The sequence below is a fragment of the Haliotis cracherodii genome, unplaced genomic scaffold (assembly GCF_022045235.1).
Source record: "Haliotis cracherodii isolate W230 unplaced genomic scaffold, xgHalCrac1.p SCAF_8, whole genome shotgun sequence".
NCBI classification, from domain to species: domain Eukaryota; kingdom Metazoa; phylum Mollusca; class Gastropoda; order Lepetellida; family Haliotidae; genus Haliotis; species Haliotis cracherodii.
Window position 1 is genome coordinate 47086798 of NW_027266341.1, and position 60016 is coordinate 47146813.

A 60016-nucleotide genomic window follows, 5' to 3' on the forward strand; every position below is an offset into this window, starting at 1 on the left:
GGAATGTGGCAGATATCCATTGTATATATTTTCGCTTAAGCGCTGTATAAATTATTTGTTAAAACTAACGACTCTTACATCCACGCGATTCTCAGTAAAAGCCTATAACATGCTGTTCTATCTCCAGCCAAATGCCAGTCACTCACGTAATAAAAATAATTGGGCAACAAATATCAAAATCACCCTTTTCAGTTTAGGCCTTGGATACGCATGGATGGATCAGGGTGTTGGAAATGTCAAGATGTTTATGTCATTATTACTTCAAAGAGCTAAAGACTGTTTTCAGCAAATGTGGAAAGAAAAACTAAGAAATAGCAAATGTACATATACCTATTCTCTCTTTAAACAACAATTTATACTGGAAGAATATCTAATATCTGTTACAAAAAAAAATCTTCGAGTATCGCTTGCGCAGTTCAGAGCAGGTTATTGTGATTTAAAGATCTATAAAGGTATATTTAAAAAGTCTAACAATATTTGTACATCTTGTAACCTTAATGTTGTAGAAAATGCTTGTGTGTAAATTCTATCTTCAATTAAGAAACAAGTATATTCGAATTCCAAAGAAGTTTACATCTTATCCAAATATCACTTTGTTTTGCATACTCATGTCAACCTCAAATTTTACTTTATTACAAAATATTGCATTGTACATACAGCAGGCATTGTTAGTTAGAAGAAACACGCATACGTTGTTAATACGTTTAACTATGGGCCTGTGGCCTTTCAGTTTGCAATGAATAAACAATTTGATAACCTCCACACAGACACAACCACAGACACCCTGACGGTAACTTCAAGCAGGATGAAAACATTACGGTGAAGTACATGAAGCGACATATGTCCATCTGCAGGAAAAGGAACAACGTATAAATTATCATGACTGACTGTCACAACATACAGCGTATCACAGAGTTGCATATCACACGTTTGTATAACAACAGCAAGTTGAACAAGAACACAAAATACGACCCACTTAATCGGCACAGCTTGTTCTGTTGTGCGGTCCTGGAGGTAAGGGTTTATTAATATATTATCAACATCTGATTTGAGTATGCCTCTAAGAAACCTTGTGAGTGTGATAATGCACGAGTCTGGAATAGGGTGTTTGTAAAGAACGCAGATTAGTGGTGATGTTCTTATGAATATGCCACGTGTTTGTCAAGAGGCCTTGTGAGGGTGAGATTATACGAGTTTGGAATTGTGTGTTTGAAAGGAACACAGAGATGCGCGGTGCTGTTCTCGTGAACATCTGATATGTGTTTGTCACGGAGAGGCCTTTTGAGTGTGAGATTGTGCGAGTCTGGAATAGTGTGTTTGTAAGGAACACAGATAACAGTGATGCTGTTTTCGTGAAGATCTGATATGTGTTTGTCACTGAGAGGCCTTGTGAGTGTGAGATTGTCGAAGTCTGGAAGAGTGTGTTTGTAAGGAACACAGATAAGAGGGATGCTGTTCTCGTGAACATCTGATATGTGTTTGTCACTGAGGGGCCTTTTGAGTGTGAGATTGTGCGAGTCTGGAATAGTGTGTTTGTAAGGAACACAGATAAGAGGGATGCTGTTCTCGTGAACATCTGATATGTGTATGCTTGTGAGTCGTTACTTTTAAAAATAAACCATACAAACGTGAAAGCATCAGTGACTTTGTTAAGAAACATTTTACGTAATATAAATTCCATTTCTAGCCGAATAACTGACGCATGTTTCCTCACATAAAATACAGTAGTAATTGGACGCACACGGGCCTGCAATATATTCTGCTCAAAAAGAAAGGGCGATTCTTTCACATGTCAGGAAACTTCATTACAGTATTTGTTTTCTGACATCTCTTGAGTAGTAGAGTTTACTTTGTGTGACGGCATCAACCACTTCCTCTCGAAGTTAAAAGATCCACTTCTGTTTGGAAACAGACTGCTGCGTCAATGGCAGCACACAGTGAATCTCAATGTCGTTGCGACATTGAGATGATGTGTCCGATGTCGAAGAACGATGAAGATTTGGAAAGGCTTGGGTGCTTCTGGCAAGAACAATGCAAGGTTCTGGCATTACCATGGCATGGCGAGTACACATACGACGTTGCCAAGCAGACATGGTGACGTTACAAGTTCAGGAAATCCTGGAGATGTTTCCTGTACACCAAGTAGTCCGTGACGGTCCAGGCTTTATACGCCTCCCAGTTGGCCTTGTTTTGTAGCTTCTGCTGTAAACTGTCATCAGATGGAATCGGTGGAATCTGAAAAGAATAATTTTCAAGACATATATATGTAGGCAGATACTGAAACCACGTTTATCTAGAAACGCTGCCTATTGTGCATGGGCGAATAAGCTAGGTTTGACGCCGCTTTGAACACTATTCCAGTTAGCCTTCAGTTGATGACGTCTGACGGACAAAACCATGATTCGTCAATCCATTCATTTGTTAATCTGTCCGATTGCGCTGATAATCTTTCGGGTTATCGTGATTTCACTGTTTGTACCACTGTGTCGAGTAGAAAATAAATTCTGCTGATGTTAAAGGTCATATTATTGTTTTTCTTTGCCTTATGCCTTTGCCAATGTGTGTTAAACTTTGCTTCAGTGCTAGTGATATATATTTGCCTCTATATGTATTATCATTATATTCTATCAAGAAGCATCAGACCACACTCGACAGTAAAAGTTATTTCTCCTCCTTCAATGGAACAATGTTGATTTTAAAGCTCATTGCTTCTTTTAAAGGCACGAGGAACATACTAAAATACATGACGACTTTATTAAACTAATATTACTAACTAAATAAGTTAAATTTATAAATTAATACAACACAAACAGTGGGCATGATCAACGTCGCTTTGAACTGTGTGTGTCAGTTATGTCGGCATTTTAGCTTGATGTGGGAGGAGAGCCGGGAATGGTAATGCAGGGATAATATCTGTTCAACTTCCAACTCGTGTATGTGCCAAATGGTGAAGCGAGCCAAAAACGTGGGCCAATCAAGCAAACATTGCAAGGCAGAATTCGAAACTAAAATTTTCATTTGCGTTATTCTTAATTGTATTGAATCCGAAAAGCGGCAGTGTGTTATAAATCTTCACAGAGAGTGGTTTTACGCCTGTAAGATATGCCGTTCACAAATTGATCACAGTTAATTTACCGTTTAATGAACTATTGATGTATTATTTAGGAGAGAAAATCATAACAAAGCTTTAATCCTGACCAGCAGTTCAGGGGCAATGGAAGTCTTGGGTACCCACCATTCTTCGCATTCTTTTCGCCGTGCTCTCAGACAGGTGATGTAGGAAGAACTTTCGGTTTGTAAGGACACACTCGGCGCCCTCGGAAACGAGGCTTGTGTTGGTGGTGGTCCCCATCATGCTGAAGACTGCCTGCTCTAGGCCCTGTCGTTGAGTAAAAATGACATAATCGGTTTAAACAAGCTTTCCCACCACCGGTCCATGTCTGACAATGTGTATACGTTTAACGATATGTTAGGACATCGTTCCACTCATCCAACCACTACGTTCTGATTATTTTCATTTGTAACTTCGTATTGGATAACGATCAACAACTTATCTCATCAAATCAGCCGGCAAAAACAATCTTAAAATCAAAATATGTCTACGTGTTATGGAACTACAATTTCAATACATCTAATATCGCTCTGATATGATTGTTTTACACATTTCTGCAGTACACGTACGTAAATCTCTTTGGGGCCCAGTTTTTGTATCTGGACAAACACTTTTTCTTGGCAATCGCTGTTGGTTGAGGTTTTTTTCCTCGGTGGGATCTGAAATAGATTACAGTCTAATGTAGTTATAATCGGGGCGAGTCTTGAGATCCAGCCCAGGTTGGCTGTGGTTTTCAAGAACATGTGCTTCAACTTGTTACACGCACATACTATCAAAACGTCATCGACCAACTGAGTAACGCAATTTGTTCATGACAACCCAATGATCAGTAAACAAGACAAAGATTTGATTCTAAAATCTTACACCGAACACATACCACATACACGTTTGTGCCCCTGGCTCACAAACAGGACGGTATAAATGGTTTACGTCTCTTTTAGCTAATACATGGTATACTTAGTGTTCATTCAGTGTTCTCTTTTCCGTGCACAACAATAAAATTATGTCTATTGCATTGGTGATATAAAACCGGAAGGTTTGGCAATTCTCAAAGGCTCCCAACATCTTGCAATGACCACGTTCCTGACCATCCATATTATCCAGTCAGATAACCCGAAACATACAACACTTCCCACTTGGGCAGTCGACCAATGAAAGTACGTGACCTTGAACTTTACCTTCCCCAATGAAGTAGCACAGTGTGAGTGTCGCTAGTCCATGATTGTATGATATATGACATATCGATTATCTTACTCGCATACAATATAACCTTTCTGTTTGGGAGAACTGGTTCAGACTGATACTTTATTGGAAATAATTCAAACTAATTGTTGAGACATTCATGCGGCAGTGTATTATTACCTCATTAAACAGGTCTATGAGGCTGTCGTGGTCCAGCATCTCGTCTAACTCCCGGACGTGATCCTCCGCAGACTGCGCCACTGGAAAGAAAACATATTGCTGCAGTACCTTTCTCTTGTCCACAGATGACATAACTGATACATGTGCTATTTGTTTGCTATTTGTTTGTCCTTTCCCTTAATAGGATTATTACTTGTCCATACATAAGATCCTCATCAATCTACTGATGTTTGTGAGTGAGTGAGTGAGTGGGGAGCGCGTTAAACATTAATCCAGTTATATCACTGCGTGTCTGCTTAATGTGGGAGGAAAGCCCGAAGTGATGTAGGTCTCATACGTTTACCACTTCGGTGAAACCCACGAGCACGGGTATGGTGCTGACAAACCTAGAAACATAATCGGGGCGAACCGGGATTCGATCCCACACTTATAGGTTTCTGGCGTGCCCAACGGAGGAAACTCTGCACAGCGAATCGCGGCGCCTTAGACGACTGGGCCCCCTACTGATGTTAGGGGCTTTTAATGAACGTGGAAACAGGGACCACCTGCAATTTACTTGAAAGTTGAAAATACCCTAAAACAATAATCGACATTTTTTAACATATCCCCCTGACTTTCACCTAGACACTGTTCTGTTGCGGTCATAATATAACTGTGTTGTGCTATAAGTCTCCTATTGCCAATGTTTCATATAGAGAACGACATCAAGAAGTAAATAAGAATTGATTCTGTTTTAATCAGAATAATATTTTTTATAGATTTTCTCCACTTTTGGAACTTTCAACATTCCTGTGTATATTTTCAAATAATTGATACTACTGCTCAAGAACGAAACTGATGGAGCAGTCAGACAGAGGTTCATACGGAGGCCTGTTAAGCTGCTGAACCTGGGTGAACTGGTTCACTAAACACTGACAGAATCCCAGTACGTGAAACGTACGTTCCTCCTGACTACGGGCTGTGATTACAGGTAGGCACGTGACTGCCTGTCGTCGTCTTCCCGTCTTCTTCTCGTTCCTCCGGCGGTGGCGAGACCTCAAGAGACTGCGGGGCACACATTCTTCAGGCGTCCCCCGGGCTGACAGTGGAAGAGACACACTCCCAAACCCTGCATAATAACATAGGATTGCTGGTATCAACAACACATGTGTACTCCTTGAAGAGAATTTATCTTTGGCACAAATTCGCTTCACAATTCTGTGAAGAGCATATCCCTACATATAAGTACTCGAAAATGACAAGAGTATCCATGACAAATGCAATGTTGTCAAAAAATAAGAAGCGCATAGCATTGATACATATTTGACATACATATCAGTCTCAATCAATGGAAGAAATACTCCATCATTGGGTTGATCCAAAAAATATTTTTGTGAAACACACGTCAGTGTGAAGAGATTCTGTTCTCTCGCTTGAAGGTGGTTTGGTATAGTAAAAGAAGAAGTTACAGAACTTACTGGCGTGATCTGTGTTGATCTTATTCTTGTCGGTGTAGTCGTTCTTCTCGAAGGTGGGTTTGGTTGCGTACAGAGACTTGAGCACGCGGCAGGATCCGGTGAGGATGACGTAGATCCAGTCGGTGGTGTTGCTCTCCTTGCACAGGAGGACGCCTCGCCTGTCAGAATATTTGCATCATCATAAGAGTGAGTGAGTGAGTTTTACGCCGCTTTTAGCAATATTCCAGCAATATCACGGCGGGGGGCACCAGAAATGGGCTTCACACATTGTACTCATGTCGGGAATAGAACCCGGGGCTTCGGCATGACGAGCGAACGCTTTAACCACTAGGCTCCCCGACCGTCCCTCATTGTTAGAACACGTATCTCAGACGATGTGTATACTGTGTGGCGCATTTAGCACTGCTTACCAACAGGGAGGAAGTTGGGGGTATTGTGGGAATGTGTTTAATGAAGCGTGAAAGGCTTGAGAGTCGTTTTTTTCATATTTAGGACTGGGATTTATAGATATTCGTATGTGTTCCTACTAATTTAAAAAAATGAATGTTAGAATTCGTGTATTACATGACTTTAGACGAGAGATGGTAAATAAAATCAGTATCAGTAACACGAATGAAATAGGTAAGGTGAAGTTGGGTTTATCATTGCGTGCAAGATTATTGCATTTATACAGCGATGTGCATGCACGTGTGTGTGTGTCTGCTTGTACTAGTCCGGACTGATGCCGATTTATAGTGCCAGCCCATTGACATACCATGCCGCAGTTTAACATGAATATCCCACTCAGACAAAATATACTGACTCCAAACCGACCAGTCCTTTTTTTAGCCCCTTAATGCCGAGCGCCAGACAGAGTAACAACGGAAGCGTTACGAATGAAATAATCTCATTGTTACACGTATCAACAATTAATGATTAGGTGTTGTGAAAACGAACGATGGTTGACCCTGCCGAAAATCGTATCAAGAACAGGGCTATCGAAACGTGAACAACAATAAGTGTTCATGTTATTACATATCGTGTCAACAAAGGCATTGAACGACATCAACAATATTCCATTGCGCATCAAATCATGATTATACGTGTGCTTCAATGGAGTTTGAGAAACACGCTAATCCTGAACCGCGCGGATACTAAAAACCTGCACATTGTGGACAATGAACACACATTAGTAAATTAAACTTATCATATGATGTAGTTGTTCTACATGACAGTTGTCTGTGACACGAGGGAGTAAGTACTAACACATATGTACACATACATTGGACATAATTCCCGTGTCTTAACATGGCAGCAACTCAACTCATCGCCGCAAATACCTGAACTGTATGTAGACCTTTAAATAGTTCAGATGACATAAACACATCTTGTTTCTGATCGAAAAGAACGAAGTAATTAGATTTCATGGATTCGAAGAAATAATGCTGTGTAGGTTAAGGGACATGACATTGGCGTGGTACTGGTAGGGGACATTTACATGCGCCTCGCATCTCCAACGGCGTAATACAATTACAATCTGACAAAGACTTTACAATAACGTCACACACATTTCAGATTGACTTCCAGAACGTCATGTCTGAAGTCCTGAAACGATAAGACCAACGTGCTTCGTAGAATTAAGATGAGAATAAATTATTAATGATCGACGTTTCGCGGAAACGTCAGGCAGGTGTTCAACGGGTCGGTACTTAAATTATTTCTTCGAAAGTATTGATCAGGACAATATTTTGCATGACCTAATACCACACAAGCGCACAAAGTACATTGATTGTAGGACTTTCACTATTGTTCATAAAAAAATAAGATGTGCATGTATGAAGCTGTACGTAATTGCATCCGTTTGGCGTGCCAGGATCAGTAGGCGCAACAGAAACATTCAGTCTTCGGTTCGAATACAAGATTCGCTTTGATTATGTTTCCAAGTTTGTCAGCATCACTCCCACGGGTATGACAGCCTGCATCAGTCCGGCTTTCCTACCACATAACGCTAACTCACTGCTCAGAGAGTGGAGTCAAACCAAACTCACTCACTCACTCTCTGATAAGCTGTAACTCGTGATGTGAATAGTGATGTTGATCGTGATGACTTACAGCATTATGTACTATAACCACAATGTTGGTCTACGAGGCTAAAGATGGCGTTCGGTGGCATCATATGTTCCTGGTTTAACAGTCCTCTTAGTCTGACGGTAAACGTCTGAGACCTGCATCACTTCGGGCTTTCCTCCCACATTAAGCTGACACGCCGCGATATAACTGGAATACTATTAAAAGCGGCGTTAAACCCAACTCACTCACTCACTCTTAGTCTGAGGGGCACGATTTTCTGTCCGGGAACTTCATAATTAGATCACAGCGTTTTTCTGTCGCCATTGACACATGATAGCTAAGGACTATGATTTCTAAGATACAGTGTCCGGTTGAGGTCGTGGGTCTGTGGCAGCAACGGTCCTGACAAAACACCAAAGCATCCAGGTCTTCAATTGGCTGTGAGGTGGTTGGTTGTATAAACGGTCGCCGTCACGCCTCTGACCCAGGTCTTATTGATTATATTCGTCCAATGTGCGCAAACATTATGTTATTCTCCTAAAACAATCACATTTGGAAGTTACATTCTAAGAAATTCAATGCACATGAACATGACTACATATTATCGTATTCTAAATTTTGTGAATGTGGTAACATTGTTACTATGGAAGTACGAACATATTTTAACTGACACACTGGTAAAACATGCAACCAAAAGCACTAAATACCAAGAGGTAGTACTGTATATCGGCCTGTGTGATGCTTGCTAATGGTGTCTCACCTGAAGTAGGTGTAGATGCAGGTCTTCGGGTCGTTGTAGGGGAGAACCTCCAAAGGCCATCCACGCAAGGTGTCGATGGAACGAAGGAATGTGATGTGGTCTGGTTCTTTGTTTTTCTCCACGTTCATGAAGATGTCGATGAAGTCTTGTCTCCCCACTGCAAGGAGCTCCACGTCGTTCTTGCACGTGACGGTCGCGCTGCGCCGTGCTCCATGCATCAGGGCCAACTCCTGTAGGGGTACGACAGGGGGATGTCATACATGACACCGACATTGTAATGAAGTGAATTGATTTTACTTGTTTCAACATATGTCAGCATTGAGTCTTCAACTCAACATATGTCAGCATTATAATAATTGATTGAACCATGATGAGTTCCTCCGCCGTGGTCTTGTGGGAAGAGTTGCGTGCTGTGATTTGGCAATTTCCGTTAAGTAGTCGTGCAATGTTGGGGCAAAATCTTCAGCTATTATGCTATAATACGGTTACCTTTAGGATACCCGATCATATTTGAAGCTTCCGAATGTATGACGGTGTCTTTCATAAAAGAGGTACGCACCCCGTCACCTCTACCCCAACCCACCCACTCTGTGAATCCGCAAATGGAATATTGCTACATACGACACAAAATTATGCTCTCTCATTAATGACAGCCTCAACATTATTCCACCAGTAGTATCTTTAAAGTATTACTAAACACGTAAAGCCAGTGGTCGATGGCCCATTGGCGTCACTAACATGTAAATTATATACCTTCAGGCAAAAAGGCCTTTGCCCACACACGGTTCTCCACATGTATCTACGTTCTCAGACACAACACAGAATTCTCTGTGTACTGTTAATAACACAAACAAGTGGACAAATATTTAAAATTCACCACTAAACTGACAATATCTTTAACGTTTTAAAATGTCACCAAAACAGTTTTTAAAATGCAGGAAATAGTATTAAAGACAATAGGATTCGCGAGATGTTAGCTTCCCCTCTATGTATGTTGCCGACTCAAAGGCCCCAGCTTCACTCCTGACAGGGAGAGGACGCCGGCGGGGTACGATGGCAGACTATGAACCACCCATTTCTTCTCCGTGGGTCGGGTGTGCGCCGCAATCAATTTCGTGGTTTGTATGTATTTTAGTCTTTTCCATTTCTTACACTAATAGAGGAATGGAGAAAGTTGACTTGCCAACTGTGTGTTTTATATAATTATTTATTTGACTTTTCTCTGCCAAATAAATAAACATATGCTTGTACGGCTTTCTGAAAATGCTTACACTTCTTTGTGGTTTATATCAAGAAACACTGCACATGGTTCATATTAGATTTGTGAATTTACGAATTTTATACAAATACTTACCATCCCTAAAAGCTACGTTCGTCCCGAACGAATATCACAGCGCGTCTTTAATTATTAATAAGAAACTTCTGACTCGTCGCTATGGTTACCTTTGTTCTCAGGAAAGGTGTGTTAACCCATCCACCGATAGTCGTTTCGTTACAATGTGGGATTACTATCTATATTGCAGAAGCTGGCTGCAAATCAACACCAAACACTGTCGGTTTCAAAATCATGACAGCTTTAGGATATAGATAAATAGTGTTTGTTGTATGTTAGCACAGTTCTGAGGTGCACCATTCGATGAGTTTAAGTGAATACATGTTGTTTGCGGCCACAGTCATGATCAGCAACATCCCAGCTATATTGCCGCGACATGTGAATAATCGAACTTCAGGCAAACATGTGGTTGACAGCATGAGCAGCAACGATTCATGTCATGGTGGTTTGATGATTTACAGTCAGTCAGATGGATCATAACGTCCCACTACTCTAACTCGGCTCTCAGACAATCGTGGGGCACTGGGACCTGCACTGAACCTGACTACCCGCGTTGTTCACTGTGAGGGGTGAACATGTCTCCTACCCCGAAACTGTTCCCCTTCTTCAACATGGCGGCTGTGTGTCCATATTGTTCCTGTGTCTGTCTGTTCGTCTCCAATATAGTCACCACCGCTGAAAAACAAAACATAATCGCCTACTTTTGTGTTTGTTGTTTAACGCCGTATGTTACGACGTAAAGTTTAACGCGGTAAATTGTAATAAACTGCGGTAAAATATAATAACACTGGGGTTAAATGTAAGACTGCGGTAAATTGTAATACAAATTGCAGTAAAATGTAAAATTCGTAACACCGTACTCGTCCATATTCCAGCTATATGTCGACGGCCTGTGAATACCTGACTGACTGATATTTTGTCCAAACGAACTATTTCGCGATAGTGGCTATAGCTATAAATGACATTACTACTGTTAAAAGAAGGATTGACAACACATCCGTACAGGCGAAGATTTTGACCTCATATTCAAATTCCGTAGCTCGATGCTCAAGATGCCAATCACTGGTTTGTCTGGGTGTGGACGCGATTATTTACATACCTCCGTCATAAAGCTGGAATATTGTTGAGTGCGGCGTTAAACAGCAAACAAACAAACAAAGATGTTGACGTCCATGTAGTTGGTCCGGAGAAGCTATCTGTGTGCGCGACTATGCTTGTCGTTAGGCGACTAACGGGGTCGGCTGGTCAGGCTCGCTGACTTGGTTGAAGCATGTCATTGATCCCAATTGTGTGGATCGATGCTCATGATATCAAACACTGGATTGTCTGATCCAGACTCGATTATTTACAGATCTCCGGCATTCAACGGGAATTTTGCTGAGTGCGGAGTGCTCCAGTTGATGGAGAAGGGTCATTATTTTATAACTGGGAAGGGTCAGTTATATCAGCATGATGTAGCGAGAGACGGTGACACTCGTGACATACATGTTGCACTTCAGTAAACCTTCCCGTGCACGAGTTTTGTGTTCAAAATGTAAGCGTTATAATCGAACCCACGACTGCACGGTTGAGGGACCCAAACGGCGAATTACGGTTCCTCGGGCCACCGAGCAAACATTAACACTTCTAGCTATATTGAACAAGACGTCTGTACATTTAAACGTACAGTGGAATCGTTATTCCGGACCCCGTGTTTCCGGAATCTCCGCATTACGGTCGATCACGTCACGAAGTTCATTGGTTGTCTTTTCAGCGATCTTACCAGGAGCCCTGGGAATTGCTAAACCGAAAATTTGTTTATCCAGATGAGTTCACCGTGGCTGGATCCGTAGTAACAGGGTTACACTGTACAGGATACATCACGTATTATTCAACTGGATCTGATTTAAAGTGTGTTCACACTTACCGATACCAGAGAGGATGAAGTAGAAGTTCTCAGCCACATGGCCTTGTCGAATAATTACTCTCTTTCGTTCGAAACTGAAATAAAGATCGACCAGCCTATGTGAAATACGAAATAACTGACAGTGTGTAGATTGTTTGACATTGTCTGTTCTTTAACGCAGCACCCCGCAATATCGCAGCTTTATGACGGCGGCCTTTACATAAACACAATCCATTTTTTCGCCAATGGCGACAAGCACAGGCTGCTGCAACTAGTTCTGACCCGGAATCCACTCGTTGCTCAAAAGTTGATCTTCTACTGATATGTTATCAATAGTTTTTTCTCATGACGCCAAAGACTTGTTATCGGCAACTCGAATTGTTTGCGAGAAGGTGCTTTACTCGTGAATATAACCATGATTACCACACATTGTGTTTAAAGAAGATTATACAATATTACCTGCAGTGAATAAAAAACAATGATCAAGTTTGATTTTTTATGGCTTATCTTGAAGTACCACGACACTGTTAAGCGACCAGCAACGCTAGTAACACAGTGAATGACAAAGGGAATTTTCTTTATCGCCAATTTCATAACATTCCAACAGTCGATTCTGGACTATTCCAGTCTGTTCTTCATGGCAATATGGGTACGATGACACACAGTGTTCACAATCGGCCTTTCTTTTGAGTATGATCTTATGGCATATCTGGGGCTGGATACTTACTGTTCATACCAGCCCACCCTCACAAGGGACCGCTGCATCTTGATGGGAAACTCCCCGAACGCGTCTACGGCCTGTTTCAGAGATGCTAGAGCGAGATGCAGCTGCTCTTCTGTCCTGTCCCCAGGGTCAATGGACAGGATCGCCTTGGCCTCGGTACTGAGCTGAGCCTGGGAGAACAGTCAATAACAGAAACATGTACCGTGTCATTACAATTCATTGACATCCAGAACTGGCTTCATGGGGGGACATCGCCAGGGCGAGACCAAGCAATACCTTCTTGGAGATGTGACTACAATAAAACTGCATCGCAATGCTTTGCAGATCATTGTGACGTCGTCGGTTACCAGGAGATCACAATCAAATGACATCACTATTCCTTGTTCTACTGCTAGAAAGTTGTACTTTAACATTTAAAACACGATTGTTACTGTTCAGAAACTTAACCTGAATCTCACCCAAGTGTTGTTTGATATCAATTAAGATTTGACTTTCACTTTGTGTGAGTTCATTAGAGTATGAACCTTTATAGAGTGAGGGCTGAACTGTTCCAGCTCCTACGTTCATTCAGGTTTATACTCCAATGAACTCACACAACGTGAAAGTAAGTTCGTACAACTTTAATATCATTATTGTATACCTCGAGGCTCAAGGGATGTATTAAACATTTTCATTTAGTACGTGTGACTTCATGTTTACTCTGACAGCCAAACAACAACCTACAGTGACATGGAATAAAGTAGTTCATCAAAAGGAGTGGCTGCATGAGCGTTTGCCTGCTCAACTTTCTCTACTGGGACACATCTTGTGTGGTTACAACAAATGGATCCCAATAATATCATCATTTGATCAAAAAGGTCTCGTAAGAACTGCCTCAGTAAGTTGGTCACAGTGACAGCGCGTCGTAATACATTTACAGAAAAACGGGACGAAAAATATTGCGAACACGATAAACGTGATGGGAGAGTTTTCCGAAGTTGTTCATGAACCTGCGGCGACTACAGGTGTTAGTCGTCATTGATCAATTGGCTGTGCCTTGATAGGTGATCATAAAGATGTGTCAAATAGATACCAAGGTAAATTTATAGATTGCTGTAGACTGCTACTTGTTAGTCTAGACATGGATCTAGTCCATAGTTTGGATGATCATTTCTTCAGTATGTTCACTAGGATGAGTCATAGTGAGGATTTTCTTGAACAGGCATTCAGTCAAAATCTCTGACTTATCCAAATGTGTGCTAAAACTCTAGATGAAAGAAACTGCTGTATGTATTAGTGCAGGGAATTCCCATGATTTTCCCTGGAAATGTGGAAGTAGTCCCGTATAATACAATCTTGAGAAAAAAATTTGGACGTCAAAATGTGTCGTTCGTACGTTAATGAACGTCACTTTTGCGGTCATGTGACCGACCTATCGTCTAATTCAAAAGCCGTATATCGTGTAAACTGCAATTCAAAAATTATCACTCTGCAAGCCTAGGAGTTTTTAACTATAGTCGACTATATATGCTATATATGATATGAAAATACATTTGAGTGACATTCTATATTTATCCATAGGGTTTAACGTAAACGAATTAATAAATCAGACGAAGCACATATGTATTACTGACAACCGATGTTGGCATAATACAGATATCGCTGTTTATGTACGGTTTAGTGACGTCACAATGTATCGTTTTCGACGTCACGTTGTTCCACGACACAGCTTTCAATATACTTTTTCCTAATTAAAGTTAAACAAGTCAGACTAAAAGTTAATAAAAATGCAAATCATGTATTTCCCTCCCCTTGTACGACAGTTTCTTAAAAAAATATATGTAAAGAAGTCAGTTCAGAATAAAAGATTGTCTACAACACACTACAAATATCTGTCATGTGTTAAATATACGAGTTCTTCACACAATGCAACACAGTTATCTCCCTTCCCCGACATCTGTACATACCTCCCTATTGGCCCGAAAGACGCTGGGGTCAAATGTGAGTCCAAATCTTTCATAAGCTCGCCTTGACGTACCAACGTCGTCGTGTACCTGCGTCCAAGACATGGCCTGACGTTCACTCCGTTGCGGTGTCTGACTGGCAGATGAAAATGTTGGTATCAAACCCTAGGTATGTAAACATGGCGTACCTATCCGGTACGGTTTGTAGTCGTGTTTGCGGATATATTTCTTTTAAATATAACACATTAACTGACTTGAACAACGTCAAAAACAACAGGAACAACTCAAATCGTTTTGAGTATTACTGAACAAGTAAGAAGGTACATTGCATGAATGGGCTATAAATAGCCATGTCACGTGTTTACTGAACCGGGCGTGTATGTCTACGTATGTAAGTAAATATTGCTAGGCGATGTTTTTCTACCGTCGTAAGTAAAAAGATCATGTGTGACAACCAGGGCCAGTTACAGAAGACATCAACAACGATACTCGCCATTGGGTAAAGATGAAACGCAATCATCCATGTCAGAGACCCTGGCCTTACGACAGATCAAAACAGAACAGAGCAGAGTGAGTGAGTGAGTTGGGTTTAACGCCGCTTTTAACAGTATTCCAGTCATATCACGGCGTGTCAGCTTGATGTGGGAGGAAAGCCCGAAGTGATGCAGGAGAACAGAGCGGAACAGGAACAAAGACCTACATGCATTTACAAGGCATGGAGGGACCCGTGAAGATCCGGGTTAGAGTAGGTCTTCAGCAACAACATGCAACGTAAGAGACGGCTGACGGTGTCGGGTGGTCACGTTCGCTGACTTGGTTGATGCATCCCGTCGTATCCCTGTTGCGTGGATCAGTGCTCATGTTTTATATGTTTGTTTGTTTGTTGCTTAACGCCGCACTCAGCAATATTCCAATTATATGACGGCGGTCTGTAAATAATCGAGTCTGGACCAGACAATCCAGTGATTAACAACATGGGCATCGATCCAAGCAATTGGGATCGATGACATCCATCAAACAAGTCAGCGAGGAATGCTCATGATATCAATCACTGGATTGTCTGATCCAGACTTAATTATTTACAAACCGCCGTCATATAGCTGGAATATTGCTGCTGAGTGTGGCGTTAAACAACAAACAAACAAATCAAAGCATATGATACTGGGATGAGCACATGAATTGTCCGACACCTGTGAGCAGTCTAGTTTGTGTACAGTGCATCTACAGGGACAGGAGGCAACTACTCCCTTGTGGCTTGGCTGATTTACAGGTCACAGCCGGGTCACAGGTGGGTTAGACACATCATGATTGCGACGTGCTAGTTCAAGATCTGTTCATCCTTAATTCGATTTCCGTGATCCCTTGATGAAATTAATGTTAAGGAACGTTGGAAATACCATCACTAAAAGTATGGCACACTATGATTTTATCCATTTTAGGCCACCCTCCAACATTAAACTGACTCACTCTCTCACTCCCTATACTCAAAAACTGTTGAAAGGGGCGTGAATCAAAACTCACTCAGTGTTGTTGGTGTTTCTCAAACACAAATATTAGCTTCGATTTTGTGATATATGTGTATTTTCCTGAAAAAAACCGGAGGAGCCAACGAACTATACCTCTCTGTTATTCACCCCTTAAAAAATATCTCTAGACGGTTTTATTTAAAAAAATATAATTTGAGAAACACTTTTGAAAATTAAAATGGATCGTAAAATATACAACAAGATTTTACGACACAAATTTACAAGTCAAACATGTTAGGGGTCAAGTGGTTGAAATTCATATCTTACCCTAATCTTTATTAAGCCAATATATGTTTTACACAAAAATACCACGCAAAAGATTACTTGTTACAAACTGTTACAGGAATGAGTGATGGGTAAATAGACATAATTTAACAACAGTTCTTTCGATTTTCGTTTACAGAAAAATCGGTAACTCGGTATACTTGCTTTTGCCCCTCAATGTATATTCAGTGGTACACAAAGGTGTGTGTGCATGTTTACCTGCTGGACACGGTAGCCTTGATCATGATAATAACCTTCCGAACAGCTCGTCTGAATTTGTACAGTGGCTGAAATCAACGAAAGTACATGAAGAATACACATATCTCATCTTAAAGCGCATAGGTTTAGACAATCCCTGAATATCAACCGCTGTATCAAATATAGTAACAATGCATGCACATTATATATTTAGTGTCACGGAGAAGTCAGTGTTAGATCAATTTATAGTTTAAGGACGGAGTAAAGAACAAAATAATTCAAACATACCAATTATATGTTTGTTTGTTTGTTGTTGAACGCCGCACTCAGCAATATTACAGCTATATGACGGCGGTCTGTAAGTAATCGAGTCTGGACCAGACAATCCAGTGATTGACATCCTAAGCATCGATTCACGTAAATTGGGACCGATGACATGCATCAACCAAGTCAGCGAGCCTGACCACCCGATCCCGTTAGTCGCCTCTAACGACAAGCATTGTTGCCTTTTACGGCAAGCATGGATTGCTGAAGACCTATTCTGCCCCTGATCTTCACGGGTCCACAACTATATGCAGTCCTGTACATTACGAAAGAAAGCTTTATGTTAAGAAGTATAAACTGTTTCACACTGAAAAAATAATGATGTAATATGTGACAAACTTTTTTTTCTTTTATTGTAATTTGTAGCGATGTGTGACCGTGTATACCATTCTATCTGTTATAAACTTAGGTGTCCGACTGGCTAGTCAGATCACCACATTGCAATCCAAATATACACGTCGGCTTGTCGGCCAATACGTCACCATGACGTCATAATGTTGGCACTATCATTAGCCGCGTTATAATACTGAATGTCCTCTAGCGGGACACAAGCTCATTCTATTCATTACGCCATTGTTAGCAATACTCCAGCAATATCGCGGCGAGGGACACCAATAAACATCTTCACTCAATATACCTATGTGGGGAATCGAACCCGGACGAGCGAACGCTTTTGACCAATACGTTTATCCAAAGCCCTGTATTCTAATGGACGCACAAAACTATTTAATAGTAATTACATCGCTAGAACGCGAACTTAAGATGAAAACATTCGATAAGTTTGTGACAGAGAACGTCGGGCCTTTAAGTCTCGTCCATCCCGCTATTGACATGCTTATGTAGTTAGACATTTTGCTGATCAGTTATCAGTTATCACCACTGTAATTAATCATTTGTGACCATTAATAAATATTATTTATCCATTATCGGCAACCCCTTCATATTTCATCCGTTTCCGTTAAAACGTTTATTCCACTCCCTTTCATGTATTCATAAACCTGATCACCAACAGGTTCGCCTTGGTTGTCAATTCTCAATAACCTCGTTAACTCGACAACCATTAATTCGATATATCGTTTAAGACGTGTGGTCCCTGTGAAATCGTCATCGACGTAATGGACACTTCGCTTGTCTCACACTACAGATAAGGCGAACTAGCCTCGATGTCTCCATGACAAAGATACTTTACTGCATATGATATACAGACGCAAGAACCTATGCTCTTTTCCTTTGTGACGTCGCCTGGCAGAGCAACAGCACTATAGTGCTTATTGTCCCATGTAGAAATTACATGAGTGCGTTACCGTAAAGGCTTAACCGACATATGGTGACACACCTATATAATCGACCGTGAGGTGATTAGCTCAGGTAATTACATGTATTTTCACCTGGAAGTTCGTTGGGTAATGCTGACAATTACAGGGAGTTCAAAACCTTAAACTATCAAAGACACAGACTTAAGGAACCTGGGAAGAAGGGGTCGTTTCTGTGCAGTATAGCATTAGCTAATTACATGTAAGTTCATGAGACATTCAGTTGTTTTCAAGGCTGGGTTGATATACTTTATATGATAAAATATTTGGCTTTGACCCTCTGTCTGATGCTGTCAATTAATGCTTCATATCACATTTAATTACATAAAGTACAAGGAGCAAATTATGAAGTACTACGATAGTTATGCGTGCGAATTAATCAGTGTCTCGTTTTAGGTGACATTCAGCAATATTCCAGCAAAATCACGACGGCATAAAAATAATATAATCTGGGTTTGTCGAACCAGTGGTTGATCGCATGTCGGGGAGCGGCATCACATGATAGTCCTTGTCAGCCACGCGATTCCATTTTAGTCGACTATTAACTAGATAAGCATGCATCCTTGGGTGCCGAGTCAGTCCGGATTTTTTAAACTAGATAAGGAGCAAGGTAAATATATTTTTCTATAAAACTGTGTGTGAGGTACAAGTATCTTTTACACCGCTTTGTTAATACACTTCAGTTTCATCATGGGGTGCCAGTTTATTGTAGGAGGATCACCCAATGTTATAGAGGCATTTGACGGTTACTACTTAGGTGAAACCCATGACCTTTTGTATGGTGATGTATACGCTACGTTATCCTCCATAGATAACGGTACTTATCTCCACTATCTCAAACATTTGCACTACCTACATCATTCAATCTGACCCGTGAAGCTCCGGGTTAGAATAGGTCTTCAGCAACCAATGCTTGCTGTAAACGGCCACTAACGGGATCGGATGGTCAGGCTCGCTGACTTGGTTGATGTATGCCATCGACCCCAACTGCGTGAATCGATGCTCATGATGTCAATCACTGGATTGTCTGGTCAAAACTCGATTAGTTAGAGACCGCCGTCATATAGCTGTAATATTGCTGAGTGCGGCGTTTATCAAGAAACCAACCAACCAAATCATTCGATCTGTTTCATTTACCTTCGCAATATAAACTGTCCATAAATGTTATAACACAAATATGCTTACCGCGTTGTATACATACATGCACATCAGTGAATCCATATTCACAAGTCACATGAGGGCTGGCTACAACAGTGTGAGCAGTACTAGTATTGATGGACATCACAACCTGAACAACTGGTGACTAAAAGTGTGTACATCCACCAGGTCAATACACCTATCCACATTATGCTGTCGCCATGGCTTCAATGCATGCCTTGGCTTGGAATGCATTGAACATCCTTCGAATTCAGAATTGCGCCTCTTCCCAAAAGAAAGAAAGAACTGGCTGGCAAGCATTATGCAAATGGTGATGACGTCCTTTCTGCTGTGGACGACGTTTACACCACCAGGAGGAAGACTTCTACACCTGTGGGGTCCAGGCATTCCAGCATCATTGCCAGAAACGTATGAACCACTGTGCGGATTATGTTGCAGAACAATTAGCAGCTAACTCCATCAACGCAGACCATCATAGGCTGAGAATAGCACGCCTAATTCAATTGTCAATACGAGTTACGACTTAAATGCTTGAGGATGTTGTTTTTAATTGTTGTTTAACGCCGCTTTAAACAAAAGCCAGACATATTACTCTCGGGTGTAGATATCTTTCAGGTAAACCCTTCAGACATGAGGTAAAATGAAAAAAAATCATGTTCAAAGAATGAGGGTTTTTTTTCATAATGGCAGACAGAAATACAGACGCTCTAAATGTGAATTCATGTATGATGTATTTTAAACAATGAATGATCTAATCCTGAGAATATGAACATAGAGTACTTATGCTACAATTTATGTTGCCCTGACATTTTAGCATCAACACCTCCCTTTATCGAACAAAAAAACCAAAACAATGAAGCTAGGATGTTTCAACTTTGATAAAATGGAACCACTCAATTTTGACACAATTTTAATCATCACATCTACCTAGTTAAATGAACACCCAAAAGACATCGCCTACCTGTTTTGCCTTCAATTCCTGTTCCTCCTTAAGTTTGATATGTTCGATTTCCTTCTCAGCGGGTTTCTTAACAGGTGGGTCATAAGGATATACCTCCTCTCTCTTCCTTCTTATAAACACGAGTCTCATTCCTTGCCGTACAAAGAATCCTATTGTTGCCATTTCTTTCATGTAATAGACACAATTCTACCTTTGCATATCTCGTCAACTTCCGAAAGTCTTTTGCATCATACCAAACACAGAGGAACTCCAATTAGTTTTATAATTCTTTAGCATATTGAATGTAGGCAATACACAATGTCACACTTGCGCTGTTGCGTCTTCACATATAACTGATTTTATCTATGAATGTGTGATTTCAGGATGGGAAGGTACTTTATGACTGGCGTTAAACGCCGCACCTATATTTCGCTAAGGACCATGCCTCCCGACACGCACTGTGCCAAACGCATTGATTAACTTCTAGATGTGAGTAATGAAAGATTCATGTGATTTTGTCTCGAACGGGAATTAAAAGGCTTGCGTTTGCTGCTGACCCATTTTTGTTCAAACCTCCAATAGTCAGTACAAATAACAATTGTAAACTTCCGGGTTACAGTAACTTGTGACTTATCTATGGTGAAACTCATTGGCCATTAACATAGTTGTTTAATTGATTTTTGTTTCACACCGCATTTGGCACAATTCCAACTATGTGACGGCAGCCAGTAATTAAAATAACCCTGATCAGACAGTCCAGTGATTGATATTATGAGCATCGTCCCCATACGATGATACGCAGTCTTCTACGTCACCGTGTCTGACCATCTGAGCCCTTCAGTTACCTGTGACAACAACTTGTTAGCAGGGTATTCCCACTTGGGGTTAACTGAAGAATTATGACATAGTGTGAACATCACCTGGTCTTCAGCAACCCATGCTTGGCGTAAGAGGCGGCTAACAGGATCGGGGGGTTCAGGCTCGCTGACTTGGTTGATGAATGTCATCGATCCCAATTGCGTGGATCGATGCTCATGTTGTCAATCACTTAATTGTCTGGTTCAGACTCGATTACTTACAGACCACCGTCAAATACTTGGAATATTGCTGAGTGCGGCGTTAAACAACAAACAAATGTTAAACCGAAAGCAGTATGTTTCTGATATGAATTTTAAAATAATTAAAAAAACCTGAACATATATTTTGTCGCCGTCCCTGGTGTGTTTTTAAGTATTAGTTTGTATATTAATTGTTTGCTTGTTAAAGAAACTTGATACGTTATTTACATTTTACAAAAAAACAATATAATGGAGACTGACTCAGTAAAGTTGTACACATTGGTGATGTTCAGCTTAGAATGTAAATTTGATAGAGTCTACAGAATTTAGTAAGCAGTTGGTACATTTCCAAACACACACATATATATATAATGCCATTTGCTGCCTCAGGCGATTTCCCTTCGGCCACGTAAGCGTTTGATGTTTTACGCCAACAAACAAATGTCTAGAACGCTTGTTCGAGGATCACACTAAGGGCAATCCTTGGGTGTCATACGGATACCAAAGTGGTCAGTTAAATATCGGTCTAGGGTCCAAAATCACAGATGTAGGACACGTATCCAAAATGTACCAAGGCTGATACGGAAGTTGTAAATGCCACTGCGTATTTTCTACAAAGGTGATTTGGATGAGGATACGGGTAATACGGAAAAATAAGTGTGCCACAACACTGCACTCACATTCCCTCCCAATGACTGGCTATTGTTATTCTGACTATGTAACTGAAGTATAATGGCAATACGTCTGTATATATACATATGCCGTCACTTATGCAAACAATTGACGTCATCGCTGTCAGTGCTGAGCATTGTCTTTGTTGTTTTTTTGTGGCTGTTTAACGCAGCACTCAGCAATATTTCAGCTTTATGACGGCGGTCTGTATATAACTGAGTCTGGACCAGACAATCAAGTGATTGATGTCATGTTCATCGATCCACACAAATGAGATACGATGATATGCATCAACCAAGTCAGCGAGCCTGACCACCCGATTGTGTTCGTCGCCTTTTACGGCAAGCATGGGTTGCTAAAAAACTTCTATCCCGGATCTTCCATTTAGGAGCTAGTATTAATAAACCAATGAAACAAGCCTTGTGACTGTTTTGTCTCTTTGGTGATAACTGGTGATCTTTAACGATACTCGTATGCGAAGACACAACTGAATATATCAATACTAGAAAATTATGAGTTCATAGATTATCTTTGCTTCTGTATATGCACACGAAGTGTATGATACGAACAGTACAACGACATCGGAAGATGTCCGACAAGACATTTTGTAATACTCACTCGAAATGTACGAAATTCATATTTCTCATTGACATCACCGTATGAACGGACTCGTCGTAATGTTTTCTGTTTCCTGGAGGTTGCCGCGTCCGCCTGTTCCAATTTAGTTGTACGGACATTCTGCTGAAGCAAATTATGATACGACTTTCCATACCTCAGTCTTCGAAAACTTCGAAATCGTGCCGTCATTTTGTCCCACGTGACCCGCGCTGCTCTTTCCTGGCATGCGTCGAGGGTAGTGCGAAGACTGTCGCACGATGTTGACACATTTTCATCGACTGTTGGAAACATATCACTCGACTTGTGTTTCTGTACGTCTAATCGATCCACCGACCCACCATAATCGGAATCGGATATTTCCGAGGCATTTTCGAAGACTGCGGGTTCGTTCTGGATACATGGTTGGCTTGAGGTAACAGTGATCAATCGACTACGACCTATTCCTTTGTCCCGGGACTGTTCGCTTGGGTTTGACGCACATGATGTATGACTGCAAGTCGACGGGTTACCTACAGATGGTATTTCTATTTTCAATATGTTTGCTTTCTGTTCTATTGACACACCATGAACTGTGCGCCTCCGTTTAATGACGGCCGGTTTGTTCTGAAGCACCTCGAGGAAAGAGCTGGTGGTTTGACTTGGATCCTTAGACACCGCACCTGCATCTTCCGATGGCGTTGTACTGTTCGTATTGTCCATTCCAAGTTGGATTCGTCTCGCCACTTTCAACAAATACTTTGTCTTCTTATCGTTCTTCCTATGTGACGCCATTGGGGGCCACAGGTCAGATTCTGTGGTTGCCGGTCTTTGTCCAGTTCTTCGTTTAAAATCCGGGATGAATTTAACATGTCCACTTGTATCATATAGTTGTATTTTACACTTATTCGTGGGATCCGGTATCGCATGGAAAGACACAAGTTTCGGGTGAGCTGTAAATGTACCACGAACTTTAAACACTTCCATGTTAGTATAACTGATTTATATTTATGATTCTATCACAGCAACATACACCAAGTTACTTATTGACACCAACGTGTCGCTCAACGTGTTCTTCCCCGAGTTATCACCACGGTTGTATCCATAACATCAAGCCACGATGGTGTTTTCCAGTGCTGCAGTTCACATGGATCCCGTCCTTGGCAGTCAGGGAGATAATTACCAGGTGTTTAAACCTCATCATCGTATCCTATGGCCTGCACGAGCGGTGTGATCCGGAACAAACTCTTTAAACATGCACATCCAGTCTCCAAGACAATTGTCCAATTAGACGTTCAATATCAGACGTATCCGATGGCGATAGGGAGGCAACTGTCACGCAGTGATGCCCCCATCAACATTGTACCAAGGTCCTGACTGGGATAATGATTCAACCCTAATGTCTGTCTTGTAAAATGCATCAGCTTCGTCTAGCGGGACTACCAATTAGTTAATCATCCCCTCGTCTCGTCCCTGGAAATGAGTCCATGAATTATACAGTGAACAGATTCGAATTGCGGGACATCCTAACTGGTTGAAAATGGAACTGTCTGTCTGGGCGCTATTATTACACTTGCTCAGATGCTGTTTTAATGGCCTGTTTCATCTCCGCACAACAGATGTCCGATGTAGTTCCGAATGATGTGCTAAGTTTTCAGGTTGGTGATAAATTCATTGTTAGTCTTCAACACATCTTGGTCTGCCATAGTGCTCGCTCTTCTGTACCCATCTGTAGTTGGTGTACACTGTATGGGAGTACATAACCCTTACAACCAGACCGTCTACTCCTTTCGTGAGTTGTTGAAAACGCCTCTTCCCACTGAAACCAAGCCAGCGTGACACCAGCGAGAAATAATCACACTGCTTACGAGTTCCGCTGTTTCTCGCTTAACATCATAGGCTATATTAGCAATAGAGGTGATTAATACCAGGCCCTTTACAGGGTATTAGGGTATCCAAGCGAACTGTCACGAGACCAGAGCAAACACTGCCCGATGCCAATAACACTTCATTGTTCTCTGTATCAGCCTATATAAATCACAGCCATGGCTGATTAGGAACAAAAACACCCACCACTAGCGCCTTCAAACCACAGACTCACAATAACTGCTAAATCTGATGTCTTAATTCTGACGAATGGGTTCTATGGAAGTGCCCAGTTATTAATTTTCCTAGGACAAAAGCTCTTCAATAAAAATATCACACATCTTTCTTCCTTTTAGCAACTAGTTTCATATTTTGGATCAATATTTTGATCAATCATAATCTGAAAGATCAGGCAATCGATCATCGATCTGACTGTTACAACCCAAATGGAAAGTATCCGGCTGCTACAGTCGTTTCCTGTTCCTCATTATGTCCCCCTTTCTATGGCAGTTATCTACCCTTTTTACGATTGCGTACTCATGCCTGCGTGTCATACCTTATTCATACCAGTGAAGTGGGAATGGAACATGCTGTATAACGTAGTTAACACCAGCAACATGGCGGTTAAATGTTAATGGTACTTGATGATCGTGAGATGACAGCGTTCCAATACTTCCCTGACACAAGGCTTGACGTTAATCGTTGTTTAATGGGGGTTTTAGCAAAACATGTGAACTACAAATTAGTATCGTTGTCCTCGTGCTGTCTTTGTCATTATCGACGATTAAGCGCGTCAATGATTATCTGTTTGTTTACGTTATATGTTAACTTTACAGTCTGACTTTTGTCAAACGTTTGAGGAAACATCAAACGTATATACATACAAACGTGACACACAATCCATCACCATTCTATATTTACCACAGCGACTGTCAAATGACTGCAGTGCGTGCTACGTTTCACTCGTAAGGTCATGTATACATTATTATTATTATTATTATTATTATTGTTGTTGTTTTTGTAATAAACAGAATAATAGTCAAATCTTAAATTATCAGTATCGCCAGGGAGGAGTATCAATATATGGAATCAACATTTGTATCGTTTGATGTTTCCCTTATTTTGGGATGTCCTGACATAAAACCCACGCAACATGCTGAAGATCGACAATATACTACGCTGTCGGGGTACGATTAAACAATCAGTGACGTCATTCACTGTGACCATCCACCCGACAACATTCAACTATTGCAACAAACGTGGATAACGATTTCTTGCCCGGGGCTGAACAGAGGTGCACAATGTATTCAACCAACAATACGTCATCACTACTGTCATTCGTGATATAAGGCAGATACATGCAAAAGGTATTGATAATACTCGAATAGTGAGTGAGTGACTGAGTTGAGTTTAACGCCACTTTTAACAGTACTCCAGTTATAGCGGCATGTCAGCTCAATATGTGAGAAAAGCCCGAAGTGATGCAGGTCCCAGACATTTACCAGGTGAAACCTACAAGCACGGGATACGTACGTTGGTTGGTTTATTTGCTGTTTTACACCGCACTCAGCAATATTCCAGCTATATGACGGCGGTCTGTAAATAATCGAGTCTGGACCAGGCAATCCAGTGATTGATATCATGAGCATCGAACCACGCAATTGGGATCGATGACATGCATCAACCAATTTGGCAAACCTGACACCCGATCCCGTTAGTCGCCTCTTACGGTATACGTACGACACGGACAAACCTAGAAACGTAATCGGGGGCGTACCAGGATTCGAAACCACGGTCATAGGTTCCTGACGTGCCCACGGAACGCAACTATGCATAGCGAATTAAAATCCTTAAACAACAGGCCCAGCTGTGCCCCCGTAATAGTCCAAAGGATAGCATCAATGTAAACCAGATGAATAGAGAACGAGGCCGTCCCAAGGTCCAAGACGACAAGGTGGATGTCGGCCCTATGGATACCGGTACTTTTACATCCACTAAGTACTGCAGTAACTATGGATAAACACATTCCGCTTTGTCGCTTCGTTTGTCTGCTTGAAGCTGAGAGTGTCACACGCCCTTCTCACGCAACCAGAGTTCTCTTGACTTTGTCAATCAATAACCCAACCTATAGTGATTGTTTAATAGGTGAATAGGGATTGGTTTCAAAGCTTGATATGGCAGAAAGTCAGGCAAGAGTTTCCAGGGTCTGGAGAGTTGCGTGTCACTTTGTATTAGAAACCTAGCATCATGCGATATGGCAACAACGTTAAAATGCACATAACGTGTGTGTATTTGGCGCAATTGGTATCACATGAACATTTATCCCTGGTTATGTTTTGAGACAAGTATTTTGCATACGTTTTAGTGTATGTGTTTATTTTGAATATGTTTTTTTTTTGTGGGAGTAAGGCACAGAGTGTTAATCACGTGGATACGTCATTCCAAGTGCAATCATCCCGTTGATAGAGGTCAATAAAACAAAATTACACTATTACATCGTGATCAATCAAATCAGAATAGTCTTGCCGGAAATAACCGCAAGCATTTCCGATGTCGTGTAAGAAAATATTCATCTACTCACCCACTTTTCCAGACAGATGAATATGATGCATGAAATGTTCTAACATTTTCAATAACATCATCTGAACTGTGTGGTTGGTTTAACCCGCTTTTAGACACAATTCAATCAGTCTAAAGATTTATAGGTGGAGGAATGCCTGACGTGACCTTCATCATGTTGGGAAACCCTTTTACAAGAGTATTTTGCTGACAATCCAAGAATCTTGATCAGGGTTAATTTATTTGAGAGTCGAGTCTGCCATAATCGGCCCCTGACGTGATCGGCTCTGGGGGCGGTCGGGTAGCCTAGTGGTTAAAGCGTTCGTTCGTCACGCCGAAGATCCAGGTTCGATTCCCGACATGGGTACAATGTGTGAAGCCTATTTCTGGTGTCCCCCGCCGTGATAGTGCTGGAACATTGCTAAAAGCGGCGTAAAACCATACTCACTCACTCACTAATCAGCTCTGCACAGCCTTATGTCGTACAGTGAGCATTGATGCGCGACCGAGGGCGTTTGCTTTGAATAGTAGCTTAAGTGTACTCTTATTAACACTACAGACCCAAACATTCACCAATCATTCATAAACGATTACATTTATCAGTTAATCTTATTTGGACTAACTTGAATAGTCACACAAACGAATCGGAGTACGCCCTAAGTATCGAATCATTCACACTATTGAAGCCTTTTTCCTCACAGCAAATACTATTTTCAATTGGCATAGAATATATTTCATACACATAGACCTTAGAAATAAAAATAGATGTAGCCATGTTTAATATACCATATACACGCACATATTGCGCTCTAAATATTAACTGTCCGTTAAGTACCTACTAGCTATTTAAAGGTATATAACCAACGGTCACCACGCCGAAAGACGACACGTTAACAAACTGGGATACAACGAAGCTCTTTTCACGGACATGGGCGAAATACCGTGGCAGAAAGATTCATTTCAAATGATATTATGGTACTTTTTGGCAGGAATGATACAACATTGTCACATATATGTATTTCTCGATTGACTCACAAGCACAAGACGCTATCTTGTCACCACGCTCAATGCTTCCAATCGTGCTCTGACTGAAAGACAAATACCAACTGCTATGTAAAATATGTTCGTCGTAGTATAGTGACACCTAGTTCAATCGAACTTCATTAAGACGTCACAAAGACGATGCAACTTACTCCAAGGAGAAAAAGATTTGATTTATATTGGCAGCTCTTGAACTTCCGATAACTCGACATATACTGAACCGCAAAAGAAACGTCCCCCCAAGTAACATTGCATGAAGAGTTGTCATTTATAAATCTGGGTAATTTTTGTCAAAGTTTCTAAAATTTAACATTACCTTGTCCAGAAAAATGAAATTTGACGATGCACGTGAGCTCCGTGCAAATTGAAATGAAATGCGTTTCCCCATTTCTTGCCCAATAAAAATCCACCCAGATCGGATAACATTCATTCGTTATTGAATTGCTACCAAATGCCAAGGTTGACAAGAAATCAGCGACAACAAGCCCTTGGACGATTGCAAGCTGGACACACCGCCCCGCAAGTAGCCAATGCATTTCAAGTCCACTTAAGGACCATATACAGGCTCCAGCAACGGTAGCAGAACAACAACACTACAGATGACCTACCACGTAGTGGGAGACGAAGGGTCACCACCCGACGTCAGGATCGTCAGATTGTGCAACAGCATCTTCAAGATCGCTTTGTTACTGCTGCGGAAACTGTTCAATAGACCATGGGGACACACCAGCGACACATTAGTGCGAACACCGTGCGTCGACGATTGGCAAGCAGACACCTCCGCTGTCACAAGCCACACCGAGGACCCATTCTGATTCCACATCATCGCGTGGGACCGTCTTCAGTGGGCAACACGGCACTAGCATTGGCGCCACCAGCAGCGGAGAAGAGTCCTCTTCTCAGACGAGAGCCGTTACTGCATCTCAACAGCAGATGGCAGAGAGAGAGAGAGAGGGAGAGAGAGTATGGCGACGCCGCGGGAAACTTTATGCGGATGCTTGTGTTGTTGAGAGAGACTCGTGCGGTGGTCCGAGCATCACGGTGTGGGGTGGGATTGGTCTTGCACAGAGGGTCGGTCTTGTGGTCTTCCAGAACATCGGTCCAGGGTGAGGCAATGGTGTCAAAGCAGCTCGGTACTTGATCAAGTCTTGCGATCACACATCATACCTCATTTGGCATATCGCCGCAACCACGAGTTTCAGCATGATAACGCCCATGTCCACACTGCGAGAGCAACAAGAGACTTCCTCCAGCAGAATGGCATCAGAACCATGCAGTTGCCTGCCCTCAGTCCCGATTTGTATCCCATTGAGCACCTGTGGGACGAGACGGCTGAATGACGTCCGACCAAGGCCGACAACTGCAGCTGAACTGCGTCAGGCGTTCCTCAGAGTGTGGGCTCAAGTGCCTATGGCCTTCATCAACCTCTTCATCCATTCCATGTATCGACGTTGCACGACAGTCATCAATGAACATGGCGGACAAACGAGATACTGACTTGTGATGCCATTTTCTCAGAGACAAGTGTTGTGTTTCACTTTAAGAACAAAATGACACTTTAATTTCAACCTTGATGATCAGTTTTACCAAGTTTCATCTTCTTAATATGTCTCAAAGTATGTTTACAGTGTTTGGACAAATAGGGTTTCTCATATATCTATCCATGGGGACGTTTCTTTTGCGGTTCAGTATATTTCAACTGACAATGTCAATGTTACGCTATGTTATGTAGATAATATAACACAACCGCCGGTATCAATATTGAAAATATAACGAGTGAGGATTGGTATAACGCTCTTCACTGTATTTCGACTGCCCCATTCATAAGCCATGGTTATACAGTTTCACCAACAATCATCCGCCATGCCCTGGTGTAAAACTCAGTCGGTCACTGTTAAAGCCGCTGGAACTAGTTTGAAATTAAACCGTTAAAGGGACAGAACTCTATGGTCCGTGTGTTTTTGAATCATGCATGAAATAATTTCCGAGTGTGACGTCACATGCCCGATTCAATTCTCAAACCAAAACAAATAGAGCTCCGCACTGCAAAGCCGACAATGTAAGCGCTGGGCAGAGTAAACTGGCTTCAATCTTTTTTGTTTAAATGCAGGCAAATTGAAGAGAAAACCCGTGAGTGTGTTCTTACGAATGAGTTACAAGATACTAATGGCCAGCTTGGTTAGATTAGAGACCAGTATTTATCCAAGCCTAGATTACAATATAAGTATAAGTATGAAACCCGTCACACTCTTACCCAGGGCACCTCGGTCAAATCGTCATATTTTACACAGTCCATTCGTGTGTTTTTCATCTGTTTCATTTTGGACGTGTGTACACATTTAGAAATTCAAGAAATGTTTAATTAACTCTCATCGATAAAATATCCTAAAACCCGAAGAACTATTTCCACTTGCGTATTCAATATTTATCCTCCACGTTCTGTAATCGAAGCCCCACGGAGAGCTAGCGATACGGCCACTTTGATGTGTAAAGATGTATTACCATGAACCTCACTGCTGCAGTTGTAGTGGTACATCCACATTATTATCCAAAACAATAGGTAAAGCACACCGATAGGCTTAGATTAGGCCCGTCTGTTCTTATTTCAGAGTATGTGCGTTTGTTTACAAACAAGGGAAATGTCTGGTCACGTGGTCATGATAAGCCTACGACGATGTGGTCACTGGAGCAGAAGCGGAATAAAGCGAGCAGAGCCGAGTAGGCTCGGGGGTTATCGGCTTTTGTTTACAAACCAAGCTTCAGAGCGGCCGACGTCCGGTCCCCCTTTGAAATGAAAGAGAATCCACCTTCCTGAATAGACCCGTGAAGATTCCGGGAAAGAATAGACCTTCAGCAACCCATGCTTGCCGTAAAAGGTGACTAGGCGTGTCGGAACAGGCGACTTACGTTATCGGGTGGTCAGGCTCTCTGACTTGGTTTAATTATACATGTCATCGATCCCAATTGCGTTGATCGATGCTCATGATATTAATCACTGGATTGTCTGGTCCGGACTCAATTATTTACAGACTGCCGTCATATAACTGGAATATTGCTGAATGCGGCGTTTAACAACAAACCAACCAACCAACCTTCCTGAATACTGACCACCTGATCATCATGGACAGCTTGTGAGTGAGTGGGTGAGTTTATAAGCGCTTTGTTCAAGTTGTTCACTGTAATTTGCGACGAAATCCAACATTCGCACTCCCAGATGTTCACCAATCCCTTAATGGTAACTGATGACAAACCGACAATTAATATAAGAACCTGACATAGAACCCAATAGCAGTGGACCCTGGGATGGCTAAAGAGCGCATCCTTGCTCAACGAATTGCAGTTGCAATCGCCACACACATGCAATATTTTAACTGTATGCGTGCACGCATATATATCGACCACAAACTGTTTCTAAAGCAGTAAAAATAAATTCTGCAAAGTAATGTCAAACCAATGGATGAGTATATCATATACACAACACTGATACAAAATGTGGATGTAAACGTGTTTACAATATAACACACATAATTTCACGAATTAATAATATTTAGTTCCTTTTAAAGAACGAGTATGGTTTTACGCCGCTTTTAACCAACAAGGAAACAGCCAGGGACATCAGAAATTGACAGACTAACGCATTAACCACTAGGCTACCTCGACGCTCCATGCTCCTAAGAAATTAACATTCACCTAATACATACATCTATGAGCATTACTAAATAAAGTATGTAACGTTAATTAGTTAGTAAGTGTGTCCTACACAACGCCAGTCTTCAATCTTAACAGTACTATAGTACTATTTCAACAACACTGTATACATACATATCCATAAACATAACCGGTTTATATCAATCCATTGGGATCATATGATATCGTAACCCAGTGAACTCGGGTGAATCTGAAACGTAGTGCTCCCTATGATATAACCCTCATTACAACAGCACATGTTCTAATTTTACAGACTAATTTGATTTTCATTTGATTTGATTTTGTAAACATATTTCAGCATGTTCAAGGTATTTTGAAGAACGGTTGAATTTCTCTACTCTGTAATATCTGAATCAATTATCTGGCTGGTGCATCGATTATTCACAGTTTACCTTAATGATTCTCCCCAGGACCGGCGGCTGCAGCATGTCCCAGGTGACTCCATCTTCATCCGACTCTTCATCCCACCCTCCTTCATCCGATGACATGCCATCTTTCTCTAAGAGACGTGAAATGTTCAGCTTTCGTTGACGTAGTCTAGGGGACAGAAACTGACGCTCGAGTCTCTGCAAGCGCGATGTATCAAAGGGACACGGGTTCTGTTTCGGCTTCCACATTGTAAGTGACACTTCGATACACAATGCAAGGTGGCCTGTGTCTAGGAGTTACTACAAACACACATCGGAGAATGAGGACACTTTAGTGTCATTCCAATATGACGTTGGACATTACATGAGTCCGACATAGCAGCCACGCTTCCGTTGTCTGTCATATTTACCTCAATCCTACTAACAATGATTATTAATCATCGCTGCCATAAATATTCCTTGACGTGTTTTCTACCGTTGAGAGTATGTCAAACTCACGATAACATCAAACGATATGATAGATTTCCATTGGAGTATCCTTCTTACGAACACCACAATGAAGAACAATGACCCTTCAGTATTCAGTACCCACGGAGAGAAAATGGAGAGAAACTGTATCAAAGTCTTGACTAAAACCCATTTGAAAGGAAGGCAAACATGACTGTTGATGATCAACTTCTCCAACAGAAGCACCCGTTTACTTTCTTTAAATTAAGTATAAGCCAGCGATTGATATCGCTGCAATGACACTCGACTCATATTGTAAAAGGCGCTTCGTATTCACGCCGCTTAGCTCTGACGTGATGGCTCTCAAACTGACTATTCAACGCCAAGTGAGCAACTGATATACTGCTTTGTGTATAGTCACGCCCGTGGACATGCTTCTCTGTCAATTCATCCTCAATAGCCTGGCTACAACAAATACGTTTCTTGAACCCTCAACTCTGTTAAACATGTGCGTGTCTGGGTTTATTAAGATTTGCACAAATGTCGCCAATGACGACTGCAAACTGCCATTTGCCGCGACTCGGGCTACTAATATTGTTGCGAGTGAAAACAGAAAATGAAATTTACTTCATTGACGTTGCTGACAGTTTGAAAATAATTTTTGTGTCGTTTTGGCTTGTGTGTTATATGTATGAGTACGTTTGATCTTGAACTTCCGTTATATATATGTGAAATGTATCCCAAAGGAAAATACAAACTGTGATTGAGTTGGAACAAACACTGCTTCCAATAGTATTTCAGTTATATGAAGGCGTGTCAGCTTGATGTGAAAACCCGGAGTGATGTAGGCTTCAGACGTGTTTCACTTTGGTGAAACCCACAAGCACGGGCACGGTGCTGGTAAAACAAGAAATAAATTTAAAAGAAAATGAATAAAAGAAATAAGAGAAATTATAGAGGGTAAAATAGAATAAATTCGTTCGTTTTGTTGTTGTTGTTGTTTACAACCTCTCCCAGCATAAATAATCGATTCGGGACCAGATAATACAAGTTTTGACATCATGTGCATTGGTCTACGCAATTTTATACACTGACATACATCAACCAAGTCTGTAAGCCTGACCACCTGATCCCGTGCGATAACACCCTACGTTTTGGTTTTGCGCAATTCATATGCAATTAAAGAATATCGAATATTCCATACAATCGTTAACTGACAATATTAAGTATTGCCATTACTCAGTTAAGGTACCAACATTTTAGCAGCTGTTTTACATGAAAACCACGATTAAAGTGAGGGAGTGCTGTAACAAGTCTTTGGACAGCACGGGTAACGACGCACAGTGACACGCAATCATTTACGTAACGTATCTGTTCATCCGATCGCCTTTAGTGGAAAGTGATAGTGGGTATCTACTATTTTCATAAATCCCGGAGGGTCAGCTTTGCGTACCAAGTAGTACTGTTGTAATTGCAACATCATAGTAAACAGGAATATATAAAGTATTAAATATGAAAAACATCAACAGTACACGTGATATATTAATAACACAAATATACAATATGTTTTCACGAAACACATTCCAGTATGCTGTACACACTGTAAAGATTATTTGAGACAATATACAATACACTTAACCTTTAGACAGAGTGTGAAGTCAGCGACAAAGCAAACCATGCCCCAGTGCAGGCCGTTCAATAGATATATAGTTCAAGTTTCACTGTGTGCCGATAATCTATTCTACAGTGATTGTTTAACGCGTTCAGGCACGGACAGTCCGTGTTGTATTGTTCACACATAAGTATTTTATATTTATTACGTCCAAGCTGGTAATATACAACAGAAGCGTCAGCAGCCAATAAACAACAGCGAGACATACCACCGCTAGGCTAAATAAGACGAGTCTGTTACTGTATAGACGCAGTTTCACAAACAGGTGGAGAGTCACGAGAGGTCAAAATGAAAAAGTCCCCCTGTGCCCTCGGTAGGTTTTCTGGCGTCACATGCAGGCGGGCCATTGAAACAGTAAACAAACTACACCTGTGCATTACAGTGTTGAGGTGATTCTATCCGTTGATGAGAATATTCCAACTGGTGTTACTTTTGGGGTTCACCGTTTTATACAAACATTTGTCTTCGTTTATTGTGACAATAGATGTGACTATTCTGTTCAAGTTCTGCACCAATGCATACACCACAAATATCGATCAAACTGAACTAAGACCTGTACGATTATAATACAAGAAAATGAATCATATCGTATTAGATAGTTCGCGAGTTAGTTTTATACAGCAAGTGAGTTAGATATTTAGGCAGACAGATAGTGAGTTAGATAGTTATATGTTGATATTTACTTTAGTTATTTTTAAGTTGAACCTATTTTTTAGACAAACATGTATTTATAAATATTCGATGATGGTTAATTTTTCGGGGAGCACATTCCAAATTTTAAAACATCTACCTGCAGTTTGTCACTTCTAATCGTCTAATAATACTGTTTGTTTTATGGTTTAACGTCGCAGTCAATATTCAAGCTAAATGACGATGATTTGTAAAATAATCGAGTAATGAAAAACGCCTACAGGGTATGGTGAGTCGCAATCAACCAAGGTACCGAGATCAATAACGTCGCCTAACTTCAGTCCACGACATGCAATATGGAATGGTACTCAAATGTCTCACATTTTATGTCCGCATCAATGCCTGCAGACCAACGTTAACGTTCGTGGAAGTATGTGCGTCGTGGTGTGTTTCATCTATGATACCGAAGTATCTGTCAGAAGCGACACGAGCAGTGGAGGGTAGATGGCTGTCAGCACAAGGCAAATTTAATTCCTGCCAGTTTCTCAAAAGATGTGCTTGTAATGTAAAACTCGGGAGTTAAGGGGACTGAAAACCAAAAGTATTCGCGAAAATATAGATTAAACATTGAATTGATTGTCGCCTACACACACACAAAAACAGACTCGACTTGTCAATTTCACAATGTGATCGTGGTAACACCAGGCTTGCAGTTATTTTATGGAGGTAGGTAGGAAGGATTTTTATTTTACCATGCATGAGATGTATGACACATCTTCCTGTGTCAATTCGATCAATGACACAAACGGACGGCCAAAAGAAATTTTACCACTTTAACAATGAGATTGCAAAAAATTAAAAAAACATGTTCAAACTAAATCAGTGCAAAACACTCTATGCTGAAAGTGATATATGTCCACGGCACGTTGTTTTGGTAGAAAAGGCAAACAAAGTGGAAAACAAGTGCCTCTTGGGAAGCCGAAACTAAACGTGATTTATGGAAATGTAAATAATACGGAAGGCATGTCAAACACTCAAACTAACAAAACATCCGGTTCTGTCTGTTCAGAGATGATGGAAGGCAGCATGTTTACCGCCGAAGGGGAGAGCGAACGGCAGCATATTGCGTCGTGCCGTTTAGTGGAGGGGTTGTCATGGCGTGGGAAGGAATTTGTGGGCAGGAGAAAGAACCACTGGTCCTCGTTAACGGACATTTGACAGCTCAGAGTTACATGGATGACAGTCTTCGTCCTTAAATTTCTACAAGAGCTGTCAGCTGGTGTCCTTTATCAGCATGACAACGCCAGATCCCACACAGCCCGAATCGTTGCAGCCAACAAGGCCAACTTGTTGCTGTTGCCTGCACGCTCCCCAGAAATGTACCCCAGAGAACACCTATGGGATGTCACGGATCGTCGTGTTCAGCACTGACTACATCCTCCAGCCAACGACAAGAACAGATCCAGACCCCCCAAGAAGAATGACGACGTATTCAAATTGACGTCATCAGACGACTGACTTATTCTGTGCACCGGAGAGTTTTGGCTGTCATTGAAATATTGATTTCGTTCATATTTTGATCTTTTCAATACATTTTACTTGAAGCATCTCTCTTTAGTGGTTTTTAAACAAGAGTGATTTAAATCTATGGTAAAATTTCTTGTGGCCGCCAGTGTTTACACTGTATGTAGGCAATGTATGCAAACACGAACAATGACGTATTAAAGCCACCAGTGCCCAATTGTATTCTTAATTATTCAAAATGTTAATATACACGTCGCTGTACATGCCCTTATGTGCGATTCTTAATATGTAACAGGTTCAATACAGTACAATTTACTCTGTTATGGGAACAATATTACACTTAATATCCTGCCATTCTTCTCAACTCGCAAACACGCAAAACAGTGTGTACTGAAACATTGGATTAAGTAACATACATTGCAAAGTTTCAAGTCACAACGTCGTGATGCATCGTCTTATTGTAACTCTAAAACATAGACGTCATGTAAGTATGGGAATATTGTACATACAGCAGAACTATCTGATAAGACAGTTTGAGCTTAAAAAAATGCATTATAATGATGTGCAATGTGGTTCAGTCATTCCCTTTTAATTTCTTCGAATTGATCGGGATATAGTACAAACCTCCAGTTAAAGGGGAAGTGTACACGCAAAAATCACTTTCTTTGTTATTTTAAACAAAACGCAATTTTAAAATTAGTTGGTATCAGTGTTTGAAAGTATTCACTCATTTTTCTCACAGTGAAAGTAGGAAGCTCACAATAAGTGTGAAAATGTCATGCCGTTATGAGGCCTGCCTTTCCGAGCTAAACAGGCCTGAGTTATCCCCCTTAGATAATGACGTAATTGGTGCCAATTCAACTGGATCCCTGTCTATTCTCAACGCAGAAGATTTATGAGCGACACACCCTTATCATAAAAGTCAATTAAATGATCCCGAGTCGGATTGTATCATGAGTTTGTGTTTATGAATCGCCATCAAAGAGTGATGATACCAGGTGTTAGGGAAAAGGTGCGCGAATCCTGCCCCGCCGGTGGCACCCGTCACAAACACATTGTATCGGACATCATGTTTGTCACTAACGTGTTAAATTTGGAAATGCGATTCAAATGTACATGTCTACAATACACATTTTTGAAAGGTTTACAAAGACCTTGAATGTTGTAATTCCTAACCAAACAACTCTTTGAAATCTTCGTTGAAAGAACATGTCCCATTGTACCTCAATAGTTGTGAAGTGTGGACATGAACTTATACTTCTTGACTTAATTCTCATGGCAACGTTTTGCTAAACCGAGCAGATGTTTGCCGCCGCAGTGAAAACATATTAGGGTGGACCAGACAAACCATTTGTCGACACAGGTCCGTCACACATCGTGGCCACCTGATTCTGATGTTAGTCGGCTCACATGCAACATATATCTATAGTGTTAGAATAACAGACTGAGTATAATAGAAGAAAAAAACACTGTGAAAAGATCCAGATTTATTGACAATGATCACTATTTTAACAGTTATATACTCCTATACAAACTGAAGCAGTGTTGTTTAGACACTACAAGTGCTGCTTATTGCTGGTATGACATTGAGAATCTGAGAATCCTTTGTGAAAATGAAACGTGTATTGTCATGATCGCTACAGACATAACTGAGCATCACCAACTGAAAAGTGTCTCTAGGTACCGACCATTATTATATTCTCGTGGTGGGGTGGTCCTGGGACATTACTGACAAAAATATTGTTTCCGAAAATCTTGAAAAAAACATGAATATGCTTCAGACTGTTGAAAAAAAACGAAATTGCCTGCCACAAAAATACATTGTTGTACATATAAAAATAACTATCTGGTTTTGCAGCTGTTGTTGAAAAAAAATATCCAAGCACTTCTGTGCTGTTAAATTATGGGACAGAGAACGTGTTTCGGTTTGTCTGTGGGATCTAAACACATGTTACAGTGAGCTGTAAGGGATATAAATCTATGTGGCGCATGTGATGACTACGTTGAGTGTATGATTACTGATGAGCTCAAAACGTATCACTAAACAATGAGCATTACACAATGTATTGACATATAGAAAGTGTGTTGATCCAGTGCAAAATAATAACTTGGTTATTACTGGCTACCCCTACCACAACATGCTAAGTAGGTCACAATGCACGTGGGGTGTTTGAACTTGGCAAGAGACTACGTAACCAAGACTTTATTAAAAAGAACCAGATACGTAAAAAAAGCTAGGAAAATATAATAAAAAATATACACAGTCAGACATTGGAACTTTCGTTTCATTACACAATTCACAACATAAGTAGCTGCTACACTGCTTATATCGATACGAAATGTATCGCTCGTCAAGTCTTTGAAATTTATTTAGAAGTGATACACATAATGTAAAGAATTTATGGATGTCGAGTTCTTTATTATGAGGAATCCAACGTACTTTCTTCTTCATGAGGTGAATGAATGAGTAAGCATATACGTTGTGTTCCTTATAATAAAGAAGTTGACATCCATAAATTCTCTACCATATGTATTGCTCATGTGAACTAATTTGCGATAGAAATATTGTAAAAATAACCACTTATATAAAGGCTCTAATGTGCACAATTATATATATAATATTGATATATCTTATATAACAAATTTAAATGTGAACAGCTACGATCAAAGGGAAACTGTTGTAGTTTGTAAGACCATAAGGTCATGACATGGATCACTAAAAGTACAGGTGCACTCATTAAGGACTCTAAAGATTCTTGGATAAGAATAATATTCAGACAACTCTCATATTTAATTACTAGACTGGTTTATATTGATATGATTAAGACAAGTATTGTGTCACTTGGTTGATTGTGTGTCACGATGAAGTGGGTCGTTGCTCCCCATATCAATCACTGGATTGGCCGGTCAAGACTCGATTATTTCCAGGTCGTTGGAATATTACTGAGAGCAGCGTTAAAAACCAGCAAACAAATGAGTAATCCCTTAGTTTGGCGTAGATATGAAAATGTGACATGTACATAGGTGTTCGCCATATGGATACACACGTTATTGAACATGTTTTAACTGCTAACACTATTTCCGTTTTTTTACATGAGTTGTCACGGTGACTACCAGCAGTCATGTTGTGTGTTCGCATTATATGACACGAACAATATATACTGTAGCGCAAAAGAACGTCCCAATGGATAGATATATGAGAAACCTAATTTGTCCAAACACTGTTAACATACTTTGAGACATATTAAAGTGTCAAATGTTCTTAAAGTGAAACACAACACTAGTCTCTGAGAAAATGGCATCACAAGTCAGTATGTCGTGTGCCGCCATGTGCAACGTTGATACATGGAATGGATGAGGCGGTTGTTGAGGGTCATAGGCACTTGAGCCACACTCTAACTGCGGAACGCTTGACGCAGATCAGCTGCTGTTGTCGGACTTGGTCGGACGTCATTCAGCCGTCTTTGAATCTTGTCCCAAAGGTGCTCAATGGGATTTAAATCGGGACTGAGGGCAGGCCACTGCATGGTTCTGATGCCATTCTGCTGGAAGAAGTCTTGTTGCTGTCGCAGTGTGGGCACGGGCGTTATCATGCTGAAATTCGTGGTTGCGGCGACGTGCCAAATGAAGTATGGGTTGTGGTTCCAGACTTGATCAATGTGCCGACCCTCTGTGCAAGACCAATTCCACCCCACAACATGATGCTCGGACCACCGCAAACAACACAAGCATCCGAATAATGTTCTCCACGGCGTCGCCAGACGCTCTCTGCTACTGCTGTTGAGAGGACTCTTCTCCACTGCTGGTGGCGCCAATGCTGGTGCTGTACATGTGTTGCCCACTGAAGACGGTCCCGGCGATGACGTGGTGTCAGAATGGGTCCTCGGTGTGGCCTGTGACAGCGGAGGTGACTGCTTGCCAATCGTCGACGCAGGGTGTCCGCACTAATGTGTCGGTAGTGTGTCCCCATGGTCTATCCTGCAGTTTCCGCAGCAGTAACAAAGCGATCCTGAAGATGCTGTTGCACAATCTGACGATCCTGACGTCGGATGGTGACCCTTGGTCATCTGTAGTGTTGGTGGTCTGGTACCGTTGCTGGAGCCTGTAAATGGTCCTTCCGTGGACTTGAAATGCACTGGCTACTTGCCGGGCGGTGTGGCTGCTTTGTTTTTTATCATCAAATTTCATTTTTCCAGACAAGGTAATGTTAAATTTTAGAAATTTTGACAAATATTACCCAGATATATAAATGACAACTTTTCATGCAATGTTACTTGAGGTGACGTTTCTTTTGCGGTTCAGTATAGAATCTTCATTTCAGATTTATTCTACCTCCTGGGTCTCTTGGGGGTTGGGGAAACGAAAATATTTAGAATTATATACCTTTCTTGATTTACCCGTTTTTACCAGCTTTTTACTACGTCCCCTTATCTGACAGTGGAGACCCAACCGTCACATCATCTGACAGTGGAGACCCTACCGTCACATCATCTGACAGTGGAGACCCTACCGTCACATCATCTGACAGTGGAGACCCTACCGTCACATCATCTGACAGTGGAGACCCTACCATCACATCATATGACAGTGGAGATCCTACTGTCACATCATCTGACAGTGGAGATCCTACCGTCGCATCAACTGACAGTGGAGACCCTGCCGTCACATAATCTGACAGTGGAGACCCTACCGTCACATCATCTGACTGTGGAGACCCTATCGTCACATCATCTGACAGTGGAGACCCTACCGTCACATCATATGACAGTGGAGATCCTACCGTCACATCATCTGACAGTGGAGATCCTACCGTCGCATCAACTGACAGTGGAGACCCTGCCGTCACATAATCTGACAGTGGAGACCCTACCGTCACATCATCTGACAGTGGAGACCCTACCTTCACATCATCTGACAGTGGAGACCCTACCGTCACATCATCTGACAGTGGAGACCATACCGTTAGATAATATGATAGCGGAGACCCTACCGTCACATCATCTGACAGCGGAGCCTCTACCGTCACATCATCTGACAGTGGAGATCCTACCGTCACATCATCAGACAGTGGAGACCCTACCGTCACATCATCTGACAGTGGAGATCCTACCGTCACATCATCTGATAGTGGAGGCCCTACCGTCACATCATCTGACAGTGGAGACCCTACCATCACATCATCTGACAGTGGAGACCCTACCATCACATCATCTGACAATAGAGACCCTATCGTCACACCATCTAACAGTGAAGACCCTACCGTTAGATTATATGATAGCGGAGACCCTTCCGTCACATCATCTGACATCGGAGCCTCTACCGTCACACCATCTGACAGTGGAGATCCTTCCGTCACATCATCTGACAGCGGAGCCTCTACCGTCACACCATCTGACAGTGAAGGCCCTACCGTTATATAATATGATAGTGTAGACTCGAACGTATAACATTCCAAAATAGCGGATACCCTACTGTCACATCTGACAGCAGAGGACCTACCGTCAAATCATCTGACAGTGGAGACTGAATCGTCATTCAATCAACTGACACATCATTTGACAGTCAAGACCCTACCGTCACACCATACGAATGTGGAGACCCTACCGTCACACCATACGAATGTGGAGACCCTACCGTCACACAACAGTGACGACTCCACCGCCACACCAGACTGTCACGTAGAGACTCTGGACTCAGTGCGTCCACCTCTGCAGCAGCGCAACAGGACCAGCACGAGGAACTCCCCCAGTTCTGTCAGTGTGAGAATGCTGGCTCCGAGGAACAGACCCATCTGCCCTCCCACGTTAGCTGCCAATAAAGCATAACACATCACTTGAACTGAGACACAGCGTCTATAAATGCTTTGTATAACTCAGGGCAATATCCTCTCATTGACTTGATGTTGATACGAGGGGTGACTTAAACATTCTGAGCCTTACTACGTTACCTTGATATTCCTACGCAGTTCTCGATCAGATTAGCGTAGTATTTGCCATTTATTGTCCTACCTTTCGGTAAAGGAGGTAACCAAACAACAGGATTCCTTTGGAATATCAGAAAGCAAGCTGATGATCTTCGAAGGATCATACATTATCACACAGCGTACTTTATCAATATTTTCCTTTGTTGTGTCAGTTGAAAGTTTATCTGATTCTGGATCAACTTCTAGGGTCTCTCCTCCCTTCTTGAACTCCACTGTCCACCTTTTTACAGTGGCAAAGACATCATCTTATACAGATGACACCATGCCCGCGTGGATGGTTGTTGGAGTTAACCCTTTTATTTGGAGCCAATTTTGTCAATTTTCATCACAGAGAATACCTAGCCATTTTACCTGCAGAAATATGCTTGTATATTTAGACTGCCGGCAATGAGAGATAGCGCCCACTTAAAGCTGGAACCACCAACTCTGTCAACCTCCCACATACTGTCGGTGGCAAAACATTCATACCGACGTCGGGACACCTTAGCATAATACTTGAGTCGCTGGACTAGTTAGGCCATACTCTGCGTGCTTGACATCACTGGCGTCGCAGTTGACAGTGTCATTGCCTCAAAAACAAGACCTCTGTCAAGTCAGATTTCGTGGAATTGCTGCGGTTGTAAAGATATAAATGAAGATGTTGTGCACCTTTACCACAAATGACGTACCCGTGTGGAACTGCCCTGGGCAGCCGTACGCGTTGGCACCGATACCAAAGTCTAGAGATGAATACCTGCCTACAGATAACTGCGACTGACCAGCTTCCAATCTTCTGACAACTTTGTTCCGTTATGTCTTAGTTAGTCATGAAGTGATTGAACAATCGCTTAGCGACAGCGTTTTGGCAACCAGGGAACCCCTAACCACCAACAACGCCACCACTCCAACCATCGCCTGAGTGCGTAATCACCTTAATGATAGTAATAAACACGTTAATGATATTAATATGTAGCCACACAAATGGCTTGCCTATATACGTGAATCAACCAGGTCACATAATGTTCACCAACCATTGTCATTTCAGTCTGATCTCACGGCAAACATGGGGTCTATATTGTGATTCAGAATCTCACGGGGAGATGAGATCTGAGACAGTAACTGTTACAAGCACACCTACCAAGGACGTCAGGGAATGTGTACTGAGGAACTTGCTCAAACTTCTCCACCAGCATGTCGCCAAAGAAGATTCTCAGCTCCAGAAAGTTTTTCCTGGGAATAGATGAAACGTATGTGGTATGATATGTAGCACATTAATTTTAGATACCACTTACAATTTATGTCACTATTCTGGTGTAACTTACTGAGGTGACCTATTGGTGTTCGACTATCAGAACGAATCAACTATATGCAAGTACTCCAAATTCCAAACAATTTGCAATTATTGTCTACGTCAAGGAGGTCTGCTATAACATGTATCATCCCGGCAGACATAACAGGGGTTCAACAATACATCAATACCATACCACATATATGCCCGGTTCACATAGGGTGGGCGGCGGAGTAGTCTGGTCGTTGGAATGGAGGCTCGTCGCCAAATCCTCAGTTTCAGTTTCCCACATGGGTACGCCGTGATGATGCTAGGATATTGCTTAAATCGGCGTGAAAACATACTCACTCAATCACCCACATTGGTACGGTATCAGTGTTGAGAATTTAGGTAACAACAGGTCAGCTAGAAAAACCGGATATACACGGATACATGTTTGGGTGTCGGTGGATCTGTTGCGACAGAAAAGCACAAGATTCACACAAACAGATTCTCTCCAGTGCACATCACCATAAAGCTATAGAATGGTACAACATGCATTAGTGGCGTTTCGTCGGGAACGGGAGCTAGCTGACGCGGTTAGGAAATCCCTGTCATGCGCAGTGTTTGAGGAGAAGTACCAACAAGTTGAGGGAAGACGTCATGAACATCAGATGTAGGACTGACGCAATTCCATTAATAAAATATTAACAACCATGTATCCGTCGTATGCAATGTTGCAACAAGACTAATTATGTTATCCACTTTTCGTTAAAACAAATATCCTTAGGGCTATTTTCAGAGAACAAAATACAGAGTAGTTTAATCGATATTCCTCGATTCAGATTTCATGTCTGGCAGCAGGTTTTCCATACAAGAAATGCCAACCATATAGAGCGGCTAATCCTACGGAAATAGGTCTTTTATTAAGGGGACCTAAGGTTCTCATATATGTGACGTTATGAGCAATGACGTCGTAGTGTATTGGTCTTAATACTGAAGCAACGTGACGTCTTATCCACACAACTGACTAATCAGCATGGACATTCGATAAACATGCACAGTTACGAATGTTGGAGAGTTTTTACGAAGGAAATATTGGTCATCCCACAAAGTCATCAAGACGTTATGGCATCAAGTTGCGGCACAAAATTGTAGAGTTCATCAGATGCAGCACATGCTGCCTGAAAGATGATAAAGATTAACCAATTCCAATTGCCATATGGTATAGACCATATCGGAACAGATATAGGTATTATTAAGAGTTGGCTTACTGCATATGTTCCAAGCTCGGAGAGTAGCCCCTCTCGATGAAGACAGGAACCCAGAAGTCGGATGGGATGTTAGCAGTTGATACCTCCTTCGAATAGGTATCGAACACACACGGCGTATAGCAGTCACAGTGACGCGTCAAGTTGGGGTACCGGAATAAGTCCCCTGTAAGAAACAAACATTGTCTTTTCTTGATGGTAAAACTAATACGATCTTTCTCAAAATCGATATTTTCTGTATGTAGCATCATTTCATGCCTGGGTAGACAGTTTTATGTACAGGTCTCTCTGATGTTTTGAAGGAAAGTGACTGACGTGGCCAAGCATTGTTAACAGTCATTTGATTCGGATATCATCATGATGGATAAAAGTGTCATTATTCTTGGAAGAACGTGTCCTGTCGGCACACACTCTATGTGTGCGTCACGCATCCATTGTCATTTGATGCCCACTCATAATTATGTGACAAAAATATGCTGCATATTATCATGATAACACGGGTCCTGTAACAAGCGGTTAACACATTTTGTTTAATACAAATTTAGTAATTGAAACCATTGGTTTATGTAACATGAATTCACATTAATATGCGTATATCAATACTTACGGAACTGTGGGAGGTAACACTGTCCAAATTCCTGAGGAGTGCATCGTCTACCTTCGGCTGTAATGACAATAAGCCCTTAACAAAAATGATATCAACATTCAAATATAATTAGCCACAGTGCTGGTTAGGTCATAATGACACGCATATCATTTTGTTCCATCACACGGCTAATTCGTATTATCATTATATTAACTATGTAATAATTAGTATCTCCATTGGAAGAACACTCATAAGGAACCCATGTATATTATTAGTTGTCCACCGATTGCGAGGGGCTCGGGGTACATAGACTCACACACATCACACCATGTGTTCAGAGGGATAAGTAAACAACCAATGTATCTTACCGACATTCGTTCTTACAGGTTCGGAATACTACTATATGTCCGCGGTTTTCGGCAAATCTCTCAGCAAACGACGAAAACGAACCGAGTTACTTCCCTTTACCTAAATGCATTCGGGTACACATTGCTTCATTTCAACTCAAGGATATTTATTCGAGATATGCAAGTTACCTACGAGCGCTTCTTAACCAATCAGAGTGAGTGAGTGAGTGAGTTGGGTTTAACGCCGCTTTTTAACAGTATTCCAGTTATATCACGGCGTGTCAGCTTAGTGTGGGAGGAAAGCCCGAAGTGATGCAGGTCTCAGACGTTTATCACTTCGGTGAAACCCACAAGCACGGGTAAGGTGCTGACAAACCTAGAATTCGAACCCACAATCATAGGTTTCTGGCGTGCCCAAGGGACGCAACACTGTACACCTAATCGCGGCGCCTTAGACGATTGGGCCACCTGCGCCCCCTTAACCAATCAGAAGCTAGTATTTGTATGTTAGTGAGATGAACCTTGTTCACTCAAAACGCATGTGTTGCAACCCAATCGTTTCAAATATTCAAGTAAAGATTGATCCATACTTATAATGTTGGTACCAATATTGTATACCCCGAAGGGTGTGTACACTGTTTCAGGTAGCTGTAACAAGTAACCCCTCAAACGGTTAGGTGACATGAAGGGGTAAATACACAAATTGCTGCAATTTGGCTGCAACATATGGATTCTAATGATAGCATCAGTAATACATTTATATATAGTGCGTCATAAGTACAGTACGTCAATGTGGCCGACACGATTAACGTGACGGGGATATTTCCGAAGTTGTTTGACACTTGTGGTGATTACTACATACAGTGTTAGTCATCATTAATCAGCTGGCTGATCACTGAAAGGAGATAACAAAGATGGGCCATATGGATACGGAGGTAAATCCATAGATTGCTGTAGACTGTCACTGCCAGGCCGGGTGCGGGATTGTAGTTTGTGTGTGCATTTCTCCGTTTTGTTCACTTTTACCAATGTATGGGTGAACGCTGAGTTCAAGATGGAGTGTGCGGACTGTACAAACAATATCGTTTTTTCTGTCATTGGTTCGTGATGTAATAGAAATATTATTTCCAAACATTCAAGCATACATGTCTACTTTCAATTAATCAGACGTTAAATCTAAACAAATGCAATCATTACATAACAGTTATAGGTCTGAAAATGAGTCCAAATGTTTGAGGCCATGTATATCTGTAATACATATGAATTGAAGGTTATGAATTGTATTTTTGTGGTCCTAAGATACTGTAGTTTCATAATAGAATATGAAGTCTAAATGTGATTGGTCACAAAATATTGCCGACAATGGCATTACATCTTCACATTTCGATGACAACTAAATTACCAAGGAGACGCAGTCAAGAATTGATCCCCAGTAACCTCAGCTTTTCAGAGAGTGAACTCATTGAGATCTGGTGGTCAGTCTTGCTGACTTAGTACATTGCGTGTCAACCTACCCCTAACGGCTTTAGACAATGCTCATACTGTCAACCACTGGAATATCTGGCCAACACTCGACCATTTACAGGCCGCTATGAACAAGCTGGAATATTACTAACTGTAACGTTTAACAACATCGAACCAACGATCAGTAGACGAAGTACAGGACCTACCTGTGTCTGCCACAATGTAACAGCCGCATTTCTTGTACACTGTCGCGGCACGACAGGTCCGGATGCACTGGTTGTAGGACGTATAGCTGACGTTGGTTGCCGGGGATTGCAGATCAAGACATTCCCGTTTCCCAAAGGCGGTGAAAGGTCGAGGTAAGAACTTGTACTGCAAAGAAGATCATGTCATGAAGTAAACATCCCATGGTGAGAGCGGTGGAGAGCCGGAACCACTCTGTTTATTGTCGTGTGAATAAGAACCGTGTGGTGAGAACGTATGCGTCATCATGTCCTAACAGAGTTGTTGAAAATATAGCATTAACACTGGGTTATCATACTCATACACGACAGATTTTATTTTTGAGGTGCATTGACTTGAGACGCTTGTGTACGGAAGGCATTAAACACACATTTAACATCAAGACAAATTATATACACCAAATATTTCATGAGGTCAAGAAACATTTCCAACGTTTAAAACATCTGCGAGCTCTAGACTTTACCTCATACATATATTACAAGAATAAGAATATATATATTACAGACGTCCAGCTTATATATACTCAACAACAAAAGTTCCTGTGACACCAATATTTGAGTGTATTTTTCAAACAAGTAAAGTTTGTTTTTCAATATTGTAGTGTATGTATGGAATCAAGTCACAAAAACGCAACTGCTACAGAAAAGCTTGTATCCATGCAAAAGTTGACTTTTATCCAAGCCCCATGCATTTCACTACCCAAGAATGGGTACAAAAACATGTGCGTTAACGGGATTCCATATGCATTATTTAGCATCGTGCTGACAACAACCACTCAGAAAAACAACAAAATTACGCAATTATTCAACATTACGAATTGTGCGAAAATGAGCGTCTGCAAGCCATTGGTATGCTTGAAGCAGGATCGAGTCAACGTGATGTTGCAAGACAATTTAACGTCCACAGAAACATCATTTGGAGTTTATGGCAACGTTGGCAACAGACGAATGCAGTCAGAGACCATCCTCGGAGTGGCAGGCCACGCGTAACCAATAATCGACAAGACAACTGGATTCGAACAACACACCTACGAAATCGATTCAAGCCAGCAAAAGTGACTGCAAGAAGCATCCCTTCTTCACAAACCGTACGTCGTCCCCTCAGATGTTCAGGGATTGTCGCCAGTAGACCTGCCAGTCGTCCCATTTTGACAGGAAACCACCGTCACGCACGTCTACATTGGTCCAGACAGCGCCTACGCTGGACGGCCATGCATTGGGGACAAGTTCTATTCACTGACGAGTCTCGTTTTCACCTCAGCTACAGCGATGGACGGATTCGAGTGTACCGACGTCGAGGTGAACGTTACGTCAATCATTGTGTCATGGAACAAGATCGGTTCGGGGGCGGCAGCGCTATGGTATGGGGTGGGATCACAGCAAGACAGAGGACCCGTTTGATAGTGGTAGAGAGAAATCTCAATGGACAGCGCTACCGCGACGAGATCATCAGCCATGTTGTTCTACCGTTTTTGCGTCGTCATGGCCCAGGCATTACCTTTCAACATGACACCGCCCGACGTCATATTGCTCGACTTGTTCAAGATTATCCTCAACAAAACAACTTGAATTTCATCCCCTGGCCGGTTCACTACCCCGATCTCTCACCAATCGAGCACATGTTGGATGGATCGGCGCCTTCGACGTCAACCACGTGTTCAACACACACTCCAAGAGCTTCGAAACGTGCTCCAGCAGATATGGACAGATATCCCACAGGACTTTGTGCGACGCCTGGTCCATTCCATGAGACGAAGCAACCAGAGGTGGACACACACTTTATTGATTTGTAAATTGACATTGTGGAATGTTCATATTTTTTATGAAGTCAGTATGGCAAATTAAACCATTTGAACACTTATAGTAGTCTTTTATCTGTTGCAAACCGAAATTGTTTCAGATTTGGTAAAAAACATTGCTTTGCATTAAATCTTATTCAGTGTCACAGGAACTTTTGTTGCTCAGTATATGTTCAGGAGATATACAAATCGAATATTCATATTATTAGTATAATAATATGACTATTTCGTTTGTCTCAGAACAACAATTTGGCTAATTCGATAATATATTTATATCATCAAATAAACTATGGCTATCTTAAATATGTTTTAACAGTAACATAACGTTCCATCTGCCTGAGAAGAATACCTCTTCCTTTGACATTTGGATGTAGGTGGTTGTTCCAGTGCCAGCTATAACCTCGGACGACTCGTCATCGGGATGTGTGGTTTGATCGTGGACTTTAACCTGTGAAACATGATCATCATATCATCATAGTCATCATAACTACCAAGGGACATACGCGACCCAGTCGTCTGGGGCGCCTCAAATAGCTGTGCAAACCTCAGTCCCTTAGGCGTGATAGAAACCTGTGCATCGGCGATAGACACTTAAATTTGATATCAATCTCTCTCGAATCATGCCATTTTGAGTTCCGCAGTGAACATCCTTATTATATATAATAAATTGGGGACAAACAGAAAGTCATACATTTATGTGAGGTTATATCTAAATTCAGTTGTTTATATTAACGTTTTTGGATCTATTTTGAAAGGAATTGAAAACCCTTATTTTCGTCCTATAGCATCGGAGGAGGTTCAGTCACGTACGCGTGCCTCTACAACAGAGAAACACCACATGCACAAATCCGTTGCAACTCATATATACTTGTGACAAGAATGCAGAGCGATCGCCATGAAATACCGCGAACTACATGTATGTCTTTTTCATCCTGTGATATGTTTCTTGTTTGGGATAATGTAGCTTGGTTAGGGTGAGATATATCGGTAGGGTAGAATTTATTGGAATAAAATAGGTTTATTTTAGGACATTTGATTACGGGAGTGAGAGGGGAGGTTGTAATATATCATGTTGAAGAGTTGTATAAAACTTGTACGTAGGTACGGAAGGGGAAAAAGTAGGTAGGTTTTTTTTAAATCAACTTAATCAAGGTTTTGCCCCTGTTGCTTTTGTTAAAATATACTTGAAATCAAACTTAACTCATTGTGTTTCGTTAATTAAAAGTGATAACCCGGTCGGGAGCCTCACAGAATGTAAAGACAAAATCAAACTGAACAGGGAGAAAACAACACAACGCAGAGCACCGCAGTAAAATATCAAACCTTTTATAACCAATTTCTATTGTTCTACTGTCAAATCCACAGGTATGTCACATCTGTGTTTGAACGTTCTACAGGCAAGTTGTTACAGCAGACACTGACTCACTACCCACCCACTGACCCACCAAAAAACCCGAAACAAAACCAAAACATAAGAACCCGCCTCCAGACCCAAGAAAAGGTCCCAAACAATCGATGCTGGTCGTACGAGGTAACAGACAGCATGCCATTGAGACGTTGCACATATTATCAGTCACTGGTTTGCCTGTTCCAGAGTAGTTTCATAAAATGGCCACGGTGGTATATAGTTGCACTATCACTGACAGTGGCGTTGAAAAACAAATAGACGCAAAGCTCTCACACACACACACAAACACACAGACACACACACAAAGACACACACACACACACAAAAGACATACTCTCTCTCTCTCTCTCTCTCTCTCTCTCTCTCCCTCTCTCTCTCTCTCTCTCTCTCTCTCTCTCTCTTACCACGACTCCTGATGCAGGTTCTTGGGAAAACACATAGTTGGCTTGATCCACGTAAACCAAAACGACCAGGTTGGTGGAGCTGCCAGTCATCGTTGTTGTCAGTGGGGAGCTGGCGTTGACATTAAACTGGTAGCACATCCCTGTAGCTGTATGCACTGGGGTAAATAGGGGCCCACATGGGTAATTCACGCCGTTGAACCAGCACAGGATGAACATTGTCTCCTTTTCCATGGCAACTTGCTCATACCAGGCCGCGCTTAAATCGGTTTTGAAAAAGTCATGACTGTCATAGTTTGTCTCAGTAGCTAGTCCATACAAAGGACTAGACTGTAGAAGAAAGTTAAGTATCTCTTGGTTGTCCATGATATTGAGCTTGCTTATGTTTACAGGGCTGAAGTTACAAATGGTAACTGCGGGGAATGTAAGAGACTCCATGACTTCTACTGAATAGCTGGTCATCTTAGGGTAAGTGTAGAACTCCCGCATGGCTGTGACCAGCATGAATATAAGCAGTGCCGTCATCGCTGCTATCGCCAGTGACCACCAGAATCTGCAGTTAGAGACACATTCTTAAACAAAAAAAAGTAATGGATCATGAACATGTTTTTGGATACACACAAGTCCACTGACTGACTGACTGACTGACTGACTGACTGACTGACTGACAACTGACTGACAACTGACTGACTGACTGACTGACTGACTGACTGACTGACTGACTGACTGACTCACCCACTCTCTCACCCACTGATTCACTCTTCTACATACTCACACTCTGATCCTGTAGGTGAGGGCATCCTCGTTTCCCAAGTGGCTGACTCCATGTAAGCCTGTGCTTTGGATGTAATTACTCCACAAAGTTTTGATACTCTTATTACTTGAGGTCCGTGCTGGCATCTCTCTCCCTGGCGTCGACACTGACCATGCGGACATCCGCTGTCTGGACGTCACCGGTTCACCCCTTCTATTCATCGTTGTTATAGTGGCAAATGTAACTCATTCGTGTGAAACAGTGCTAGAAGTAGATATGAGACTAAAATACTAGACGAAACTGAGCATTAAGAAGAATATTGAGCCACATTGAAAAATTCAAATGAGAGTTTTGAATGCATCAACGCGTCATAGAGATGTGTATACAGCGACCTTCTCTAAAGCTTCATCTCCCTAAGCAAACATTCCTCTGTTACGCAGTACAACATCGATAACGCCACGGCGACAAAAATACATTGATTGAAGACTACTGTCTTGAGAAAATAGTGTGTTTGTTTGGGAGGGTTGATGCCCCGTTATCTTTAACGATAACACATTACATTGTATATACTAGGAACAATATCTCCTGAACGCGGAAAACAAATTCGCTCAAACTTTGCACATTTTACATGTACAGAATGTGGTCAACGGTGACACATCCTGCTTAACATCATGTGGTAATACACGTCAGAACTACATGACACATTGATCGGGTACAACGAACGCAAATGCCTCTAAAAGTGTAATTGGCAGAAAGTGAAACATTTTCTGCAATAGGCATGGCTGAAGCTGGCCGATAACATAATGCATTTGCCACATAATTTGGTAAATCTTACACAGATGGAATGTTATTGCCAAACAGGTAGGGGTAAGATTAGGGTGGGTAGAGTAAGACCAAGAAAGCCTACTTCCATGCAAGATCGATTTGTATATGTAGGCACCATTGTTTCGAGGAACACATTCATTCTTGCGCCAGAACTTTCGGACATCTTGACTTTCGACGTAACCGATACGAAACAGGTTGAAAACGGCGGGTCAAGACGTCTTTACTGAGAATGTGTCTAACTGTGGCACACATTTACAGGCGCCTCAGACAACAGTCGGCACATCAGTTTGGAGGCCGCAGCATTTAAGATACCCCATGTTTTCTGATGAAAAGGTTCTGTTAACGCGTTTTTGATGATGAACAGCATGTTTGGAGACAGTGTGGAGAGGTGTGCAATCAGGCAGCAGCCCAAGTGCCAAGGTGGTGGCAGCATCATAGTCTCACTTGGCGTCACATTAGACAACAGAACAGTCGTGATGATGATGATGATCGTGCAAGTAAAAAATTCCTGTCAACGTCATGTGGACCACATGTTACTTCCAGCGATCATCCCATTTGCCCAGTCAGTAGGTCGAAACTTTGAGTTCCAGGATGACAACGCACGTCCTTACAGAGCTGGTGTTGCAGTCGACTCTCTGAGGCAGCAGGGAGTCATAACTGTCCTGGCTAGCTAGATTGCCAGACTTGTCACCGGTTGAACACCTTTAGGATGATCTGGGCCGAATGATTTGCGAATGATTTGACCTCAGCTTTCCCAGAATTTGCAACATCTTGGACAGACCTTGCAAGAAGAATGGTGAAGGACACAAGGGGAGACAATTTGGCCTTTGTTATCTAGTATATCTCGACGCTCACGATGCATGAACCAGATATTGAAAACTATCAAGATTGAATTCCACAACGTCATTTCTAAATACATTTGGGGGTTCCATTAAATATTGTTGCTAGTATATTTCAATATCTTAAAACTTGACTCATATTTACAATATTCTACATATTTATTTGACAATGATCAATGAATGATCACTACATTTGTCTGTTCCATGCTTTATTTACAAAGATATATTTTGACTGTATTAAAGGTGAATTATTTTGTTTGGTCAAAAGGTTTAGAAGATATTTAGCACGATGAAATCGATAAACAAAAACTGTCCGATCCCAGGATTACAAGTAAGGACTTATTAGGGCACATTCGTTTTTATGCTAAGTCTATCTTATGTGTCACGTTGTGCACCAATGCTTGGTTTGTGAACTAATAAAAATAACGTATGATTCACGTGAAAATCCAGTATTATTGATTTGCGAAACCTGCACTTTGTCGCCGTTTACAATTACCGAAAGTAAGTAATGAAACGTCAATGCTTATGATTACAATGCTTTAATGATCATAATGGCGATAGTGATATGATAAATTATTTTTCATAAGCACGGATCTCTTCATTAAAAGCAAAGATAATTTTGTCATATAACAATATGCAGCGCTGACCATCACCATCTCATTGTCTCTTAGACATGTTTTGGCAGAGTTCAAATTCTTAATTATTTACAAAGGCATCATCACTACATTTTCACTGTTGATCATTCAGTATCCTAATATTTATCGTTTTACGTGAAGACCCATTTGCACTGGAGCTGTGTTTTTAACAAAAGTAATACGTATGTTTCTGTTTACAGAGACGCTGATATCACATCAGATTGCGAAATTGATGCGAACAATGAAATAAGATATTGACATAAAATTAATTCATGTTTAATATGATCCATTGTAACTGGTGTAAACACACTTTCAGGGATGTAGACATTGTTCAAACCATGATTTATTGGTTATACTCATGTACAATACGCACAATGCTATATCTGATTGAAAACAAGTTTGTTGTTCAATAATATCATTCGATCATCACGTTGTTTGTGCATGGAGGGTAATGTAAAGGATCAAACTTGAGGAATTCAAAATGTGGTCATTACGGAAGAAACTCCCGTGAAATACATTTTGGAAGGAACTGCCATTTGAGACCAGCGATTCTTATCAAATAAAAAATAAATCATGATCATACAAAAGCTTTGCTGAAACTACAGTACATTGTACGATTCGGCTAAATCATGAGCACGTGTTAATGAATAAAATATTGATAGATGATACCAGATGTTCGCGGAAAGGTGTGTGTTTCCTGCCCTACTGCTGGAACCTTTATGATTACAAACACATGCAAAGGCAATTCAATTGTTATTCTGAAAAAAATAACATACGGGAATATATATGTGACACAAGTCAAAATAGGGAGTTGTATCGGACATCATTCTTGGTATGGTAAAGTTATGACTATACGTAACTCATCACTGTTCTAATGTATTCTAAAACTATTTGACTTAACTTAACGCCATAGTATATAAGCATGTATGATCTACATTGTGTAAACATGTATTATGGGCTGGAGGCCTGCTTACCGAATAAATCTATCTGTCTGTTTGTCTGTCATTCTTGGTATGATGCATTAAATTTGGATACGTCCTTCACTTGTCTACCATAAAACGTTTTGAAAGCTTTGTTTATGTCTTAAATGTTGTAACCCTGGTCAAACAACAATTCTGAAACAGCTGTATGCCGCTCTTTGAAATCTCCGTACACAGAGCATGTTATATTGTATCACAAAATCGTGAAATGTAAAGTTTATGATTTAGAACCAATGCCCATTGTAATAAGACCGCAATGCACCATAGTTACCCCACAATCCGTCTTGCTAAGCGTAAATACATCATTCCTCCATGCAACTGTGATGATGCGTGGTTGTGGTCGTGGTCGTGGTCACGATTTCAAGAATTCCTGGTCATGATTATTTGGTTTTCAGCATACCCGTGCCCGATGGATTCATGAAAGTGATCAACGTATAGAATCTTCATCACTTTTGTTCTTCCTTCCATTTCAAGCTGAAATGCTGAGATGGAACTAAGACGGAACTGAATCTAAAAAACACTGTCCGCATCCTAGGATTACAAGTTGGTAATGACTTATATGAGGGCACATTCGTTTTTCCGAGTCTATTTTATGTGTCACGTTGTATACCACTGCCTGATCTGGGAACTAATAAAAATAACGTAAGATTCTCATGAAAACCATTAAAACCAGTGAAAATGGAATGAAGGCTTTTAATGCCCTCGAATGAATAAAACGACGGTAATATACATGATCTATCCTGGAGTATGTGTAGGGGTAGAGGGCTGGTAGGGTGGGGGACAAAGTCATCTCTTTTTTCATGTTTCTGAAAGCAGTGAAGATTTACGAGAGAAAATCAATCAAAGAACAATTTCTGCTTTACATTGACATTTCTTTCCCCCTCTTACATGTAGATACTTGCTATCGCATTTTTAAACATATCACAATCGTGTAGGCAGTTATGGAATGTAATCATGACTACCAATGAATTGTCAACCCTATCTCTTGTCAGTCACGCGGGGACAGGCGAATAATATGATCTATATGTTCAATGACAGTACCATCGATAACGTTGAAACCATAGATTTGCAGAACAGCTGCAGAACAAAGCTTCACTCATAACATGAATGACAAATTGATACTGACTAATCCGTCCCATTATTTACACATGTATTCAATTATTCATGTCGTATTTGTTCAACTTTAAGCCAATTGCAATGTTCTTGTACATTGCGTACCGTGTGTAGGTCTGACTAACGAAGCCATTTATAGTACTGCAATAGGAAAAACACAATTGCGAAACTATTGCAATAGTGGTGTAATGAGTGGTTTGGTAAAACCTATTAATCATGTGCTTCGGAATTGCGAAATTTCCCTTCAAATATGACAGGAATTGAAAATGAGGTTTCATTCCATACAAATATCTTTAAATGTTACAAAGCAGATCATATCGGGAATAAAGGGGGAAAAACAATGATTTTATTTGTTAAATAAATTATTTCATTGTAGTACAAAATAACTTATTCCAAAGAGAACACATAAAGGAAAGAGGGTTTTTGGGCGATCCTGGCACAGTTAGGCTTGTTAGGCTCATAATCAGCTCAGGGTCCCTGTCCCCTCTACACGCAGCCAAGACAGCGAATGGGACTTCTCCAATGAAGGCGAACCCACCGAGAACTTCTCGACGAATGTGAAGACGCCTCAACAATGCAGCCTTCTGCATTACCCAGATTGTCAGAAGGACTGTATTCCTGGTAGCAAACCCGGGTACTCTCCCAATGTCACTCAACATATTGGCTGGTATCAAACCTAAGGCAAGGAGAACAATGGGGAGTCGGACAACTTGGTACTTGGGCGTGCAAGCGTGACATTTCGAAAGCGAGGTCCGCATATTTGCCATGTTTTTTCCTGAATCTTTTCAATCACACTGGTGTCAAAAGGGAAAGCAAATTCAATAATGAATGATATGAAAGATTTATTGGATTAATCAAAAAGGACAAGAATCAGGTTTGTTGGCCTGGATAGGTCTGAGGCTGGGTACGGGCCTATTCCAAAGAATTTTGTATTCATCACTTTCCATGACATCCTCTACATGATCGTTCGATGGATGAACCTCCGTGTCAAAACCACAAGCATTGCGAAGACGGTAATAAAATGATCGAGCCACTCCATCATGTCTCTGAAGATGCTGTGTTTGTCCCAAAGCAGGTCATCCAGTGGCAATGTGTTGGACAGTCTCATTAAATTCAGTACATAATCTACATTCATATTCACATTTTGATGCAAAATCACACATTGACGGTTTCGAGTGGGAAGTGACTGGTCCCGAGCAGCAAAAAGAAAGCCTTCTGTTTCACTTTTCAGGCCAGACGACTTCATCCAAGTGAAGGACTCTGCAGGATTGCTGATCCTCTCAACACACTGCACATAAACTCGATGCAGCGGTCGTGCAGAAAGCCTCTCCTTTGAAAAACTGAGTCTGGGCCGATTTGATGGCGCTTCGCTTGGCTGACACTCATTTCTGTACCGTCCAGCAGTACAGAACCATTAACAAAATCAACACCGACATTGAGATTACGTCCCACATCCTTGGCTCGTATTAGAAAACTGTGGAATGCCTTGTTTTCATCTTGTCTTGACATGCTTCACAAGATATGTAAAAATGTGTGCAAAAGTGCACAAAACAATTCTATCATAAAGAGCCTCCACATTAATCAAGTCACGCCCTCCCATCATAATTGGTAAATATAAGCCATTGAGGGAAGAGCGTGGGTGGTGGGATCTGTCTGACATCATTCTAAGAGCGTGTTTTCGTGTCACTCTCACACTATTCATCACATCAAGACAAGCTTTCGTGTGTGGACCACTCATCACCCCTGAATCCCTGCCAAGACCCGTCTCAGAAGCTTGACACTGTCGCCGCTGGGTGAAGATATATATTATTATTATTCGTATGGGTGAAAATATATTGTTCATATTTGTGCAGTGACGGTGCTATTAGTGATTCTCGAAGCTGATTGGTCAGTTGAGCAAAGTTGGTTTTTTTCATTGTACAACGGGACTAATTCTTTCTCATCCCATACATTTACACATCCACCCGATTCATTCACATGTTTTACGTGCTACAATCTCATTGATTCGATATTTAAAGACAAGTAACATAGTTTCATATCAACAACATGATTTCACATTATTTTTTTATATTTATTTCACATGATTCACATTTTTAAGGAAAAAAAACTACGTCTGCGTTGTTTGTAAACCAACATGGCTGACCATTTGACACCTGACAGTACATGACCTCGTTAAACGGACGGAGATCTGACTGACATGAAGAGGTATTCGTATAATTCAACCTGAATATGGACAGATTGAAGCTCCAAGATTCAGATCGCGATGTTGCCAGAAACTGTCTCAGTGCGCCAAGATCAACACCACCAAGTCCGGGTTTGCATCTGTGTTAGAGGACTGGCTGTTTGATGAATTTTTCAACCACCCGAATCCAAAAACTGGACTTACATGTGTAGTAGTACTGTACAGTCATGTTTGCCTTTGTGAACGATGATGACATCGATAACTGCAAATAAAAATGAAAACACAATGGAAAAGACTAAACTTGATATGTTGACATAAACATAGTTCACAAATTTATACAGGGAAAAAAAGACGACACACACTTTCAACGATGGCATCGGAATAAAAACTCATTTTGCAACAACGTTTAGACTTTCCGAAAGACAATATAAAGCTCCATCATTTCGTGGAATTGTGTAACGTTGAGTGAATAAATAAGAACGTTGTGACACCTTTTTATACAATGTATACGTTTTAGTAACTTAAAATTCAACGTCAGCACAGGGTGGCACTGAGCGGTATGCAAGCTGACTGACGTCCATGGCAGGCACCATGAGAGTTAAATGACTAAACATTATTCTTTGCACATTTATCATTTTGCCTGGGGTAGCATAGTGCGTTACCTTAGCGACGTGAGTACCAACATCTGCTCGCGAAATCAATGCACTTTGCTGAACTCGGAGAGGTTTAGAAATATAAAAAAATTAAAAAATACAGGGAAAAGAAAACTAACCTCAGGGAGCTGATCCTGTGTCCTATATTGACCTTACTTTACTCCGTGAATGTGGACAGCTTGGCACTAAGTCTCCGTCTCCTGTTGTTGTTTTGGGTTTAGGCATTTTTTCAAATGACACATGAAAAAACTTGACAGGTTTTCCGTGTTTCCTCTTCCCAGTGTGAAATACATGTCTGTCGATGCACGACGGCTGTCTGCCAGTGACGAGATCTTCTTAAAACAATTTTAAGCCTTGATTAAAAAACCCGATGAACCTTTTTGGAAACTTGTCTTCTTTATCAATGCTAGGTAGTGTACGCTGTGTAAATCAAACAGACATATAACTGCAATAATGTGATCTTCATAGTATTTTAAAAGAACTATAATGTTCACGCGTAACAACACGTTAAGTGAGTAATACGATTGGATTGAGTCGACAATGTTTTTTAACACGCGGATGGATACAAAACAGCTGATTCTCGATCGGGGACAGTTTTTCTTCCCTTGAAACGTCTTTAATATGATTATAGATAACAAATAGAATAACCCACTCGGTACGAGTGATTACGGAAAATATGTCACTCGCTAAAGCTCGGAACTTTAAATATTGATTTCACTCGTGGCATATTTTCCGTAATCACTCGTACCTCGTGGGTTATTCTATAATTATCACTGACTTTTGCTATTACCACTGTATTTT

At 41.2% G+C, this 60016-nt stretch overlaps 1 protein-coding gene across 1 annotated transcript; it reads right to left on the bottom strand.

Annotated features, from left to right (window-relative positions):
- Positions 1-2100: 2100 nt before the first annotated feature.
- Positions 2101-23659, bottom strand: LOC139451130 (uncharacterized). The gene is made up of 13 exons (XM_071232925.1): positions 22697-23659; positions 16635-16702; positions 14629-14761; positions 12686-12852; positions 11980-12053; positions 10660-10748; positions 8741-8970; positions 5932-6089; positions 5415-5582; positions 4475-4554; positions 3682-3771; positions 3236-3379; positions 2101-2235 (listed from the first exon to the last, which is right to left on the bottom strand). The coding sequence occupies exons 1-13, from the start codon at positions 23657-23659 to the stop codon at positions 2101-2103; spliced, it is 2499 nt and encodes an 832-aa protein (XP_071089026.1).
- Between the last annotated feature and the right edge of the window lie 36357 nt (positions 23660-60016).

Coding starts and splice junctions, on each gene's coding strand:
- LOC139451130 (XM_071232925.1), bottom strand. CDS start 23,659: ATGGAAGTGTTTAAAGTTCGTGGTACATTTACAGCTCACCCGAAACTT. Junction 14,762..16,634: donor AAGGCTACCGTGTCCAGCAG/GTAAACATGCAC, acceptor TTCATCTGCCAG/TCAGACACCGCAACGGAGTG. Junction 3,772..4,474: donor TCATAGACCTGTTTAATGAG/GTAATAATACAC, acceptor AATCTATTTCAG/ATCCCACCGAGGAAAAAAAC.